Here is a 72,089-nt window from a genome sequence, read left to right as displayed (position 1 = left end):
ACAAACCCAACCCATGTTAACAAACAACAACACAGAACCAGCGGAGGTGGGTATGGTGGGTGGGCTGCCCAAGGTGGGCCCAACCCAACCAATATGTTTTAAATTTAAAAAATGTGATGGGTAAAAAAAGGAGGAAGTGGGGTTTGACCGTCCAACCTCCACCCTCATAATTGGATCCCTAACCAACTTAGCCAACTACCTATTTGGGAAAATCCTCCAGCCAAGTTTTATTTAAACACAGTTTGTCACTGTGTCCATGGAGGAGGCAGTGCATGCAGTTCGAGGAGCATTTTGTAGGAGGGCTGGATTTTCACTTTGTCAGATTTTGACAAATTTTTTATGGTTTCAACACTTCTCGATGCCACAAATGCAATGGTGTTGTCCATTTCTCCATTATAGTTCAGAAATTTTCAGCCATTTTTCAATATGGAGGTGGCACCATGACTGTTGTAGAAATAGGGAGCAGAACCATAATCCTTGAAATTTTCCTGAGGAGGTAATTTTTCTACACGTCAGAATATAGTCAAGTTTATAGTCATTTCTCATGGTTTTCCACAAGGATCACAATGGTAAGGGCAGATTCACCTTTTGATTTGCAGATTCCCAGTCCACCCATGGAGTAGAATCTTTGAGGAATCTAGGGGGAATATAAAAGACTCCTTAAGCCCCAAATTCTCAATTTCTCGGAATTTAGAAATTCGACTGTCGATTTTGCACTATTTGACGCCACAAATTTGATGATGTATTCAGATTTTTCATTTGCTCATTGTATTATTCAACCACTTTTCTAAGTGGAATGAAGGTGTCAGCATTCATGTGTGAGCAGTTATTTCCATGCGATTGATGCCGTGAGATCGATGGTCCGAATAGCTTCAGCAGCTTAAGATCCACTTCTTCAGATGGCCCCTGGTTGTGAGGTATATGTAGTGCGTTCATGTACTTCTTTTACTATGCATTGTGCTACACATATTCCTCTTTGATGTTGATGAAGGATCTTGTTTATTACTTGTTTTCATGATTTTTGCTTGATGTGACATGGAATTGGCTATGTGATGTAATTTTGGTCATGATTCATCATGTTATGTTTTGAGATCCCTTTGTTGTATGTTGATGGGATACTCATGTTGTCATCATGTTTGTTTGCATTGAGGTCCCTTTTATGCCATGTTGGCGGGATGCTCATCATGCATGAGTTTGTGTCATACTAATTGGAGTCTTTTGTTTGAGAGTTCCTGTAGTGGAACATCTCTTGGAGCCACTCCTGCGTGAGGGCATTTTCCTTCTATGATAGTGACATCATCTCTTGTGTATATCATCACTATTGACAACACTTAATGGAGCGGCCTACACCATCTTGACATTGGGGCCAAGAGACATAGTCCCCCTTGGACGAACGCCTTTATCAATGACTTATGTTTTCATGTGTTGATGATTGTCATGTTCCTCTTCTTTACAACATGCAGATCTATTCTTTTATGTTCTCTTAAAAATGAAATTTAACACATCATGAAAGTAAAAGGTCTTGGAAGTGTCCTTTGTCAAACCTGGACCTCGATCAGGAAATAAGTTATTTTAAATGATACAAATAAGTCACTTTCTCATATCTATAGGAACTTTAACTGATCAATTACACATTTCAAATAGCAGAATGTGTAACTTTTGTTCTTTGGGGAATAGTTCTGAGTACTACATTCAACTTTGATTTCACATTTGTGGATTAAATACTTATGATTATTATGAAATATTAAATGAAGTGTCTTTTTAATGTATGTGAACAATTAGTGTTGTGCTGGAGAATGGGTGCTTGGAGCAAGGAATATAAACTTTAATTTGTAGTGTAATTGAAACTGTCATCTGCAATGTTGCGGTATTCCACAAATTTCCAATCAGGAAATTTATTCCACACACCCATTATGACTTCTTACATTTTTGAATTAAATAATAATTATTGAATACTCAATTAAGTTCCTTTTTAATGCATGCGAGGAAGAGGTGTTTTGTAGAAAGATGTGTGTGTGGAGGAAAGGGCAAAAATGATGATACATAGTGCACCCCACTCACTTCATCTAAAATTTGGTACTCAGTACAATATATCAACTATACAAATTATTATTATTAAACTAATAGTAATGAAATTGCATAAGTTCTAGTGTCATTGGGCAGAGAAATAACATAACAATGATACAATGTGAATGATATGTAATGAAATAATGTGTGCATCTGGATAGTTGGTGAATTAAATTATGAGAAGGAGTAATATTTACCAGTAGTGATGTTTTATGTTAATGAGAGGAAATACATTGGGATGACAAAAAAACACTACATTTTAGCTTTATCCCCAATAGAAATATTTTGTCACATGTTTTAGATGGAAAATAGTAATAGGTGATGACATCACTAATGGAGTAAGGAAATAAGTTATTTGTAGTGATATAAATAATTGATCTTCTCATACTTATAGTAAATTTCACTAATCGACTATGTATTCCCAATAGTAGAGTGTGTAACATTTGCTTTGCAGAATGTGTTTAAAATCTAGAAGTATTGTCAGAGCTTCCTTTTTGATATGTTTTTGTATGATTAGTTTTGTTGTGCTAATAACAAATACAAATTTATAAACATGTGCTTGCTTCTTTCTTTTTGTGGTGAGGTTTCCTTAGTTGTTGGTGCTTACAAACAGGTCAATTCCCTTAAGTTAAACAAGACATTCATGAGAAAAATAGCTTCAAAAATGAATAATGAAAAACAAACCTGTACAGTTCAACAAACCATCAAAGATACACATTAACACAGTGTTTTCAGGAAGGAGTTCACCCCTCCTGGGCTACATCTCCTTTGTCCAGCTTCCATGGCTTGGGACTCTGTGTTAGCTCAATGTGGAAGAACGTTGTTTACAAAGCTCTATGGCTCATGATACCTATACCAATGTGTTCAAAATGTCCAAATTAGCTGAAAACACTTCTTTCTGATCTCAGTTTGGTCGAAAAATGAGCAAGTTATGCTTCTTTAAGTATTAAGGGGTTTTCACAATGCATTATACTAGATATCATTTTGGGATTCAACTATGTTAAGTAAGTCATTCATCTATGACCATTTCCATGACAGGTGGTCGTAACTGACTAATTTATCATGAGTTTTGAATAGTTCACTTAGCACTCATTGCATCGGGTGATGCTCACAGGGGTGAAGAAGTCAGATTGAAACTACTGAAATCAATCACATAGCGCCAATCATCACTTCCAGGGCTTGCACTCGGTAACCAAGACTTCTCGGGAGGTCACCCATCCTAGATCGCCTCTGGCTCAAGTGCGCTTAACTGTGGAGTTTTCACACAATCAAACCCACTTAGCTTGCTACCACATTTTCAAAACATCAACAACTATTGTGCCTCATCAACCATTGAGGTAGAGTTCCCTTCACTCCTTTTGAATTTAAGTATTAAGGGGTTTTCGCAGTGCATTATATTAGATATCATTTTGGGATTCAACTACGTTAAGTAAGTCATTCATCTATAACCATTTCCATGATAGGTAGTCATAACTGACTAATTTCTCATGAGTTTTGAATAGTTCACTTAGCACTCATTACATCGGGTGATTCTCATAGGGGTGAAGAAGTGGGATTGAAACTAATGAAATGAATCACATATCATCAATCATTTCACTAGCTTCAATCCCACTTCTTCACCCCTGTGAGCATCACTCGATGCAATGAGTGCTAAGTGAACTATTCAAAACTCATGAGAAATTAGTCAGTTATGACTACCTCCCATGGAAATGGTCATAGATGAATGACTCACTTAACACAGTTGAATCCCAAAATGATATCTAAGTTATGCTTCATTAAAATTTTCCTAAGAAACCCCACTAAATCTTGAGAGACTCTAGTTAAGTCTGCCAAGTTTAGTGGCAGTTCCGGATTTGGTGGCTCCTCCATAAATGCCTCCAGATTAAACAATGGTTTAATTAAATATTAACCAGGATTAGGGGTGCATTAGTCATGCTTAACATAAGAACTGGCCCACAGTTTTTAATGTATGATCATATGGAGAGGGGGCTGGCTCCCTCCTCTCTATCGTCGGTCATTCCTAAAGGCTTAAATACAAATTGGTGGGGAATATGTTAACAAGAATGTTGATGGTCTATTGGTAAATCAATAAAGTTTGGGCCAGGGAGGTAACAAGTTCAAACCCACCTCCACCCATCCCATATGTATATCTTTTCCATACCAACTTAGTACATTGTGCCATACATTTTGGAGTTTGACTTATGATAAAACCTTTAAATATACCATTTAATGTATATGCGGACTTTGTAATTTTTAATATTAAATATACAATATATATATATATATATATATATATATATATATATATATATATATATATATATATATATATATATATGTATGTATGTATGTATGTATGTATATATATAGTTAAGAACTATATAATATAAATAATAATTATATATAAATATATAATAATATATTCAAATTCCAACCTGAAATCAATTAAGCAATTTCACCTTCACATAACCAAACTAGCGAATCCGGAGGTGACACTTGTCACAACCCCATTGTACGAAAAATGAAGAAGATTCCCCTTGCTGACTGGACTACTGACTGGACTTCCATGTCATCCTTCTGTCCCATTCTACATTTTTTCAGCTATTTAGGAAAATGAACAGTAGGAATTTTCTCCTTCATCCAGACTCTGTTTTTAATGAAATAAATTGTGTTGCGATCTTCTTGACGAGATGGATGCAAGTTTACAAAAGTTTTTTCTGTGAAGATCACATGAAACATCATTTGTCGACGCGTTTCGAACCAACTAGTGTGGTTCATCGTCAGGACAAGTTGAAGAAATAGATCCAGCTTAGCAAGTTAAATAGATAGAGCAGAGCCTCCAACGGCTAAAAAAAGACTAACAACTACTTTTGACTAGGTACCGGGATCAAAACCCTTTTTAATAATTTAAGGGAAAAAAGGTTACCCTAGGGGGACCAATAAAATAAATAAAAATAATTTTATACTAATAGTTGGTTAAAAATATTAATAAATAATTAAAATGATAATAGTTAGTTAAAAATAAATAATTAAAAATTATATTGAGGGAAAAAATTACCCTAGGGGGACCAATCCCTTAAAAATGATAATAGTTAGCAAAAATATATATATATATATATATATATATTAATAAATAATTTTATGATAATAGTTAGTTACAATATTAATAAATAATTGAAATGTTATGTTAAATTAGTAATTAAAAATAATAGTTAGTTAAAAATTATATTTAAGGGAAAAAATTTTACCCTAGGGGGACCAATCCCTTAAAATAAAATAAATAAAAATAATTTAATGATAAAAGTTAGTTAAAAATTATTAATAAATAATTAAAATTTTATGTTAAATTAGTAATTCATGATAATAGTTAGTTAAAAATAAATAATTAAAAATAATAAGTTAAATTAGTATTAGTTGAGATGGATGCAGTCATATAGTTTTCGAGCCAATCTGAGAAATTTTATTTTTGAGCTAAATACTGAGCACCTGATCATTCCTCCCCACTAGAAGCATTTTGGACCCCAGAAGATACTATTATATGACAAGTACATGAGGGTACATGCCCCTCACCTTTCTAAGCTTGATCCAATTGGATTTTGATGAATTTGTTTCCTTGAACTCCTCTCTAAGGAAATCAACATTCACTTGCCTTGAGGACCCCATTCTATACCTGTACTTGTCTTTGCCCTTTTGAAGATGATCATGCACTGTTTCTTGCACCATTTTCAGTCGTTCATAGAAACTCATGGTTTTGTCCATGTCATCATCAAAAGAAACATTTTCTTACCAAGATGACATAACAAAATATAATGCAAATGGATGACAAATTTCACTACTTAGTTTTCTTGACTTAAGTCCAATTGTACATCTTGAAAGTATGAAATTTTCTGAACATAACTTTCATTTAAAACATAATGATGCTTGAATACAATAGTTACATAACCAATTTGCCTAAAAGGCATAACAATGAACTTGTTTCTTATACCTTTTTTGTACCTTCGAACCAAGTGAATTTTTTGACAACTATCCATCCAATGATAGTGCATGGATCATTGCAACTTAATCTTTACACCATGAAAAGCTTCTGAATGAAATAAGATGGTGAAGTTTCTTACATAAACTTGAAACTCAAATGAACCTTTCAAGTTTGAAAGAGCATAAAAAAGAATTGGACTGGTCTTTTTGTTTGAAGCAACACATGCCTCTTATTGTTTGCCTAACCACTAGAAGACTTTGCACACACATGATAATGCATGCGAAGGAGCGTCGAAAAAAGAAATGTCAACACAACTCTCCTCCAACATTGGGCTGCTCCCAACAAACCTCTTATCAAAATGATGATCTTGAGCATTGACCAATTAACAATGACATCCAACTTGGAGAGGCTTTCCTTCAACTTACCTCCTCCAATATCATGGCCCAAATGCATCAAAGAAGTGAAACCCAACTTGTACTTTGATATCTTCAAAACATCAAACAATTTTCCTTCATAGATGACATGTGAATAATAAAACTTTCTAAACATGTTTATGTCACCCAAGTGGACAATTTCTTCAAGAAAGAACTCCTTTTTGCCACAATTCAAATACATGTATGTAATTGAAGTGCTACAAAGAACATACAAAATTAAAATCCATACAAACCATTATTGTTTAGTGTTATGTATATTCTTTCACTGACATCTTTTTACAACTTTGGTTTGATGAAAACTACTCATTTTGTCCTCTTTCTTGAAATAATTACCATTCCTCTTTGGCACCATAAACTTCGGTGCACAACATGGCACAAGGGATGATTGAATGAGCCCATTATTCAACAAAATTTTGCATTGCATTGGTGTCTCTACACTTTGCAATTTTGTCAACCCTTGCATTCTAACATCACAAAGAGAAACCTCTTGCTGCAAATATATTTCATTTGAAGTTTATTTCTTCTTGAAGGAAGATTCTTTCACAATCTAAAATACTTCATCACTTTGATGAACTGAACCAACCAAATCATAACTGAAATTTGCATTAGATGCAACAATATTTTCGTAAACAATATCATCATTTGGCTTGAACATGAGAAGTATTAAGCTTTTACCTAAATTCACTAGTCTTTTTGCCTCCCCTGGATTAACCAAATAAATGTTCAGCTTTTTGCAATGGGCTCTCACTATTTACTCCACAACATCCTTGAACAAGTGATACTTGCTTTCATGGTAGTAAAGCACTGTTTTTTGGTTATACAAATATGGACTACCTAACACCACACCTGAAATATCAAGAGGTACCACATCTAGCTCTACTTCGTCAACAAAATTTGCAGTGATTGCAAACTTAAACAGACCTTTTCTTGTAACCTGTAAACTTGTGTCTCTTGTTATCCATCACAAAGGGTATGTTTTATGGTGAGGCATAGTTTCAAGATTCAATCTGTTGACTAAGTCTTCAGAGATCATATTCACTTGTGACCTACTATCGAAGAGTTTGTCAATCTTGGTGTGTTTAGAGATGACCCTAACATGAAATAACCTAAGTCATCTCTTTTCATCTGGAGTGGTAGTAGTGTTACCATTTTGTGAACTAGTGCTTGCACTATCTTGTTTTCCTTTGATTCCCATGATAGTGATTTTGTTTTCATCACTTGATTCAGAACCTAAATCTTCTCGAGTGATAGCAGTGGTTTTGTGTTCCCCTCTATTTTTTTATTTATTTGGTATCATTTATGGATGTAATTTCTAGCAGTTATCCTCATTATGTCCCTCTTTTGAAAAGTGTTTATAGATAACTTTCTCCCCTTCTTTCTTCACACTTGCATTTGTCTACCATTTCCATTTTCCTCCTTTCTATTTCTCTTTACCCTTAGGTGGTTTTTTATTACCACTCTCTCCATAAGTGTTCTTTCCTCTAGATTCAAGATGCGTGGCTTGCACACATACCTCATCTAAATTATTTGGGTTAAATATAAGGATAGTATGTTTCAAATAGGAATGTAAACCCCCAATATATTTCAACAATGTGTTTTGGGAATTGAAATTCACTCCTAATAAGAAAGCCCTTTTCCTAAACTCCTTTGTATAATCTTGGATTTTTTGGCCTTTAAGCTGCCTAAAATTCTGCCACCTCGTAATGGCTTTTTGCATATAGGCTAAAGTATAAAACTGTCTTTCAATTGTAGAAACAAATTCAACCCTAGTGATGGATATCTTACCATGGATTCTCATTTCCTCATGAGTCTTTTCTTCCCACCAAACTAGTGCAACTCCTTCTAGCCGCAGTGAAGCCAATTGGATCATTATGTTGTCTTCTTGAAGATTCTAAATTCTATAGCATACCTCCAACTATCAAATCCAATTGTCAAAATTTTCTGCATTTGCTTATCCATTGTACAAGGGAAGTTCAAATTTTATGGCCAATTTCAGTAATGGAGTCTTTCCTTTTGGGGTTTTGGAATATGGGAAGTTTCAGTGGTGGTAGTGGAATATGATGTTGTGTGAGATGGTGAAGATGATGAGGATGATGGAGATGGATGTGGCTTTCCACCATTCCCTTTCGAATATTTCTTCTCATCTTATTTGTCCTCACAACTTTCTTATCCATGTGGAGTTTTAGAACTCTCTCCAATCATTCTCGCGTTCCTCTCTTCATAGAGGACGTTAACCATATCATTAAAAGTATAGAAAGCTTTCTTGAATTTTTCCTCTTCTGAAGAGGGACCTTTAGGCTCTCTTTCTCCAGACATAATGGCTATTGATTCAGGCTCAAAAATTTGCACTGATTGTACCTCTTCAATCTGAGTTGAAGGCAAAACTTGAGGAGTTTCAAGTGCATCTGGAATTGGAGCTTTGGGTGGTGGACATTATGGCCTTATGGGTCTCCTTCTTCTGGGCATTACCTTAGGAGTTGCAACCAATAGCTTCCCTTCTCATCTCTGCATATTTAACCTTGTAAGCATCACAATTTTGCAACCATTAAAATCCTAATTGCACAAACTCAAGCAATTAGGCAATTCAAACTTTAGCTCTTATACCAACTTGATTTGTTTTTGTATGATTAGTTTTGTTGTGCTAATAAGGAATACATATTTATAAACATGTGCTTGCTTCTTCATTTTTGTGCTAAGGTTTCCTTAGTTGTTAGTTCTTACAAACAAGTAAATTTCCTTAAGTTAAACAAGACATTCATGAGAAAAATAGTTTCAAAAATGAATAATTAACAACAAACATGTACAGTGCAACAAACCATCAAAGAGACACATTAACATAGTATTTTGATGAAGGATTTCACCCCTCCTGGGCTACATCTCCTTGGTCCAGCTTCCATGGCTTGGGACCCTGTATTAGCTCAATGTGGCAAAAATGTTGTTTACAAATATCGATGACTCCTCATACGTGCACCAATGTGTTCAGAAGGTCGAAATTAGCCAAAAACATTTCTTTTTTATCTCAATTTGATAAAAAATTGAGCAAGTTATGCTTCATTCAATTTTTGTGGCTTTGCCATAAATGTCGCCAACTTAAACAATGGTTTAATTAAAGCTTAATCAGGATTATGGGTACACTAATCATGCTTAAAATTAGAGCTAGACCACAGTTTTTAATTTATGGTCGTATGGAGATGGGCCTCACTCCCTCCTCTCCACTGTCGGTCATTCTTGAAGGCTTAAATACAAATTGGTGGGAAATATATTAACAAGCCCATTGATGGTCTATTGGTAAAGCAATAAAGTTTGGGTGGGGGAAGTCACGGGTTCAAACATGCCTCTGCCCATCCCATTTATATACTTTTGCCATACCAAATTAATACATTGTGCCATAGATTTCAGACTTTGAATTATGATAAAACATTTAAATAAACCATTTAATGTATATGCGGAATTTGTAATGTTTAATATTAAATATAAAATATATAATATATAATATATAGATAAAAACTATAAAATATAAATAATAATTATATATAATATATAATAATATTTAAATAAAAACAAATTCAAATTCCAACATGGAGCCAATTAAGCAATTTCACCTTCACATAACCAAACAGGTGAATTCAATGGTGGCACTTGTCACAACCCCATTGGTCGAAAAGTAAAGAAGATTCCCCTTGCTAATGGACTGCTGACTGGATTGCCATGTCATCATTTTGTCCCATTTTGCAATTTTTTTCGTTGTTTAGGAAAATGAACAACAAGCCTTCTCTCCTTCATCTGTACTCCATTTTCGATGAAACAAATAGCATTGCGATCATCTTGATGGGACAGACACAGACATACAGTTTTCAAGCCAATCTGTGAACTTTTATTTTTGAGCTAAATAGTTTGAACCTGATCATTTTTCCTTACATAAATTGTTATATCTCAATCTAAGTTCACATAAAATCATATTTGTGGATTTCAATAGTGTATTAATGGCATCTCTAATTATCATATGAATAGTATAAAATGTGGAACATAACATCATCGAGAGACAATTTTAATTAGGTATTAATGACAGAACATGGTTTAGGAAGTGGCGTGTCATTATAAAGGCATAAGTCTATCTCAGAGATACATAGCATCATATGTCTTTCTATCCATAACTAGTACATGTTGAAGATGTCATTAAAGCTCAATTTGAAATCGAGATGTGATTTTATGCAATGCCAACTCTAAAATAAATAGATCGCTTGAAGGTGTTGGTTTTTTATTTCCATTATGTACGATGTTAGCATTTTTGTTGCCAAAATAAATTTACTTGAATGCATTAAACGTAAAGTTATAAGCAAAAACTATTAATTCATGGTTGGTGGAATAGTATGTGAATAGAAAAGGTTAAATGACACTCCCAGCTTTCAGATGGATTTGTGGTTGGTAGCATTAGTCAAAAAATACTTTAGTGTATGGAAATACTTTTTTGTCCAGTATTTTCTATTATTTCATGTTGTGTTCAGAGGTTCTCGTTTTTGGATACATTGAAAATTATGGCTAATTAATTAGCATAATGTATGCAAAGGTACAAGGTTTCACGAAGGGTATTTTTTGTTTCTTGACTTGTGCAACTCGCTTGACGTCATTGGTTTTTTTTTTCAAATGAATTATTATGTTTACTTCTCTTTGCGTTGAAATTTCAAAAAGTTCCTCTATATGTGATATCAACATTTATGTTACTAAAATCAACTTACTTGAACGCATTCATGAACATAAATATACTAACATAAACTATTAATTCATGGTGGTGGCATTACCTCGAGAATACTTTAATGTATAACAATAGTTTTTCCTAGTATTTTGTATTATGATCAAAGCCAATCCTTGTCTATGTTCAGAGATTTGGGTTTAGTATTTTATGTGAGGTAGGTACTTAGAAGAAATGTGTGGGAAAATATATGCAGCTTTGTCCAATTTGCTTGAATGCATTTTGATAGTTAGCTTTCCACCGTAATGTTCAAAACTACATGTCACTTAATTCATAAATAAAATTTAGTTCAATTTTAGATAGTGGTGGGGAGAAACGATCAAGTCAATTTGTGGTAGAATATGGCTAAACATGTCTCCATATTAAATTAATTATTTGCAATTGTCCACGCAAACTTTACTATTTATAGTTATTGTTGATAGTTTCTTAGCTAATTGTCATGATCACAAGTAATTCATTTTTATTTTATATCATAATTTTTTGTTTCTTATGACATGTATATCAATGATCTTGAAGCAGGAGAAAAGTGCAGAGTAAATGGATAGGATGTTTTAGCAATTTCATAATTTATTTCCATTACTTCCTATAAACATAGGATTTGGTATCTTAATTGCTATTTATTGAGAGTTTCATGTGTAACAATTTTCACATGAGTAAGAGTAACAATTGTTGACTATAAAGAGAATGGATAATTTCAAATTTAAATGGAATTTGAAAATGGTATTCATTGCCATAGTATTTTTTAGTGCAAAGAAAATATGGGTAGTATACGAAGGAAACAGGATATCTGCAGTGATATGGTCAACTCACTTGCTCATATGGATGAGAACTTTGATTGTTCGATGATGTATGAGTGGTATGTGAATATACCAATGCAAGAGAGAAAATCCAACAAGATTTGGAGTAGCGTATTAGTGAAAGTTGGCTGTGTTCCAAAAGTCTTTGATTTCATAGAAACTCTTTATTTGCATGCAAACATTTTTTATTCAAGAATAAGAAAAAAAATTCTAGGAGCTATGAAGGTTCCTCTGGATCCCAAGGAATTTTGATGCTTACTCAAGTTACCAGAAATGAATAAGTGTTTAAAATCAATAGATGTGGATAGCTTTCTGAATTCAGAAGAAAGCATGATTGACATCATTCGATATTTCCCTAACATACGAGGTTCCTTTTTATCTTTCTCTGCCATATATTTCTTTGTTTAGAATATTGTTTACAGAGTTTTGTTTTCTCTCTTGATGGGCCAAGAAACTACATGAAATGTTCCAAAATGAATTTTCTATCTACTTTGTCACCCATATGAAATAATTATATATTTAGCTAGTTCATGTAATCTCTAATGAACTATATTTTCAGTTAATAGTTTATCTATTAGGAATAGATTATTTGTGATGATGTATTTGATAACATCCCTCCATGTGTTTGACGATTTACCCTGTAATCCTAAATTCAATTTTAGTAAGGAACTAATGTCATTATGATATCCTATATTGTTGAAGCATATAACTTCTTTAAATTTTTGTTTAATTCAAGATGCCTTTGTAAAGAAAGTTTATTGCATGGTAACTAAACAAGAGCCTCCTCAAATATCTTCATAGGCTCACATTTTCCTATATGGAAAAGTAGAGCATGAAGAAAGAGAATGTAATACAATAATTCGAACTTATGGTTTGAAAATAGGCCATTATTATTACCGAGGTTTGTTCTAGATAGGTATTTTCTTGCTGAAGTCTACAGGAAATGCCATTGTTGGCTAGTTACATTTGAACATAAAAAGAAAAAATAACTTATTTATTTTCCATTTATTGTTAGGAAATATATTATGAAGAAAGAAATTCACACTAGAAATCTTGCATAGTATTTAGGTCCTTTTAAATTAAGTGAAGATGAAGTTGTTGAAGCCTTTGATCGAAAAGGTTTTTTCGTGGAACACCTAAAGTCTATTAGATACAAGAATTTTTCTCCAGGAGATAGAGAGAAGAGTGAGGAAAGTCACAGTGCACCAACAAAAAAAATGATAATAGGTGTTGAAGCAATCATTGAAAAATAGCTAGTTAGCATGGGAGTAAGATAGAAGCAAACAGGCATGAATCCTATGAGGCAATCTCAATCTTTCAGATGCAGTTTTGGTCCAACTTCATCTACCAATCAAAAAAGGAAAAGAACTAATGCAAGTGAAATATTGGTTCATGGTCGGTTATTGGATGGCAGAGATGATGAAGAACCTCTTCATAGAGTAACTCCAAAAAGAGTTAACACTGCTCAATTAGCTAGATCCAAGAGTCCTCATACAACATAGAGCATTGAAAAGGCTATGAACATGGAAGTTTCCAATGCTATACTACTTGATTGTGTTAGTATTTTTTTGAAAGAAAATCAAAAACCGATGGAGCAAATGTCCAAAGTGGTCACTACTTTCGATGGCCACCCTATTTGATTGCAAAATGAAAACTATGGCAGGGGCAATAAAAGTTTGAGGATTCAAAGTGTATAAGCTTGCAACAAAATGGCTATTGATCAACTAGAAATGGATGTTGGTATTTCTAGGGTTGTAATGTCAAGGCTCATGAAATTGTATAAAGATATTGGTGATATGATTGCAAAGTCTATTAGCCAACAAGAAGTAGAAAATATGAAATTGAATGAAAGATTAAAAGAGCTAGAAGATGCTCTAAACTTGGTTCCTTTATTAATGACTACACCGGCAATACCCAATATGCTATTATAAATTTCTACTCTAAGAACATCCCGATGATTTGGTAAACCTATCAATATCATTAATGCAATGAAATTGTATATTATTAGTCATATATTCAAAATATTTTGAGTTATTGATTATGCATGGGAGTTAGTCTTCGATCTATGGAATTTATTCCAGAGAATTAAGTCATCTATCGAGTGGGTCAAAAGTAAGCTCGAGGAAGACATGGAACTCCCAGACAATGACTTACTAACTTCTAGTTGCAAGTTTGATTTATTGTCAAATATAGAAAAGGAGAAAAAAGGACTCATGGATGTTGATAACATGAAACAGATCAAAGTTCCATGATTCGAGAGAATCAAAACAATTAAAGAACTTATTTTTGAATATGGAAGCATGAAAAGTAGAAAAAATAATGTGTATGTCACGATAGTAGCGATTTTTCGTGATTTAAATAATTTTCGCATTACATATGAGTGTAGATTAATTTAAAAAGACATGTTGATGGATGAATTGGAGAAACTAAAAAAATCAAAGACAACAGAGTTCAATGATATAACTAATTTACCCATAGAGGAAATTAGAAAATTCATAATTACTTTTGTTAATGTTAGGGAAGAGAACTCTGCCTCAGCTTGACAATTGGAAGAAGAAGCTATAGATATTGAGTAGGAGATATTCAATGAATTTGTTAAATAGGATATTATTGTCGCTGAGATGAAATATTTGATTAAAGCTAAAGTGAAGGAATTCATCGGAGAAATCATGATTCTGAAAGACAACTAGTAGCCAAATAATGTCGGCCTATGCTTTTGCATATTGTAAGTGTTTTAATAACTTGGACATTAATTTTTCTATTGTAGTGTTTAGTTATTTAATTTTTTTGGGTACACTATCATCAAATAATCTAATTCTCGGATGCAGTTTCCTAATTTTTGTTGTGGGTGCTCTTTTGAGATTATGGTCCATGGCAACCCAATCCTAGTCCTCATTGTGATGAATGCATTTACTTTTGTGATTTAAGTATTAGGATTTTGATAAATTCTTTATGAAACAGATATTACTTTCTATACCATGACTCTGTTCTCAATCCTTCTATTCTAATTACCGTGTGTTCTAATTCTCAATCTGTTTATCAATTATGTAAATAATTCTACAATAATGTTTTGGATAAGATGTTGTATATGTCTTAATTTTCCAATGTTGTGTGAAAAACACTAATTGAACATGTATTTTCTAGTATTTTATATGAGTTTGTATATGTTATCTAATCTTTTGTAATTCGTCATAATCAAAATCAATTTTTGTTTCTTTGTCCTAATACTAAAATGGTTTACCAATTTGTTCAAGAATGCTTAGATAATGCTTTTCATATGAAATTTTATAACCTTTCATTCTCTACCATTCTTCAAGAACAATGATTTAACATAATTTTATGACAGTATGCTTTTCATCTTTTATATTGTATGTAATGGCCTGGAATTGATTACAATGAAAATGCACATTTAGAAAGAGTTTTGGTTTTTGGATATCCATTCCATTTGTAATGTTTACATCAATCATAGCTATAGTGATTAGCATTTGGATTTGAATACCTTTAACGTGACTGTAACTATGTTAGTTATTGTTCAAGGCTTCTCAAGCACAAAGATTGATTACTCGGTTCTAATTCTTTTCATTTATGAATGCATGCATGGAAGGCAGAGTTGTATGGATCAATGTTTCATTGTGGGGAGATTCCTTATGCAAATATTTCATTTTGTAGGTCTTAGAATTATATTTCATTGTGCATAGTAATCTTCATCCACAAAGTGAGAGTTCCACACAATGAAACATTGACTATGACTAAATAAAATTTGTTTAATAATGCATTTTCTCAATTTCTTAAAAATATTTTGGATTTATGAGAAAATAAGTTATTTAGTTGAAGAAGAAACTAGGATCTCATAATAATACATTAAACTATGGGTTTCTTTTTTCAAAACATTGTGCAAAAACTCCATATTTCATTTTGCAATAATCAATGATAAATTAGTCCTTGTAAGTAATTTAGTTATACACATGTAAATTTTATTTGATTGAAGAAAACAAATTTTTAAAGAACTCATGCTAGATGTAGAAGCCTATTTCTTCATTATGTGTGGAGAATACAATGAAATATTTAATTGTACATATCTTACAATGAAAGATTTCATTTTTCGGAGGAAACTTCCTCTGCACAATGAAAGATTTCATTAAAAAATTATAAACCTAAAAGTCATTAATATAAATTAATTTAATTTAACTTCATGATGAAATAAATTTTATTAAATAATAAATTTTATCAAGTGGGAAAAAAACTAATATTATTATGAAAACAAATTCATTGTCTTTTTTGGATGCATGCAAAGAAGATTTCACGTAGAAAATTGAGAACCATAATTGTAGCATCATGTTTCATTGTGTGAAGATTTCATTCTGGAGAGGAAGCTTATTTATGTTTTAATTGCATATTAAGTTTATGTTTAAAATTTTAATGCTTTCATGAATACAGAAAAAATTTCTCTCTACAACATTGTCCTGCAATATTAATTGATTAATAATATGCACTGTCATTGTTATCGGGAAATCTAGTATCTATGCAGAGCTGCTAGTCCCACTAAGATGGGTAGCTATCTTAGAAACAAATAGATTAAAGTTACTTTCATTTTCCTTTATGAGAATCAGATAGGAGAGGATCAAAGAATACCAACCTCGATCTTTTGCTCGGTTCTTTTCTTGTCCCTTCTCCTCACCGATAGATCTTTGATGCTTCTCCCTTGACCACTCCGCTTCAAAGAGTACCTGTAAAGTCAAAGCAGCATAATACCTTCAAAGTGCAGAGATCTACAATCATAAACAATATAGGACTAGATATATATTGACCACACAAATGCATATACTATCAGACGTACAAGAATGTGGAGGAAAAATTGAATAGCTTTATTAATGTGAAGATTAGAAGAGAGGATTACAACCCATTGTTCTAACCCAGCATCATCCTCCCAGCATGAAAGCCCTTCTTCACCTCATGAAAAGATTAGATCATCCAACACTATGATATTCCACTAAGAAACCAACAACACTTCCTTACAAGATACAAAATTCTAGCCTCTCGATCTCTGGGATGAGGGATCCATATATAGATGATTGCAGGGAGGTAAGTCAGCTTTTGGGATTTTGATTACTGTCTTCTCTCTGATAGTTCTTGGTTCCACTTGGAGATTGATGATCTCTTACTCATCCCTGGGTGAATTCAGAGAGACAAGTGTCACAGGAGAAGTTTCAGGAAGACTCTATGATCATCCACCTCGTAAACTGTCTTTGCCATTTGTCCCCTCTCGCCCATCGCACCCTACAGAAGGGTTTTTCAGTATGCATTGCACCTTTTATACTGGGCAGGTGAGATGCATCACACCCTTAGAATTGAGCAACCTGTATGGTCTAGTTTTGACCAGTTCTGAGCAGTTTCCTGTGGAGAACTTCTGGGAGATGATGTAATCAACTTACCTTGTTCCTTTAGGGCATGAGAAAACACCTTTAGGGACTCAGGAGCCCTTGGTTTATGGACATATATGATTGGGGTTGTAGTGCCCAAAAATGTCTATAATAGTTGCCCCATAAAGCATGAGGTCATTAATCTTTTGATGTCGGGTGAAATGATTTATCATGAGGATCCGAGGTTTTTCGAACTGGAAGGTGACCTGTAATAAGATAGAATACAATACATTAACTTCATAATATTTTCATGATCTAGCTGAGGTGGGAATTCCCGTGCTCAGCTTTATACATTCATTTTCTTGTACATAGGACAGACAACCGTCTGTGTAGCAGACTGATGATTCTGATAGAGCCATCATCCTTTGATTCGGATCATCATCTGTGTAGCAATGATGTACATTTAATGTCTTTATTTTCCGGAATATATCGCAGCTCGGATGGATGAAACTAGATCCGGGGTCTTCAAACTCGTCCAATATTTGCTTGAAGTACAAGTCTATCCATGTGAAAAATGTTCTGGAGTCGAACATGGAAAGACATCGCCTAATTACCAGCCAATGATGTAAGCTGTTAATAGGCATGAGAGGAATTACCGATAATGATGATGACCCTCAAGGTACGGTAGTACAATTCACGTGGTGTGAGAATGGGACTTGATGTCGAACATCACGCAAAATCTCTCGGTCGAAGGCCATTGATGTAAACTTGTCGCCGAAAGTGAGAAACTTGCCATTGAGGCATGCAAGCTTCAAAGTACTGAAAGGGTTATTCCTAGGTCGACTTCTTGGATAATGAGCTGATGTCGACAAGAAGTGACCCATCATAGGAGGGCCTTAATGAATCCCACATCTATGACATAGAATAGAGCAAATGAATTTTGGAGGTGAAAACGATCTGATGATACAGTGTTCACGGTGGCGGTCATGAAAGAATGAAGCGTAAAGGTATTGTAGTGGATGAGACACAAGATGGGTTGGTGAATTCTCTGATCGACTTCTCTTGAACATATCGGTGACACTTGGAATGGATTGGTAGTGTTAACCCCAAAGACAGATGGTATGATGGAAGAATGGTAATATGACTAGTGAACAGAATAACCCAACCCGACTCAGACATGGAGTGAAAGTGTCATGTTCAAGAGCGACTTTGCTACCAATAAAGTTTCTTCAAGTTTTCTTCCCAATTTTTCCCCAGTCATTGCTGACCAGTACCTCTTTATTTTTATCAAGCTTGAGGAGGATAACATATGCTTCTTCTATAATGTTCCCTTTGGGAAAACCTGTCGCTATGTTTTAACGAGCCTAGCGACAGTGAAAATTGTTCTTGTCTATATGGACAAGTTTGTCGCTATTAGTTTTAACGAGTTTAACGACAAAGATAACTCGGTCATTTTCAATTTTAGAGAGTCTGAAAGGGACTTAAAGGAAACTCCGATAATCCTTTTTCGTCATATAATCCCTTAAGTCCGAAAAAGTATAAAATAATACGAAATGGATGAATTTTCGATAATTTTAACAAGCCGAACAAAACAAGCGCTCGATCGTTTTGTGTAATAATCCCTCAGGTCCAAAAAGATAAAAATCTAGAGGAGGGATAGTACTCCCGGTAGCTTTAATGAGCTAGAGAGGCCAAACGCTCAGCAATCTTTTCATATTTTATGAGTCAAACGAAAAGAGCTTAAAGGAGACTCATTTTTTGAGGAACGAGTGATAATTTCAGGTAGCAACTGATTCCAGGTAAGGTTTGGAATTTTCCAATCATGACAGTGTCACAAGGATGGCTAACCGGATCACTCTTTGTAGCCATTCCTCAAAAAGGGTAAACAATGAAATGGAGGCATATGATCAGCTAAAACAGAGTGGAGGTGATGATGAGAATGCGACCAAGGATCAAAAGCTGATGATAATGCATTCACAATGGTTATTTACCAGAAAATGGTTCATTTTTTAATGAGCTTAAACTCTTGGGAAACATTTTCTCATTGCTTAGGTTTAATTTTTAACGAGCTTGAACTTCACATAAAAACTACTCGTGCCAGTCATATAATAAGGATGTCTCATCGATAGCTTCCATTTTTATGGAGCTTGCACCTTTCGAAGATTTTCTCTGTATCCTTTCTTTATGTAAGCTAGGAACAAGCAATCCTACGAGTTTGAAGGGTTTGAGAACCTACAAACTAAGAAAATAAATGGTCACTCTTCACTTGCACGAAAAAAGGTTTGCATGCCCCCAGGTATAGTGAAGTAGAGTTTCTAGGTTACCCCTCAATTTGCAAACAAAATGTTTTCTTTGTTAGGAAAGGCCTACCTTATACAGGTTAACCCTAAATTTGCAAACAAAACATTCGTTCTATCAGGAAAGGCATACCTTCTAACGGAGGTATCTTATCCAGTCTAATCCCATTTTCCTATACGGACGGGTGTCAAACTAGTCATATATCCTTCGCTGAAACCTACTCTATACCAAGAGTTTTCCTGCCGGAGCAGACTAGGGTGCATGCCCCCTAGGTTTCAGTCATGACCCTCCGAATTACTCGCGTTCTTCAGGTGGATGAACTGGAGATTGATGAGACATTCCTTGCATGAAAAGACCATTTAGGGATGGATTTTAACTATTTGCTATGTGTGAGCCAGGGAACCAAAGCTGGTCTATGAGGTGGACCACTCGGCCTTCATACGGAAAACACATTACTCGAAAGAGTGAGAAGACAATGGCTCCCATGCAATAAATATACTCACGCCCAAGGAGTAGATTATAGTCTAGAGGTCCTTGGACTACCATTATGTTCATATAAATGGTTTTCCTTCTCAACGTTATGGGCACATTGGGGAGGATCCATAACGGTCGACAGGTTCCTTTGTCGAAGTCTGTCAGATTTCTCATCTCAAGCAGAAGCGATGGCGAACCAAGTGATTTCCAAGCAGTTGAGGAAAGGATACTCACAGAATCCCCTTCATCTATGATGGTACTGACCATGATCATTTTGTAAGCTTGTACAATGATTCAGAATGGTACATTAGCCGATAAACCGGGTCTGCCTAGTAGATTCCAATCGAAGGAAATGACTAGGTTGCTTGGAGGTGGGTCCAAATAGATGACCGGATATGACTCTGACGAACTTCCTTCCTACGGTAAAGGAACGGGTAAATTACCCCCATGTTCATCGGAGTCTGTGTTTACGAAAAGAATTTGAACAGTGTCGTTCTCATTCTCTTCAGTGATTGTATCATTTGAAGATGGACCTTCCGAAGACAAAACCAGGTCGATTTCCACCTCAACCTTTTGACTTTCATCTGGTATGGATTTAGCGGGTTTATCTTCAGTGATAGACGCTTTGCCCGAGCATAATGGCATGTCAGTCTGATTTTCAACTAATTATGGACTCGGCAAGAGTTTCTTATATCCAGGAGGAAGCCGAAGCGGTGAAGAAGGACGGTTATCCAAGACTCTTTTAGCTTCATCTAGGAAGGGACAATGGTGGATGACGTGATCGCCTTCACACAGTTTACAAGGAAATTTACATTTCCTTTTCTATCCAAATGCTTTGATTTCACTTGTTGATGGTGTACTTTCAACATGATCTTTAGAGGTTGATGACACCAGTTTATGAAAACAAGGAGACCAGTCCTTTAAGATCTGAGGGATGCAAGGAAAATCTCAATGATAGTGGTCTCCTTTGCAAATGACACATGGAGATTTAGGCTTGGATGGTGTAGTGTGTGGATTTTCACTAGACGATGCCCAGTTACCCCTTTTCGCCTTTGGCTGCTTCTTCTTCTTCTCTTTCTTCTCTTTCCCCTTCTTCTCCTTCTTAGTTACTTGATTTTTGGCTTCACTAGCTTCATCAAGCGAAGAGGAAGGAGGAGAGGGAGAATCAGATGAAGTAGAAGGTTGGGGGATAACTTTCTTATCATCTAGTTGCTGACTCGATTGTTCAGGAATCACGGTGTTCTGAATGGCAGAGGTCGAGAAGAGCCATATTGGCAAGCCAATTGTGAATCCTGGAAGTGACAATGTGGCCATATGAGGTGCACCAACATCTCCCCAAGAGGAGAAAGGACTAGGATTTCCTCCAAGGGGAAATCCTTGGTTGGTGGACTCCAATTTCCTCAACCTAAGACCAATGCGGGACTAGTGATATTATTCCAATTAAAATAAATTTTATACGCTTCGACACAACTTGCTTTTTCAATTTTTAAGAGTCGAGAAAAAACAAAAGATGACTCTAGTCGCCTTCGATTTTTAATGAGCCTGAAGTGACAAGTGCTCAGATGGACCTTTTCCTTTAAGGAATCTGAAAAGGAACGAAAGAGACTACTTTGGAAATCTAGACAAAGGGATTACCAAACCAATTGCAAAACTATAGAATACTTTTTATGGTACGAAAGTCAATCTTCCCGAATGTTGTGTTCAGTGCATTGCGATCAATAGGGCGGCAGACACAACTTCCTATGGATAAAGGATATAGCCTATTGTGGTCTCCCAATATATACTCGATGGTACATGGGAGAACAAGTCCATACTGGCACTTGTCGTCTCAAAGAGGAGGAATCACCCAACCAACAATGAAAGTGATAGTTATTAGGCTTTACGACGCCGGAATACGTCTCTAGCCTATACTTCTAGATGTTGTGCGTTAGGCTCGAAATCGTTTTTATGTTCATTGAATTTATTTTACAATTGATCTTTCTTAAGAAATTTGCCTTTCAGGTACACTGCGTGAAGTAGATATACAATTCCTAAAATGCAATCTAAGATGATAAACAATCGCTTAATCTTCTTTTTGCAATGAAAATCCTAGCTACTAAAGAAAGAGAGATGATATTGTTTCAACATGGAGCAGAGAGCACACACTAGATGCACTGTCCTAAATCAAACCAACAAGCAGTCTAAATGCAAATGCACATGCATGTATTTGTTTTCAGCTTTCTTAATGTGTGATTGACAAGAAGAATGCTAAGTACAAATCTGAATTATCTTTTCAAAGCGACAGTACTAACAAATTTCTCTTCAAAAACGAAAGGAAGATAATGACGACACTTTGCTATTTTGAATTCAAAACTACTTTCGACACTTGAAAAACTACTAATTCAAATCAAATACAAGAGTAAATGTATAATCGACCATCAAGAATAATAGAATTCTTTCCTTTGACTAAAAACAACACTTGCGACACTTCCAAATCAAAAGACGACAGTTTGATTATGTTAATTTTTGTAAAAGAGAACTGTAAATGGCACACAATACATAAAAAAATTCAATATTATTTGTACTATGGAGGCAGAATCATGCCAAGGAAGGGAGTTTCCATAGTGGTATACCGATCATAGACAGCAAAACTCCTAAATAAAGCTGAAGGGAGTGAACACAAAACCAAAATCTAAGAGTAGAAGATGTCTTATCTGATCAGTGCACCTACAACACAGGGAAAGCACGATGCAGCACACCTACTGCGCACGGGAGGTGCGATGCATCCAAATTCCCAAGAGGAGAAAGTGTGATGGTCCAGGGACGAGACTTCAACTTGGTTCTTGGTCACAGTTTGCGGCTTAGTTCAGGGATTTAGGCCGAGCTAATGATAGTCAGTAAATAGAAATCACAGGGGATGATCCAATGAGGTTACTAGAGCCACCACTAGGGCAATTAGGATGTTTGCAAATCGATTGTTCAGTTTATAAACAAAACCTGGAGATAGACTGAAGCAGCATTGATCTACTTTTCACTTGCATAGCAAATGCAGTTCGAAGGCTAGTTGGCTTAACTTCAGGCTCCGTCTGTAAGTTTATAAGGAAAACAAATATAGACAAGCAAACAATCTATTCGCCCCCCATCGGAGTCACCATTTTGTTATCAGGAAATCTAGTGTCTATGCAGAGCTGCTAGTCCCACTAAGACGGGTAGCTATCTTAGAAACAAAGAGATTAAAATTACTTTCGTTTTCCTTTATGAGAAGCAGATAGGAGAGGATCAAAGAATACCAACCTCGATCTTTTGCTCGGTTCTTTTCTTGTCCCTTCTCCTCATCGATAGATCTTTGCCGCTTCTCCCTTGACCACTCTGTTTCACAGAGTACCTATAAATTCAAAGAAGCATAATATCCTCAAAGTGCAAAGATCTACAATCATAAACAATATAGGACCAGATATATATTGACCACACAAATGCATATACTATCAGACATACAAGAATGTGGAGGAAAACTTGAATAGATTTATTAATATGAAGATTAGAAGAGATGATTACAACCGATTGTTCTAACCCAGCGTCATCCTCCCAGCATGAAAGCCCTTCTTCACCTCATGAGAAGCTTAGATCACCCAAAACTATGATATTCTATCAGGAAAACAACAATACTTCCTTACAAGATACAAAATTCCAGCCTCTAGATCTCTGGGATGAGGGATCCATATATAGATGATTGCAGGGAGGTGAGTCAGCTTCTGGGATTTTGATTAGTTTCTTCTCTTTGATAGTTATTGGTTCCACTTGGAGATTGATGATCTCTTACTCATACCTGGGTGAATTCAGAGAGGCAAGTGTCACAGGAGAAGTTTCTGGAAGATTCTATGATCATCCACCTCGCAAACTGTCTTTGCCATTTCTCCCCTCTCGCCCATCACACCCTATAGAAGGGCTTTTCAATATGAATCACACCTTTTACACTAGGCAGGTGAGATGCATCACACCCTTAGCACTGAGCAACCTGTATGGTCCAGTTTTGATCAGTTTTGAGCAGTTTCCTGTGGAGAACTTCTGGGAGATGATGTAATCAGCTGACCTTGTTCCTTTAGGGCATGAAAAAACACCTTTATGGACTCAGGAGCCCTTGGTTTATGGACATATATGATTGGGGTTGCAGTGCCCAAAAATGTCTATAACAGTCATGCAAGAGAAGTGTGTCTAGAAAGAGGACCGAAACATTATGGAAGAAAATGTTTGTTCCTTTCTCCACAAACCTATTGTCTGGCATAACATGACTTGTTTTAACACATTAAAAAGACATTGGATTAATGTTTCATGATAATAATAAGTATTTAATGAATAGCTTCCATTAGTCACACCTCCACACTGCAACAAAAATATCAGAGATGCATTTTAACATAATTCAAAAATTCCTTATATCAGAGATGCATTCGTGCTTCCTCACTGTGCACAATGAAAGGTAACTCAACCTAGTTTTCTCTATACCACAACATTCCGCACATGTGGCCAATCAAGAATATGCCTTCAAATTTTTGATACATTGTTTGAAGTACTTAGGTGAAAATTCATAAATTGTGTGCAAACCAAAAATTCATATTGAGAGAATATTGAGCAATATTATATATCAGTTTATTATTTTTTTCCATTATGTGCAGCCCCGAAATTCATACTAAACATATAACAAGGAATAATAATCCGCAAAAATTATAATATTCCTTGTAATGAGTGCAGAAGAGGCACACAATAAATGGAAGAAGCATCTGATTACAAATTGTCGTTATGTAAAACCAAAAAACTTTCATTGTGTGGAGTGCACATTTCACATTTTCCTCTTCTGCATAAAGGTATTAACTAAATACTTCGGTGTTTTTCCATTCTTTTGAAAAATGAGTGAATCAACACTTAATTGGGAATGGTAAGTGCGACCACATACAAACTGACATCAACATAGTAGTGGGTGCCAATTGAACTATCAACTCGTTTCATAATAGAGATAACTAGTGAGGTTTTTGCACAATATTTGTTGATGGTTTTCCTTGTACGCCTTTCACGTTAGAGGTATTATTGAAAGCATGCTACCTGTCATTATCACAAAGAATTCACATTCAATTTGGCTTTTAAATTCACATTTAACACCATAAACAATCACCGAGGCACCCAAAATCCTAAAGATTAAAATCTATAACCCATTTTTTCAAAACTTTTTGCCAGATTTTCTAAAATTCATGCTAGAATTTCTATTATTTTCCACGTGAAATTGTGGGTTGATTAGACTACAAAAAATATTTCTCATACTTCCTATAAATGCCAACTTTTCTATTTTGAATTTATATTTATTCAAAGTGTCCTCTAAACAATATTTCACATTTAGAATAGTAACATATAACACAAATGAAAAAAGCACAAAATTACACTTTCCACATTTTTCTCTTTCACATAACGACACTAACCCAATACTAAGACGTTTTAGCATTCTTTCGGTGAATGAGTGAATCAACATGTAATTGGAAATGGAAAATTCTACCATGTACAAATTGAAATCGAAATAGTAGTGGGTGCCAACCAAACTATTAACTCATTTCATAATAGAGATAACTAGCCAGGTTTTTGCACAATATTTGTGCCAATTTTTCCTTGTACACCTTTCAAATTAGAGTTATTATTAGTAGCTTGTAGGCTAGCTATCATTATCACAAATAAATCAAATTTAATTTGATTAATATAACAATGATACTAAAGAAACAACAAATTACAAAGTACATGGATCAAATGGTTTTGGAATTTTGAGAATCAAAATTGTCTGTCGAGGCAATAATTTGGCCTAAACAATGAATTTATTACCAAAAACTAGTTAAAAATATTTAAAAATTTGACTATGGCAGTGTATAAATCATTTTTTAAATGACAAAAATTGATTAAGCACCATCAACAATCACTAGGTTACCAAAAATCCGAAATCTTGGACGTTTTAACCTATTTTTTCAAAAATTTCTACGAGGTTTTCTAAGAATCATGATAGAATTTCTATGTTTTATTAGGAAAAGTTGTGCCTTATTTAAAATATGGTAATTGTTTCCACCTTTTCCCATAAGCATCAACTTTTCTATTTTGAATTTCTATTTATTGAGAGTGTCTTGTAAAATAGATTTCACAAGAAGAATATTAATAGAGGTGATTATTTAGCATATCAATAAATATATACTTGAAGGGAATTTAAAACGTTAATGATTAGGAGAATATTTTGAAAGAAAAAAGTGGAAATGGCTAGCAGAGGAAGGAAAAAAAGTTTTTCACTCATACAATTAACTAACTTTCTATAAATAAAGATAATCATTTCACTAATAATGACTTACTTACTATTAGTAAAAGGATTGAATTTTTGTATGATCTAAACAAAAATAAATAAATAAATAACTCCCAAATGATAATCGAATGAAGCAAATAAAAGTTGGATGGTCGAAAAGGATTAACACACTAGAAAATAATATTTCTAAATGTGAAAGCATAAATAAAAGAAGAGGTGATGTTTTTATGAAGGCAATGCAAATTTGTTGATATCCAAAAAATCCACACATCATTGGTGATTTTGAATTGATCATGAAAGATATACTAATAGCCAAATGGGAAAGGCTAAAAGATTCAATGGAAAGACAATTTGATGATATAACTAATTTTACTACACAAGAAATTCGAAAATGGCTCATTATCTTCGTTAGTATTAATGAATGGAATTATATCTTAGCCACTCAATTACAAAAGGAGGCTATGGAGATCGAGAAGAAGATATTCAATCAACATGTTCAGCTAGATATCACAGTTGGTCCATTGAAAGATTTAATTAAGCTATGTTGGAGATGTCTGTTCAAGACATCATGGATCTGAAAGACAACTTATAGTCAAACAATTACCATATATACTTTCACATACTCTAAGTGTCCTTAAATCATGGTACATTCGTTTTATGTTTACTTGTATTTAGTTATTTGGATTTATTAATTGTGATAATGTCACCTGAACTAATTTCTCAATGTAGTTACTTGTTTCCATTTTCATTTCCCATTTCCCATATTATAGTTCATGGTATCCCAATCTGAGTCCCAATTTGGATGAACAAATTTAATTTGACGATTGGGTAGCACAGATTTAGAAATAAAACATAAATGTAGGCTCAATTACATAATCTCTTCCATTTGCATGTGCTTTCCTTTTACCAGATATCTTTGTTTCAAAGATAAATTATGATTTATTTTGTTTACTCATTTTCCCTCAAATGAAGGAGAGGATATTTTAAGGGAAGATGAAATAATAGAATAGTGAATGAGCTCATGAGATAAGCCATTAAGGATTTTGATTATTGATATAAGTGACTTCTACTAGAATTAGAGTTCTTAATGTTTTGCATAAAATCTTATATGGATATGAATTTTGTGACATTAGTCAAAAACATTAATAGAAGATAAGTTTTTGAGGATATTCTTTAAACTTTTATATTATATATAATATTTTGTTCTGACCATAATGAAAATCAATAGTCTTGAACAATTTTATATTTTAGATATATGTTCCATGTATTGTAGTTATTTTAATCATATCTATGATGATTGAAATTTGAATTTGGACCCAATTCTTGTTACTCTAATTGTGTTTCTTAATGTTCAAGACTTATGATTTGAGGTCCTATATTATGTCATAAGTGCATCTAGAAAGAATACATATTAGAAATGTAGTTAATATTTTTGTAATTTTAGTAGTTCTATTTGTTATGAAGTTCGAATAATTTTAAATGTTGTAGTCTTTTAAATTTGTGTGGAGTGTTCTGATATGAGGAAGGATTTCATTGTGCTTTCCTCTTATCTCCCTATTCTACACAGTCAAATCTCTTTCTACGTTTCGAATTGAAATTGATATATTCATTTTGTGAAAGTACGATTTCTTGGTATACAATTGCTTGATATAAAATGTCTTGACCTTAAGGAGAATAAGAACTTCTAATAAAACAAAGCATTATAATTAAAAAGAAAAAAACGTAGTGTTTGTCTCACTTCTATTATTTACATTGATTAAAAACAAAGATATAAACTATTTATGCATATCTTCACGCATTCTAAAAGATTTAGGAAGTTTTAATCATTTTAATTTGTACAGAATGCAGAAGTGCGAGAAATTATTTCATTGTTCAGGAGCCCTTCCACACAATGAAAATGTTGATTTCCCCACCACACGCTACAGTTTTTTCACACCCTCTCCTTTACCTAGATATTTTTTCAAACCCCCTGGTTTATGAGTACTTTTGTCCATGTTCTTTAAAGAATCCATATATCTGTGCACCAAATGTCTCTTGGGTAGTGAGTTTTTAAATGGAGAAATGGTTTAATTATTGTGGATCCACTTATTTAATCATATTAATTTTCTTGAACATAATTCAATTGAAAAAGGAGTATGTGAAAATATAAGGAACTCCTAACCCTTAAATGTTCACTACCCCTCTGCACTCCACACATTGTAAACATTTACTGCCCTTAGAAATCTATACAATGAAATTGTGCAGCTCACTTGAACCCATTTGTTTTTTATTTTGAATGAATTTTAATGATTATTTCTCTTGGATTTGTGATTTAACGTTTGTTCATTATTATTATTCTACAATATTAAATTAAGTTTCTTATTAATGTGTGTGAATAAGCTTTCTTCCTCCACACCCTAAATAAGGCTAATTTAATATGAAAAGTCGAGGCATGGACAAAAAAGGTTAATTCTATGATTTGCAGAAGAAGGAGAAATGGTGTGGAGGAACTGTGGCATAAATAGTGTGTGGGGAAATTGTGGGGGGGGGAGTTATTAATTCAAATCATGGTTTTTTCTTCCACAATGTGCATAATGTTCATTTGCCCACCACACTCCACACAATGAACATGTTCACTACCCCTTCACACTTCACACTTTTTGCTCCCTCTTTATCCTTCCTCTACATTACACCTCTCCCCTATCTGCATATTTTGTATAATGAAATATTTCTCCTCACCTATACAAACGGATAATCACAAAATTAAATCCTATGACACATTGTTGGGCAACCACATGTGCAGACATGCATAGAAAGAGTAATGATGAGTGCGAAGGTGCGTGAAAGGCTTTCAAATCACTAACATTGACATTTTCACTATCATTGCTACTCATAGTGATCAATAAGACCTTAAACTCCACCTAAACACTACACAAAATGAACATTCATTGGCCCTCTACATTTCAAACAAATTTTAAAGCTTCGACTCCATCTTTGTATGCCACAAAATAAAAACATTGACTATCACATGTGTGATGTGTGGAGGTGCTAACAACAACTATGTTTGGATATAAGTGGGCATGAGTAAGCGTTACTTACAATAAAGGTTTCAACTCCACTTCCACACTCTATAAAAACAAAATGCTCAATGCCCTTTTGTACTATCCATAATCAAAGCATTTACTATCCCTCTACACTCGACACTTCTCGCACTTATGCAAACACATAAATAATGAAAAAATATGGAAATGAGGGAATTTTCGAATAACAATAAAAGGAAACCCCTGAGAAAATAAAGATAGACTTGATTTCTAAGACACATTACTAAACAATCACATATTCAAAGTGCAGAGGTGTTGACAAGTGCTATGTACGAAGGTAAGGGAAAGTGGAGAAGTGATTCGTACGATAAATGTTTTGACTCCACTTCCACACTACGTACAAAGAAAAGGTTCCCTACCCTGATAAGGCATTTGTAAAAGGTTCCCTTCAAGAAATGTGAAAGCTTATTACGTTTATTATGTTGACATCAATAATTTGTATTAGCCTTAGTTCACATACATGATTTGAAACTGTACTACGTTATGATTTTCTCTCAGTGTATCATTAAATATTTATAAATTATTTAGAATGGAACCTAATATCTGGTTTCGGTATCATATTTTTCCCTACTCCTGAAGAATACATTGCTTCCTCATCTAGAGGAATGGGCGCAACCCACTCCTACTAAGAAATAATTAGGGGTGACACAAATTTCGCGAAGAAGATTGTGCCTACAACACCTCCTCAATCCTTCACAGGAAGCTCATCTCAAGGACCTCATAAATAATATCTTGTTTTTAGTGCCACCTAGAAGAATAGAAAATCAAGTCATTGTTTCCCAAAAGTTATTCAAAACCCTAGATATGTGGTCGAGTCTAATAAAATCTTGGAGCACATATAATTTATCCAACATCACACCTTAATATATAAATTCATAGGCACCTAGCTAATGGAAAGGTGTTTGGTAGCCTGTATCAAATCTAAATGGAAACCTAAATGGAATGTTGAGTTGTAGATAGGGGCCAAGGGATTTTTAACGGTGATTTTCACTGATTTAGAGTATAGTATGAGAGTCTTAGAAATTGGCCCTTATTTTATTAATAACTTAGTTCTATTGATTCAGTTTTGTACCTATCGCTTGAACCCTTAGAAATAAAAAATTCTTTTCTCTGGGTTAGATGATACATTATCCCAATAAAATATTTGCAATATGACATCGTGGAAGGAATTAGCAATACCATAAAAAATTGTAAAAGCCTCAGAATCAACAAGATCCAAAAGGTACACAACATATCCCTGGATATGTGTACATGAATGTCTCACAAGCACTATAGTATTACATGGTAATCTCACTCCACTACGACTATATTATTCAACCCATTGATTATGAGGATATCCTCTTATGTTGCATAAGGTGCCATGATCATGGCCACCTCTATAGGGACTTCCCTCTTATTAATCCCCTTGCCAAAGGAGAAAGAAAAATGTTGGATGAAGATGGATTTGAACAACTAGCATATAGGAGAAGGACTTCCTTATCCCACAACCCTAACCTAAGGAGAATCTTTTGTCCAAAAATAAATTCATGGCCGTAGTAGAGCTAGAAACATAGAAGGTAGACAAAAACTATCCAAAGGAAACCCTTGAGGCACAACTCATGCCTAGAAAGACATATTAGAATGAAGGAGAAAAATCCCAAATAACACAAGCATGGTAGTGGTTGATCAGGCGATTTAAATGCATGATGTTGTAACAATGTTAGAATAGTTCTCAACAAAGGCAGGTTCTGAGGCCAACAAATAGGAATTGGATGAAATGAAATTGAAGGAAATGGATCTCTGAGAGATAATTGAATAGTTACAAAACCAAGATCAAATTATCATCTCAAAATCATAAATAGTGCCACTTTAATAGTCCTATTTGTAGGTCCAACCCTCTCTCTTGGAGAAGGAATTGGTTACGAAGGTTCATTCTCAGCATTCCATTGTCTGGTGGGTGAGATCACCTTAGGGTCTTGGGTTGAGAACCCCAACAGAGTGGAGGGCAAACCACAACAAGAAATACTCAAGTAATCAACCTAAATGCTTATTCTATTGAACTGTGTAAGGGTGTCCTTGCTCGAAAGTCATACGTTTGAGTAGATCCCACAGGGTGCAAACCCTCAGCTTCTATTTGTATCTTCGAAACCTGAAACTTATTCAAATGAGACACATACAGCAGTAGAAACATAAAGCATGTTCATGATATTAACTTAGAATCATATAAATGAATGAACGATTATGCATCAATGTAAAATTCATAAATGAATTACAATATAAATAGATGCATAAACACATTTAATATCAAAAACAGAACATCATTTCTTTATTGAAATTAGCTACAAGTAAAGTGGAGAAATACAACCTGAGTCCTTCTCCAGCTCTAAGCAGAACTATCCTCTAGATTCATCCTTTCCCGGCCTCAACAATCTTCCCCCATCACCAATACGAGGATATCTTCAAGAAATATGAAGGATATCTCCAACAAGGAAACAAGGGTTTCCTGAAGCTTTGGGGAGTGCAGGAGGCACAGGGATTTCGTTAGAATTGATCAGGGATAATCTCACTATAGTATCAATATCTCATCTCTTATCCTCTAAGGCCATCCCATGGAGGTTTATTTATACTTCTCCAAATTAGTTTTTTCAGTTGGGAAACAGTTGGGCCATGGGAAATAGGAGGTGAGTAATAAGTAAAACTCATGAACTCCACCCAAAATTAAGGAAATTTAATTTTTTAAAGTGTTTTAACATATGTATGTGGGTTGGGTATATGCTGACCTGCGTGTACATGCTTTTATCAAAGGTAAAAGTATCATATAGGGAATAAAACAAAGTTTTTTAGATTTAGGACCATGTCTGGAAGGAAGGGTTGCCCTAGGCCATAATCAGAGCATCGGATCAACCAAGAGTGGTAAATTGTGCTATAATAGATGCCCCTAATATATGAGGTCATAAGGGTTACATGATGGCTGAAATGTATTAAGTGTATAGAAGGAGTCATGCGAAGACCGAGGAGGAGTTCACTAGAATTTAGCTTGCCAAGCCATCAAAAGAGATCAGAAAGAAACTGCTATTTAAGGCGAGCATACCCATGCTCAGAAATAGTAAAACATGTCCACATTTCAAGTAAAAAAGTGGATCCAATATGCATACAAGTATAAAGGAACTGAAAATACGTAATGGATCATTTGATCATAATCGAGAAAGTACATGTCTGAATATCACATATAAAGAGTTGATAAATAATGCTGAAATATGAAGCTGATCACTAAAGTCAAGAAATTGATCCAAATAGTACCAAGTGAACATGATTGAATAAATGGTACTCCACTACAACTCGGATTCCAACATATAATATATTGTTGTAATGAACTACAATATATAAGGTGGATGGTGTCAACTAGCAGAAACAGGGGCAACTGACAAGTGAACCAAGACATGTTGATGTAAACCTAGGGTCTTCACCAACCACTGTGGTACATTTCTACTTAATGGGAATAAATGATCTGAAGTCGCCCATGTGAGAAATCATTTGATTACCGGTCATTGATGTATATCGTGAACAAACGTGAGGCTACTCACTAATAATGATGATGAGAGTCAATGTACCCAGTACAATCTAACAAGTGAAAATAAATGAGCTGTAGTTGAACACTTGGAAAAATATATCAATCAGGAGACAATGATGCTTTCCCACTGTCGATAACGAAGGAATTTTCCACTGATGACTGCACTGCCGAATGGACTCTAGATCTTTTTCCTAGAGCAATGAGTTGAAGTCGATGGGAAAAGATCTGCTAGAAGGAAGGCATTAAGACATCCTTCATCAATCTAGCGTGAATGTAACCCGTAGGTGAATAATGTGGAAGGAATCAGATGAACAAAGATGTAGTAACCCAAGCGAAGCATGTTTCCGGCATACACAAGATGTGGCTAGTGCACGATAGAAACCCTTTGAACCAACCAATAATGAAAGCGAACATAGAGGTGAGGACTCCACCAATAGGGTCAAATGGAAACCAAGGCACTACACAAATCCCAATGTGTGATAATGAAATCTGACATCGAACACAAGGGAAACCACTCAATCAAATACCCATGATATTGATCGATGTTGAGCACAGGGTGACCTATCAATAATGAAAATAGGGCCAGGGTGTGGCTCTAGATCTTCCCTTAGAGCATTTTTTTGTAGTCAATAAGAGCAAGATCCGCTAGTAAGAATTCAATGGAGACCTTCTCAAACCAGCACGAGCAAAGGACAAATATAATTGATGTGATAATGAACGTGATGCTAACAATGAGGGATGGCTGACTAAAAAATAGGTCAAGAGACACTACAGAGAGGCCGACTCAAGTTTACTTCCCTTGAACAAAAGCACGACTCAATTTTGACTCCATGGAAACATATGATAACTTTTTATAAGTTCGTCATGCAGGAGGCATAATAAAACTCTCCATGAAACTGGAAAATGACACTCAAAGAAATGTTCTTTCCACGGGTAAAATGGCATGTCAAGTCATAGAGGCTAAGTGATTGCAAGGTTGATTTTGTAGAAGACACGGTCAAAAAGTGGCTTAAACACGAGTCCAAGTGAAGTTGGCTGAAGCCAAAAAGGTGCAAATAGTCAATATGCAATGCAGCAGTACAACTCAACAAAAAGGGGGTATAAAGCCAGAAAATAGCGCAAAATAATGAGAATGAGTCTTCAATGCACAAGTCATGGTAGGACTAAAGAGGACTCTCGAGCCTACTCAATATCACAACATGGGCAACAAATGTCAATGAGGATCTAACTAATATGCCCATGTAAAGGTTGGCTCTACCATTGCGTCTTGCTTTTAAAGTGGGCAAGTGAAAATGGTTTCTGAAACAAGACATGATGGGGTCGACCCTATGTCAAACATATCACAGTATGGAGGCTAGTATGTAAAATGTAGTGGAAAGTGGTATTCCCTAACCTATATGCCAGTAAGAAAACAATACCTTCCATGACGGGTCTGTGGTCATGGGACAAAAATGCTTTCTCGAAGAAGTCTCCAAAATTTCCTGTAAAGACAACCCATTCCCGACACTCCAAGCCAAAAGGTCAAAAAGTCCATAAGATAAAAATCAACTTTTGAAAAAAAAAATTGATTTTGCAACCTATATAAGGACTTCTGGACTCACATTTTTGTCATTTGTGTTTTGAGAAAGGAGCTATGGAGACAAACTCAAACAACCTTCCTCCCTCCAATTCAACTGTTCAAATCGCTCCAAAACTTCCAGGTAGCCCTATTATCATGCTTTTAATCATTTGTGATACTTTTTAGATGTTTTTTCAAAATTTGACCATAGGAAAATATGTTAAGTATTTCAACTATTCATACATGCAGGTTGAATACAGGTAACCTAGGTATACAAGGGCCCTACACATGACTACATAAAAAGGGAACCCACTTGTGCGCAAGTAAAAAAATTTAGACATATATCTAATGATTTGAAACATATTTTTTGGGCAGGATTACAATCACCTGGGGAGAATTGGAGCATAGTGCCATTGATAACCGAGTAATGGAGGATCAAAATGCTTTAGATTCTTTGAGAGGTTGTGGCTTGCTAAAATTCTTTAAAATGCCAAATATGAAAGAAAACACATGATTGCTTGAGTTGTTGATTCATTACTGGAGTGCAGAGGATGATGCATTCATGATCAATCAGATGCCCCTAAGGATCAAGATCGAAGATATTTACTTCATTACTGGTCTTTCTTGAAGGGGAGAGATAGTGCATTCTACTGGCAGGAGAAGAGGTAGTCTCAGTGTTGAAGACTACGTCCACATATATTGTCCTGGACATCCTGAAAAGATTGGAAGTCAGAGTCCAATAAAGCTTGTATTGAGCTTATCCTTGAAGATCCTATTGTTTACCATTGCCAGGGTAAACAGTTCTGTTTCTTTATATCAGGCCTCACAAGTATCCATGAGCCTAGCAGTTGAATGACTCACTATTGTGTTTTATTGGTGCACACCTCTTCTGACCAACATGAAAAACCAACTTACTTCCATTCAGAACAGTCAGATAAATTTTTTTGGATACGGCACAATCTTATGCTCGTTATTCTTTGAGAAAGTACGTGGGCTTCGACCCAAGGAGATATCGACCATCAGCAACCCGAGGGATCTGAGGATCGGTAGATGGGCTAACCTGATGAAACGCTTAGGGGGTGGGGACGTCCCCAGGATGACTTTTGATGACTAGTTTTTCAAATGGTGGGATCAATAGGTCATCATAGTCGATGACTACCCCTACACCATAATGGACTTCTGGGGAGATCTACACTTAGTATTACCACCAGATGCCGCATGGGGCACCATAGGTAACAATTTTTTATTTTTTGAATTTCTTAAGATTTTTTGGATTTTTAATATAAATGAACTTTAAAAAAAAATTTATGAGACAAGACACCTACAAAATATATTGATCATGTTTTAGATGTGGCACTAGTGAGACCTAACAGATTTCCTTGACATAGTCGTTGTGGAAGAGATGATGAAGGGGTTGCAGCTGAGACAAAGAGAGTTCTCCATGCATTTCAAAGGAACTTGGTGAGATTGACTCCCCAAGTACCCATGATAGCCATAGAGGACTTACCCAAGGAGATGTAGCGTCACATGGTAGGAGTAGCACATGACTGGGTGCGACACTTCCGGCGTGTGGGCAATGTCATTGTTTATTTTCTAGGTGCTCATCCTAAGCCAGCCAAATAGATGATCATATCTTGTTATGATTAGGCATGATGATGGACATAAACCCAAGTTTTGTAGGGAATTTTGTCCTAATTTTTGAATATTATTTTGGACATAAACACTCTATCTATATACATGCGCTTTTATGATGATCATATATACAATGATACTTCAATTATTTTTAATGTTTTTTAATTTGATGAATGATTTATCTCCCATTCCAATGCTAGATTAGCAATAGAATCAGCTAAGGAATTTTTCGATCACGAAATGTGAACATATGTGATATAAGCAAATGATCGTTGAACAATCATACTATCAAAAATTGGTGATACAAATAGGGTTCTTGTACTGGATAAATGTTATTCAGCTGAGATACCACCAGTTGTGAGCCTAAATAAACCATTAAGAAATCAATATCAAGAGATATCGCTTTGGATATCAAATTAATAATGGTAGTATATTTGGAAATAATATTCGAAGCAGCACCGATACATACTCCTCTTGAAACCATCAACTAATCGGATGGATAATAAATCACCCAAGTCACGGAAGCAAGGTTCCGAGTATGCCTACCCACACCATCATTGAATCCTAAATATATTGAATCGTCCATCAATACCTTCCAAAGCAGATCAAAAATATCAACATCACTAAAATCGATAGATAGATATGTACAAACATAGAATATATAGAAACAAGTAAGTGGTCAGTTGAAGCCTAAGCAAAGTACTTCTTAAGGTGGAGCCCATTTCTATGCTCCGCTAACTTGTTTCCTTCAAAGTCAATTAATTCACAAGCTCCCTTTTTCAAAACATGCTTAACTATAAAGGGACTATACAAGATAGACTTAAAATTTCCTACCCTCATGGCATCTTTGTCTTGATCATAGACCAGGAAAAGGTCACCTTCAAAAAAAATTCTAGGACGGACAAATTTATCATATTGAGTCTTTACCCTATTTTTATGGGCTTGGTTTATTGTGGCGGCATCTCGACACTGCTCATAAAGATGCTCCAAATGAACGAGGCACTCCTCGAGACTATAAGTATCAGGAAGAAGTTAAACAAATAGTTTAAGGGAAGGAATTTGACACTCAACATGGAAGATGGATTTCAACCTGTAAACCAGTTGAAAAGGAGTAAAGCCAGTGGCAGTCTTCACTGACACTCAGTATGCCCAAAGTGTCGGATACAACATGATGTGCCAATTAGATCTAGCTTTGTTAATTTTCCTTTGCAAAATGATTTTAAGGGATTTTTTCACAGCTTCAACCTACCCATTGGCCTAAGGATAATATGGAGATGAATTCTCCTGGCGGGTTCCCAAATTAAGAGCCAATTCAGACATCAGTTGATTTTGGAAATGACTGCCCTGATCAATGACAATCTCTTTAGGGATACCAAACCGGGAAATAACTTTATTGAAGAGAAACAAGGCTACTGTTTCACTATCATTCTTAAAATGAGGCATGGCCTCAGCCCACTTTGTAAAGTAGTCTATGACCATTATGATGTACTTGTGATTTCCTGCCGAAGGCGGATTACAAGTAGTAAAATCAATGCCCCACTTCATGAAAGGACCGACGGTGATAAGACGGAAAAGCGAAGTTGGATGTGCATGAATTTTCCAAGTGTAGACTGAACAAGGATGGCATCTTTTTACTGCTTCCATACAATCTTTGACAATCGAAGGCCAAAACTAGCCTTATCACAAATTTTTTTGGGTTTTTGAAAGCCCAGATATATGAGAGACACAAGCTCCACTATGGAAATCATTAAGAACTGACTCAATTTCTTCCAAGGTTACACAACACCTAAGGATTGAATCAATCCCTCGATGCTACAATGTGTCACCTATAATAACATAATTCTTAGTGAGGTGATGTAACCTTCTATGCTCATCTTTTGAAAAAGTGGGTAGAAACTTTGATGTTTGGAGATATATAATGATATCACCATACCAAGGATCTTGTGAAGAAATAAGAAACAAGTGTTCATTAGGAAAACTTTCCTTGTGAATAATTTCTTCCTCACAAGGCAACTCTAATATCAATTCTGCAAATACTAAAGATTTCTTAGATTTAGCCAACATGAATTCGAGATCAAATTCTCGCAAAATTACAATCCATCTATTATAATTTCCCCCAATCACTCACCTACTGAGAACAAACTGAAATGGATTGATGGCTACTAAGATGAACGTTTTTCAAAGCAGAATGTAATGTTGAAGTTGTTGGACAGCATGGACAGCTGCCAAACCTAATTTCTCGATGGGAGAATAGCGCAGTTGAAGACCTACCAAGCCTTGACTTAGATAGTAGATTACATGCTCACATAAGGCATCCTCTTCCTGAACCAGAACCATACTAATGGTTGATTCTACTGCAGTAAGATACAAGAGGAAATATCTATTATAATTAGGTGGACTCAACAACGGAGTAGAGGTTAATTCTTTTTTCGAAGCATCAAAATATCATTGCATGAAATCATCCAATAAAAATGGGGCCCTTTTCTTAAGCAAACACATAAATCCTTTTGTGATCTCTACATAATTAGCTATAAATCTCCTCAAGAAATTTTCTTTTCCTTGGAGACTTTGAAGTTGAAGTATGAAGGACGGGGAAGGCAACTAAAGTATTGCATCAACCTTCAAGGGATAAACACGAATCCCTTTAGTTGACATGATGAATCGTAACAACCAACCAGATGTGACCGAAAAATGCACTTATTCAGATTCAACCGGATTTTATAAAAGTGACATCACTCAAAGATCGACCGAAGGTGCTTAGGATGATCAATTCTCTTTCGAGCCCAAGAGAATTTTTTGGAGCTACTCCTACAATTGTGGAGAGTAATGTACTCCTCTAAGTGGGGCATGACTAGAGTACCTCTAATGCTGACATAGCATAAGGAATCTGAGCTAAATCTTCTACAATCGAATAGTTTTGGGCTGTCGTAGCATTACGATTAATGGTCAACCACTTTGCGGAGGCTTTCGGCATCCAAGGTATAGACTCAACAGAAGGCCTATCAATGTGGAGTAGCCTTGTGGCATCGAAAGTAGACTTAGCCTTAGATGATTCTGATTCACCGTAATTATGTGATCGCATAGCGACATTGATATTCGAGCTCATCATGTAGACATTTGACAAATTATCCCCTTCGTGATTGCCCCCAGCATGGGTACCAGTACTAGAGTTCGCGCCATCAAGTAATTTTTGCCCTTGGGGAAAAGGGTTAATGAGGATAGCCTGGGAGCTAGAGGACCCTTTCTAAACTAACAAGCATTGAGCATCTTGGATCTTAGGTTAGAGATGAGTCAAATGATCCCCATTGCATAACTTGCATGGAAATTTTAATTTTTTCTTGGACTCTTTCCTACCCCCTTCGGCAGCATTGTTGAGTTTGCTTGCATTGCCCTTTCCATCTTGGCTCTTTTTCCTACCTCATCCTTTGTTCTTCCCATCGGATTGTTGGTTTCCTTTGGGTTAGAAGTTTGGATGATATTTATATACGTCAGTTGGGAAGGTGTAGATACAAACGACGATGCCTGCATAGAAGAAGTAGTTTGTAAAGACAACTATTGCAATTGATTCAACAGGTTAGCCGTGTTGGAATCAATTCATCTGACCAGCCTGTTAGCATGGGGACCTAGCTTTAGTTTTGCTATATCCACCTTGGATCTAGGAGCGTTAGGTAGAATTTTTTGAATAACCCAAGAATGAGAATATATAAGTTCCAACTATTGGGCTTTGAAAATAGCCTGCTCTTTGGTGAAAACACCGGAGAGGGACACGTCCTTAGAGATCTTAGGTTGTAATGATTTAAGAAACCATTCAAGAAGGAATTCTTGTGGAATATTGACTTTAATGATCCTCTTCCTTCTCCTCCATTCCTGGATATGATCCAAAATGTGAGTTTCCTGATCATGTTGAAAATTAGCCAGAAGCTCAATTCGAACATCATATCAGACGGGAAATTAAAAATGGTTCAAAAAGATAGTAGCCAAATCACTAAAAGAAGTGAAGGTGCCCCATGTAATCTCTATGAACCACTTAGCCGTATTTCTAGTTAGGGTACATTGAAATAACCTCAACCTGATTGAATCATCAATCATGGAGTTGGGCGAACACCATAAGTGGAAAGTGGTTACGTGGTCACTCAAATCTTCACTAGTCTTCCCCTCAAATTTTGGTATATCGAAGGGAATTTTGGTTGGGACTAGAGGCTAAACTGGGTTAAAACTAATCAGATCATTAGTCAATTTAGAGAGATCTGACAAATTTAATGTTGCCAGAAAAGGGAGTCGTAGTGGACCCTAAGGATTCCACCTGGTGTGGGTAGAACTCCCAACGTTATGAAAATAATGGCCTGAATGTGTGAAGGTATCACGTTGCCTGAAGTAACTTTTAGACCCAATTGAATCATATGGAGCTCCGTGTGGTTGAGAAAAAACCAGAGTTTGACCAACTTCTGCCGAAAAACCTTCATAACTAGTAAAGTTTCCCCCTAGAGAAGTATTAAAAGGAGTAGAGAACCCTTGGTAAAAGTTCCATGCATTAGCATAGGGAGAAACATTTTGGAAATAACTGACAAAATAATATGGCATATTCCCTTGTTGGACAAAATAAGATTGATTCCCAGCTCCTAACGCACAAACCACAGGGTTTCCCCAACTTTGAAATGGATTATAACTTTGACCCGTAGAGGAAAAAGGAATTAATCCCAAAGTTGGATTAGAATGTGGTATATGGCCACCCCTGAATGGGAAACCCTGAAAATAAGTTGATCCACTTGCCATCGACATGGAGGTAGCTGATGGAATACTTAAATGAACCTAAGGAATCATGTTGATCGGCATTCCAAAAGGGAAAAAACTAATGCCAGAGGCAACAAATTGAGAACTTCCACTCGTAGATGGAATGGAAGTAGAACCAAATATAGCAGTGCTAGGAGTAATAGAAGGTATAGAAATGGTTCCTCCACTTTGTACGAATACAAGAGTTTTCATACTTCTAGCACTTGCCGTGGATGCCATGCTTCCAGCAGTGGTCATCGAAGGAAAATATCAATGTAAACCTGGGCTCCAAGGCCTGTTGGTTGGAGTCCTGACGTATAACAAAATATCTGCATGATCAGGAGGAAGAGGAGAATTAGGAGCCGCAATAGACTTAGAAATATCTTCAACCTAAATATTGTCTTCCGAATAGAAGAGGACTTGAGAAATAACTGGAGTGTTGCTCTCCAACTCTCTACTTGTACCAGGTCTATCTTGTGAATCAATAACTCCAACCAGAGGATCAATCTCTGATGCACCTATTGCCACTTGTTGAAAACCACTAGAAGGATTTCTCCTACGCCTTTGAGGAGAAGGCTCAGGACTCGTAGGTGATATCCCACGAAGTCTACTATACTGACGAGACGGTCGATCAACCACTTTGAATTATTTTAAAAAGATATACTTAAAGACTCAAAAAATTGTAAAGCTAGGCCAACTAGGAGCAAAGAGCACTCTCTAAAATTCCCTAAAGATACAAGCAATGAAACAAATTTCAAGTATTTCCACTTTGGGTGATTAGGATCAGACACCAAAATACAAGGAAGTTAAAATCAAGCACCCGTCAAAAATAGACTGGGGTAATTACACCCCAGGCCTACTAGCAAAGGTATCAGGTGCAGTTACGCTGACCTCCAGACAGTAGCCTTTGCCAGTGCAAGCACCCCAACTTCATAAGGGCACCCTCCAAAAGTCATGTTGAACGTGATACAATGTTAGCCTCAAGTGCCATGGGAGTCCCCTCCATAGCCACCTATGCGATCCCTAGGAACAACAACTATGGATACCAACTCGTATTGAAAGACGGGCGGAACTATCGAGAGGCGACATCCAACAAGTAGGAGAGGGGGTATCTGTCTTTCTTGTATTCAATCTCCCTTGTGCTTAACTCCTAGTCATGGAGCTTTCTCAGTCTTTCTAATGATATTAGGTTTTCCTCTTTATTCAACTTTTAAGTTTTGTAATTTTAGCAGCCTTGGAAAGTTAACTCTCCACTCACCTATTCCAAGGCCCTAATGACTCTAAACCTATTGGTGTTTATTAATGAAAACAATAAAAGTTCTAGTTCATTTTATTAGATCGCTTGATTTTATATAGCTGTTCTTTAAGTCAGGGGGAATTACGAGAGTGAAACTGATGATGTTTTTACGACGCAAAAGAAATCAATAGAAAACTAACTATATGGATGAAGTCATTTTCTTTAATGAAGAGTGATTTCTACTTGGGTTCTACGAAAACCTTTATATAAGCAAAATATTCTTTTCTTTTCTAAAATAATCCACACACACCCAAAATCTAAAAAGACCAATAATTCTTAAAATGCGAACTAACCTAACGAAAGTCAAAATGATGATGCAAGATCCTAAGTAACACTCACAAGCAAATGTGATTCTTTATAGAGACAATAATCCAACTTGAAAATGAAGAGGGAAAAAAATTAAAAACAAATCTCTCTCCAAAGCAAGGAGAACAAATTGCAGAAGATCACAATTCGCTTCTCAACAAAAAAACAAAAGAAACCATAAACCAAAAGCTTCGAAAAAGAAAACCAAAAATCAATGTTTTTGTGTTTTTTCTTTTAAGGAAACAATAGCAACTTTTTGAGGTCACAAAAGTACTACTAAAATTAAAAACATCAAGAAATAAGTACAAGGAGCCTTTCAATCTCGCAAGTTATAAAACTCATGAATAAATGAAGAAAAACTTCAAACTTTCACAAACTGATCTGAACAACAGCAAAAGAATTCAGAAAACCAACAAAATGTCAAGAAAGAAATACTTTCAAACTTGCCATAAAGACTCTGAAAAAGGCACAAAAAGCAACAAGGCCATAAAACAATGAAAAGCAAAGCAAGGGAACTTGAAATTTGGGTTGAAAACAAAATCAAAATCAATTTCTTGTTCTGGAAAACCAGAACATTCAAGAACTTCAAAATGAATCCTTGAACCCAAGACACAAACTACAAACTTGCTTAAGAAGCAATCCTAGGCCAAACAAGACTTTTCATTGAGAAAGAGATTTTGAGAAAGAAAGCTTGTAGGAAAACTGAGTTCTCTAGACAAAAGATGACCATACAATAGCATAAATCACCAGGTAGTAGACCTAATTGGGTAAAAAGATTTGAAAAACAATTCAAAAAATTGCATGCACGACTGTGAAAAGACACATAAGCATGCACACGCATTTCTAATACAATAAACTCGTGTATACGTGAGTCTGCTTGAAGAAACTTGCGTGTATATGAAACTGTAACCTATGAAAACAACGTGTACAAAGCTTAATTAGGAAAAAACAAAAATCAAAGTCAGATAAAAAAGATCAGACTTGATGCATGGGAGACTAATGGATTAAACAACACCGTAAAAGAGAGCAATCAAGAAATTGAACCCTAATTGAGGACAAACAACCCAAACCAGGAATAACAAGAATGTTCTCCCCAGTGAAGTCGTCAATTTTGTTATGGGTGAGACCACCCTAGGGTCTTGGGTTGAGAACCCCAACAAAGCAGAGGGAAAACCACAACAAGAAATGCTCAAGCAATCAACCTAAATTCTTATTCTACTGAACTGTGTAAGGGCGTCCTTACTCGGAAGTCCTACGTTTGAGTAGACCCCGTAGGGTGCAAACCCTTAGCTTCTCTTAATATCTTCGAAACCTAAAAATTATTCAAATGAAGCACATACAACAGTAGAAACATAAAGCATGTTCATGATATTAACTTAGAATCATATAAATGAATGAACGATTACACATCAATGTAAAATTGATAAACAAATTACAATATAAATAGATGCATAAACAGATTTAATATCGGTAACATAACATCATTCCTTTATTGAAGTTAGCTACAAGTAAAGTGGAGAAATACGACCTGATTCCTTCTCCGAGTCCAAGAGGAACCATCCTCCGGATTCGTCATTTCCTGGCCTCAACAATCTTCCTCCATCACCAATACAAGGTTTCTTCAAGAAAGATGAAGGATATCTCCAACAAGGAAGCAAGGGTTTCCTGAAGCTTTGGGGAGTGTAGGAGACACATGGATTTTGTCAGACTCGATCATGGATAATCTCACTATAGTAACAATATCTCATCTCTTCTGCTCTAAGGCCTTCCCATGGAGGTTTATTATACTTATCTAGATTATTTTTTTCAGTTGTGAAAAGGTTGGGCCACAGACAATAGGAGGTGAGTAATAGGTAAAACCTGTGAAATCCACCCGAAATTAAGGAAATTTAATATTTTTAAGTGTTTTAACATATGTATGCAGGTTAGGTATATGTTGACCCACGTGTACATGCTTTTATCATAGGGCGATGTAGCGTATAGGGAATAAAACACTATTTTTTAGATTTTGGACCAAGTGTGGAAGGAAGGGTTGCCCTAGGTCATAATTAGAGGATTAGATCTACTAAGGGTGGTAAATTGTACTATAATACGTTGCCTCAATTTATAGGGGCCTGCTCAAACCAGTCAAGGGAGAGAAGTGAACAGGGTGGAAAACAAGGGAGGAACTCATCCATAAAGTAGGAGACTTCATGGCTAATTCTGGTAAGGTTAATCATCTATCAAGGGTGCTTCTATTGGAATAAAAAATTAATGAGAAGGGGGGTGAATCAGTAATATTGAGGCTCTTAAAACCTTTTATGTATACATGTTTAGTTCTTTCCTATACTATATGTTACATATGAGAGGAATATCACATAATGCAAATGAGAAGAAAGATGATACATTCGTATGTAGATACAATCCATCACATAAGCAACATACACATATTGAAGTCAGTATTTTCACATGGAAACCCAAAGGGAAAATCCACCAATCTGTTTCTTTTTGTAATGTAAATTAAGCACCTACTTAATTACATCAGTTTGTTTGTGAGCACCCACTCACTGGAGGCACCGACCCCCTTAAGATAGAAATCACCTACTTGCCAAGAGGCACCAAACTCCTATGAATCCAGGCCACCACCTTCTCTAGTCATTGTTCTACCTTTCATACAATTTTCAAACTGAAAACAAAGGCAAATACAAATACAGAAAAATACCAATATGGTTTACTTTAGAATTATCTTATGCTCTCACTCCTCTACTATTCCAATGGCTCTCTTGGGCTAACACAACAAGGGCCTATTAGTTTCACTTTACCTTCTACTCCATAGGCTCTATTCTATACTCTACTCTAGTTGAACACTTGTGCTAGTTTCTAAGCTCCAACTCATTCAACTCTCCACTCTTTAGCTCATTCAACAGTACACTCTTCCCCACTTTGCTTAATGTCAATCATTGGTTTTGACCCTCTGGTGCACTCTGTACAATGCTGCCTCTGCTACCTATTTCCACACTACTCGAATGTACCTCTATATGGATACTCTTATTGATGTTGCATCTTATGCTAGAATTCTACCACTATAATAAATAAGAGAATGGGATCCTAAGGGTTTCACCAAAACTCTATGTGATTCTCCATGTTAATAATTTAATCTCAGTCAACCTGCGCAGACCAATGAGATTCCCCATGCTCATTCATGGCTTCATAGATCTTGACTGTACTTTGCAATGGATTCTGTATTTTTCATTTAATTCTATAAGACATGCATGAGAAATAGGAGATGGCATTATTCCAACATCAAGACCAGCACAACAATGCTTTCTTGACAATCGTGGCCCTATTTTCATTAACCAAGCTATTTACACAGTTTCCATTAAGTCCATCAACCAAATGTTTTGCACACATTTACTCAGAAGTTTCCAACCCATTCATCTTGTAACACTCTACACAAGTGTATAAAATCCATAACTTATTGTAACTTGTATTAAAATAACGTTACGAAAATTAACAATGTCGAAGCCTTTATCCCCTTGGCGCTTAGCCCTTATCACTTGTTCTTGCATCATGGGAATGGGAGTTGTGACTAGAAGCTTCTCATACCACTATTTTGTTATGTCGTAGCCCCTGCATTTAATAACTTTTATTGAACAAACATTAAGAAATTTCAAAGTCCAGATTGGTCTTATCTCCCTCTACTTAGCCCTTTACTGTTTTTCCTCCATGGGACTAGGCACTATGATCAACCACTACAACAAAACCAACGATTTGCGCAAGATTTAGTGCGAGATTTTAGTGCATTTTTTTTGTAATTGTGATGAGAAACCTGGCGCTAAATCTGGCTCTATTGTACAATTTTTAAAGCATTCTTTTTTGCGCCTGATTTTGCATCCTTTTTCACGCTAGATTTTGCATCTTTTTTTACACCAAACTATGCATCATTTTTTGCATCAAATTTTGAACCAAGATTTGCATCTTATTTTATGACAGGTTTTTCTTCTAGTTTTGTGTCATTTTTTGCATCTATTTTTCATTCTCTTTTGCTTCCTATTTTGTGTCATTCTTTTGCTTCCATTTTTGCGCTATCATTTGCATCAAGTTTACACTGTATTTTGCATCCAATTTAACGTCTTTTTATGCATCCATTTTGTGTCAGCTTTTGCATCTAGTCTTATGCCAGGTTTTGTATCTAGTCTTACACTAGTTTTTGCTTCTATTTTTTCACCAGCTTTGGTGCCTATCTTTGCGCCATGTGTTGAATTTGATTTAGCACCAAATTTTGCATCCATTTTTGTGCCCATCTTTGCATCTTATTTTGGACCATTTTTTACATCCACATTTACGTTTGATTTGTCTCCATTTTTCCCATCTCAGTTTGCACCATATTTTACGTCATTTGTTTCATCCAATTTTGGATCGTTTTTAACACCATCTCTTGCATCCAATGTTACATCATTTTGAGCATCCAAATTTTCATTTATATTTGCATCTTATGTTGAGTCATGTGTTGTGTCCACATTTGCATCTTATTTTGTGTCTAATGGTACATTCAATTTAGAGCCATTTTTTACATCTACTTTTGTATTTGTTTTTGCACCAAGTTTTGCATCCAATTTTAAGCTATTTTTATGCCCATTTTTGCACCATTTTTTGTGTCTACTTGTGTCCAGTGTTGCACCATTTTTTACACTCACTTTTTCATCCAAATTTGCATCTTTTTCTGCCTCATTTTGTGTCCACATTTGCATATACTTTTGTGTCTAAATTTGAGCCTAAATTTGCATTTGATTAGGCATCATTTTTTACATCCAATATGGCATCCTTGGTTTCACCTTGTTTCAGCCCCATTTTGCATCTTGTTTTATGTCTTTTATTACATCTTTTTTTTTTTTCCTTTTTTTGCACCCAAGTTTGCATCCCAAATTTACACCATTATTTGCATCATCATTTGGCATCTTAATTTGTAATGTTTTTTGCTTCTTTTTAACAATCAACTTTGCATCTTATTTTACATCTAGTTGTTGTCTTTTTTTGCATCTAATTTGGTGCCCATTTATGTGTCCTTGTTTTTGCCCAATTTGATATCCTTTTGTATGCCATGTTTTGTTCCCTTCTTTGTGTTAACTATTGCACAATTTTTCACTTCTAATTTAAAACACTTTGTATGCCAATTGTTTGCATTTTGTATTAATTCCTAGTTTAACATCCAATTTTACTTTCAATTTTGCACCCATGGTTACATCCGCATTTGACTTCTTATATAGAGTATATTTTTCTTTACATATATGACCCCCTTTATAGATTCATAGTGAAACACATGATAGTTTCTAAATATCATTAAAGCAGATATCACAATTCAAAATCATTTGTAAAGAAATTTAAGAGAAATTGACAACATCCATCCTAAAAAATAACAATGTGTCATTAACAATTTTCAAGACATGTATAAAATAGCAACATAATACTAATAAAATCAGTATTATTTTTAATCAAAACAACTAAAATTCAAATATGATTAACAAATCAAAATATTTCATGAATATCATTATTCTACGATAAATTAACAACATACATCCAAAGATGGTAATATCACCAGACATTATAATTCTCTATCAAAATAATGATTATACTTTGCAATATATAAATCAAATAAAAATATAATAATGATAATATCATCATCATCTTTAATCAAATCAAACTCATCGTATGATTACAAAATCAAAATGTCTCATTGATATAGGGTAAATTCACAACACCCATCTAAACATAACAATGTCATTCTACACAATAATTTCTTCATAAAAAACAATGCATGTGCATGCCTAGCTACCACCACCAAGATCATCCTCATGATCATCTTGACCATCCTCACTACTCTGATCCACATCATCACCAACACCGCAACTATCATCATCATCTCCTCCTTCACCACCATCATCCTCATCGTCTCCTGATATATGTTGAACATAATTTCGATCATCATCATAATCATCGTCTTGGCAATCATTACCTATAGCATTCTAACAAAAAAAAATCAATATTACATGTTAGTATTAATTACATAACACAACGCATGTTTTTGTTATACAATGTTAACCATAAAATGAGGTAAGATATAATATCTAATAGTACTAAAAAATAAAATGAAAATACGGTTCAAAAGTATACTGGAAATCCAACTAAGATTACATACCATAGAGTCCATCCAAACAACAAATTCAACCCATCTCTTTTGCTGCAGCACCTCCTTTTCCAAATGATTTGGAGGTCTTCCATATTTTAGTTCCTATCAATCAGTAAATAGGGAGAAATTAGATAACACTGACTTTCTTCTAGTACAAACTTTATTAAAAAAATATCACATGTTTAATATACTTACAAAGGTTGTTATCAGTGCTTTTAAACCTTTCTGGCCACTATGATGAGTGACTTTTGTCTTGGTTAACCTCACCTTTGATTCCTTGTCCTTAAACATAAACCAATTCAATTTATTTTCACACAAATACATGTCTAAGATACTTATAAGTATTAATACATTCTAAATAATGTTTAATGAAAAATTCAATACCTGAATGCTCTCATTGTCGGCCTTTCTTTGTGCATCCAACTTCTCATATGATTTTACAAGTTCTTTCCATACTTTAAAAGGTATGTCAAATGGTCTTTGTTTCAGTCTTTGATCTTGAGGCATTTTTTAAATTTTTCTTGTTTGGTTGCAACGAAACCTCTTACAATTGAGCGACATTTGCAATTTTATCTTCTTAACCGACCAACCAGTACCAAATTCATTCTCTATGTCTTGTACCACCATCTTTTTTAGGTGAAGTGGAATCTTGGAGAATGTGAGGTGAAGATGATCTCTAAATCGTTGAAGGCAGGAGTCCTTTAGCCTATTTAAGAATTGTTTTCCTGCATCTGTCCTTCTTATCTCCCCTGAGACAGGGTCATACTCTATCTTGGTACCTAAACTACCAATAGATGATGCATAAGCTGAGGTTGAACAAGAATTTGTAGTCCCAGGAGTTGCCATCACACAAGATGTTTCAACACAATGTTCTTCATTATTGGTGTTTGATGTCAATGACACTTTTTTCGATATTTTTCTTGATCCAAGGGAGGATGGGGAACTAATGGATTCTCGTAAATCTTGTTAATCACATGGACCTAGTTGATTAGCTTCAGGGGATTTTGTCTTAAGAAAATGGATTAGGGATTTAGCATCCAAAGCATGAAGTTTTTTGAGTCCTTCTGTCCCAAAAACATCTTCAAGCAAGGTCTCCATTATTGGATTCTTTCCCTGTCCAAATTTCAATGATTTACCATAAAGTATAATTATAAAATTATAATTCTAACTTCAAACCTTAAACAAAAAATAAAACATATTATATTATGTAATTATTCTATAAAAACAAAGTAAGCTTACCTTTTCCGATCCACTTGCACCTCCTTCTCCACTTGCCATATCCCCAAAGTAGAAGAGATCGATAGGAAAGGATGTTCTCCCTAAAAAAACAAAGGATTGAAGGTGAATAATCTCAAAATGGCTCTGTAGGGCGGAATTTGCAAACAACTTAGTTAAATGTCCAAGTGACAATTTCTATTTTGACAATTTCTTCCTTTCTTGGAATCAGATTCTCCAGTCCTAAATGATAAAATGGTTCAGCTCTTATGCTATCATGTATATAAAAGACCTCATGCCATTGTTCCCCCCCTTCATGTTTTTTCCTAAAAAAACATAACCCTTTTTACATAATTACAAAATATAAACAACAACGGATTTTTACATACTTACATAATACAAACAACAGATTTTTAGCAATTAGAAATTAGATCTACCAAATTTCCAAATGTTTTTTTACCTAATTACAGAACATAAACATCAGCAGATTTTTACATAATTACATAATACAAACAACAGCAGATTTTTACCAATTAGAAATTTGCAGATTTTTACATATTACATAATTACATATTATGTAATTATGTAAAAATCTGCAAATTTCTAATTGGTAAAAATCTGTTGTTGTTTGTGTTATCACAAAATCACTACTAAGGGCTGCAACCAAGCAAGATTTCATGTAACTCTTTCAACCAAACTTTAGACCAAAGATTAGCCTCTTTGGTCAGAGAGGGCTCTCTCACAGACTCTTGATAAAAATCCTTCACTACAACAGATGGCTAACTCTTTACTCATTCATGAAAACAAAAGCTGGTTGGATACATATCAAACTGGTCCTCATTGGGCTATGGAGTCTCATACACTAAGTAAACAAGAAAAACATAGTCATTTCATGGAAGTCAAGGCTCTTTGCATTAAATGTTCAAACATACTCCACAAAAACCACAGCTTGCCAAACACACAGGAAGTCAGAGCATAAGATATGAATTCTGAGTGATTGTGCTATAACAAGGCTGTAAAAGAACATATAATATAAAACACCACCACTATATTTGAACAAAATAATCCATCGAGAATCTTGAGAAGAAATCAACACTGTTTTACTATTACTGTAACAAGTCTTACATTGGCCCAAATAACTCTGTTTTTGTATAAAATGTCCAACCCTTTCTACATCCAACATTGATCCATATATAGGCAAGCAAACTTAACCACCTCGAGCTTCCTCCTCCAGCATGAGGGGAGCCTCGAAGGTGGCTATTGACTCTCCCTATCTAGTGCATAACTAACTTATTAATTACATAATGACTAAACTGAAATTACAAATGGTTTTCATTTAATCAAAATCCAAAATCTTTGCTCCTCGTAGCACGATGCTGTTCTGGCTCTTGACACATGTCCTTTTGCTGCTTGGGTTGAGATGACTGAGCTACAGATGCAAGGAACGCTGACTTCGGATGCTTGAAAGCGCTGATGGCTCATTAATTGACCAAAAGATGTGCTCTATTTTAACGGTCTCTGCCTCCCAACATTCTCCGAAAGTGTAGCAGCATGTTCCCAAGTCTTTTAATAACCCCAGGTGTGGAATGCTGACATGTTTCTGATGTGCTGTAGGTGGTGTTGGTAGACAGGTGTTTCTCTTCCTCAACTCCCGCTCACAGTATCACAATAGCTGCTCTGCGCTTTAAAATCATCACCTACAGCAGTTTCGTAGCGCGCTACGAAACTGCTGTGTGATTTAGAAAACACAGTCTTCTTCCCTGCCTTTAAAAATTCATTATGCCTAATTGATGCTTTGGACAAGGTTATGAGGACAACTTGTAAATAAGCATGATTAATAGCCTCAACCTTTCTTTAGGGTTCATCTATTCTTCCTTTAGTGCAGTCTCACAGCCACACTCTGTAATGTCTTCATTTTTTGCCTTCATGGATCTGTTCTCTGTAATCTCCATCTTTCTTTCAAAAGAGAGGGTTATTATTGACAAGATTTTCCTTTGGCTAGTGCTTAAACACAATGAAGACATTACTATCAAAACAAACCGAAAGCAGAAATATGTTTATCATAGAAAATTCTACTTCATGCACAGGCATCATCTTGAAAAGTTGACCAGCCAATATTCTTAGCAACAAAACACGAGCTCAAATGCTGAGGGTCCCCTGTATTTCTTAGATCCATCCATGGTGCCATAGCTGGTCTCATACTCTCATAATGAATGGCAGTATTCACCAAAACGGAATTGTTTAAAGTGGTAGGCATAAAACCTCTGACATAAGAGCTATTCGGAAGCATTAAATAAAATTAAAAACAAGTCTGCTACCAAAGGACTTGTTGTTTCCAAACTGAATGCTACTGGCATAGGATCCATGTATTCCCAAATCTTCTAACACTGGCATAATTGTCTCTGTTGGAGGAAACCTGTGTTGAATGTTGGAATCGACGTCCATCCAAGGCTGCAAAAGGTCTTGTGCAGGGTAACCGCCATTGATTGATGGATAAAACAGAGGAGAAACCTCATGTTGAAAAACTGGTAGATGATATCTAGCAACCTTTGGATACAAGGGTTTTGTATGTCCCTAAAGATTCATGATTCAATCAATTGTTGAGAGCTCTTGTTCGGAACTGTGTCTCTGTCTTTCGTCGGTGGCAGAGCTAATGAACGAACAGCTAATATCGTTTGCTACATCTCTATCCCGGTGTCGGCTATATCCATCATTAGCTTTCATTACATAAGATTGCATGTTACCACGTGCTCTCTTTCTCTATGATAACATCAGCTTCATCAGTTGAAACATAAGGAAAAGCTCAATTAACACCCGTTAGTAATGCAGAGAGAATCCTTGAATCAATTTCAGCAGCAGCTTCAGATAAGGAATCTTGCTTTTTGTTTTTTTTTTCGAAATATTCTTCCATTTATCCTTAGAGTCTTTCAAACTCTTTGCATCTTTTTCCGCTTCATCATCCATGGAAATCAACACCTTGAATAGTGCAAAGTATATGTCAACTAGACGTCTTGCCAGCTTCGGTCCATCACCATGATTACTAAGCAGAATTTGATTTAAAAAAATGACAGCATAATATCTTGCCCGCAGTCCAACATGGGGACGAAACACAAAAATATCTACTTCATCAACCACGCCTGCCTTCATATTTGAGTGAGCAGTTAGTAGACGTGACAGGAGATACCCAGCGTTTGAGGCCACTTTCCTTTCTGGATCACCAAGCTTGTTCACAAGTGTCGAAAGGAGCTTGCGTTCTTGTTCAGGTTTATCCTTAAGAAGATCAAACATTGTTTTCAAGGCTTTGTCTCTTAAGAAAGGTAGTGCATCTTTGGAAGCATCTTCCAATGCAATGACAAAGCGCTCAAAGCTCTGCTTTAGACAATCTTCCCAATACCAAAATAGAAGAAGTGAATTTGCATCCTTTGATTCTGATAGAACATGGAGAGATTGCTGGCCAAAATACTTCAGTTTCCTATCTAGCAGCAAACTGATTAAAAATAACTCCTTCAATGCATCAATACCAACACTTGCATGGCACTTACCTACCTTAGAGGTCACCTATGACAGAAAAAACAATCATCCCCAGATTGAAACGCCGAGGTATCCTTCTCTTTATCCTTGAACATGGTGTGAACATGAACTTTATCATAAATATTCCTCGTTCATTCCCTGTCAAGTTCCATGCAATCGGAACAAAGATGCGGTCATATACAGGCAACAGTGGAATAATAGATAGGTCAAAAATACTCTGTAAGCTTGCAGGAGGGATCTCAAAATGTTTTTCCAATCTTTCAATCCATTGTGGCGCCCTGTTTTGTGAAAGAGGTTGCAGATTGTGAAAAGACAATCCCAAATGTCAAACACAACACCCAGATCAGTGACGGCCCAGGAATAGCTTTCACCTCTTCAACGTCTTGGACTGTATATATATAAGTGTAGATGAGGCACCGCAACTATAAATACCTTATTTGAACTCTTTCGGTTGAGGAATATTTTTGAATGAAATTTGACTAGCTATGTCTTGATCTTTAGGCCGAGACTAATACTTTCAACTCAAGAACTTGTAGTTGAATGACAATAGGATTTACCAGCCTTTATCTATTAGCCATAGCCAAACAAACAGTACGCTGACATAAGGCCCATATGCTTCAAGCATGCCAGCTGAGAACATAATACTCTCTATGATTTGTGGAATTTAATAGATTTTTTGTCTGGAGGATTCAACACAAAAACTCTTGCAAGTCTCCCACATTAGTATGGACATCCTTCACAATCACCCATGAGCCAGAATTCAGAGATAACTCCCTTAATGTACTTGATGCCAATCCCACAATAGCTGCATCATCATAGGGTGTCTCCTTGAACACTCTGTCACTGCTCTCATCAACATTCCTGGAGGGAAGCAAAACTCTGTACAATAGGCATACTAGGATTTGGACCTTCACTGAAAACTCGAACCAATTCCCAATTTCGTAGCACGCTACGAAACCAGCTAAACAGGTAGCGCTGCGAAACTGCTAAAAGAATTCTGGCGCTGCGAAAACACCCTGTCTTTAAGCTAGGCTAAATTTTTTTTTTTTTTTTTTTGACAACAGCATTTTCAGTGATAACAGTTTGTATTATGTAATTATGTAAAAATATGTTGTTGTTTATGTTCTGTAATTAGATAAAAAAACATTTGGAAATTTGTTAAAAATCCAATTTCTAATTGGTAAAAATCTGTTGTTGTTTATAAAAGACCTCACTCAAAAACAGTTATAAAAGACTTCATGCCATTGTTTTTCCCACTTCATGTTTTTTTCTAAAAAAAACCATTTCTCTTTTTACATAATTACAAAATGTAAACATCAGCATATTTTTATATAATTACATAATACAAACAACAACAGACTTTTACCAATTAAAAATTAGAAAAAATCTAATTTTTAATTAGAAATTTGAGACAAATCTAATTTTTAATTAGAAATTTGATAAAAATCTAATTTCTAATTTGATAACAATCTAATTAGAAATTAGATAAAAATGATGTCCTGGCATCACCCATCCTAGTTAAAAGAAAAGCATTATATCTTTACCAATTAGAAATTAGATAGAAATCTAATCTATAATTTGATAAAAATATCATTTCTAATTTAATAAAAATCTAATTTCTAATAATGCCCTAGCATCACCCATCCTAGTTAAAAGAAAAAGCTTGGTAAAAGGCAAACCCTAAAAGCAGTTGCTAGGAAAAATCTACTAGTAAAAATTTATAAAATATTACTAAGGGACTAAGAAGGTGTTGTTCCTAGAAGGAAGAAGTCTATGCTCGAGAGGAGTTGGTGATGCCTGCGTGTTGGTTGGGAGGAACAAGCACTCTCCCATAGATTTCCCAAAGGAATTTGTAAGTTTTTATTTGTGCTTAATAGCATACTTAAGATTATTTTGAAGTGGTATATTGGTTTGTTTTCACAGCAAGGTTATTTTGGTCAAATCATTGTTGCGGTATTTAAAATTACATGAAAATTATATGAGTTTATTATCTGCATTAGGATTCCTAGGAAATCTACCCATGTGAAAACCTTAATGCTGTAATATCTGCCCATTGTGACTTGAATTAATGTTTGGATCTTGATGCTGAAATGACACAGTTGTGTCTTTGCCTACAGTTAAACATATATATTTTGTAATATTTTACAATCGTTTCTAGGGTTACAAAATTTCCTCTCTCCATCCCTACCAATGATGTTGGTATCCAGCTATGCCAATGATGTTGGTATTGGAGTTGCCCAACACAATGCTAGTTGTTATGCATATCTCATCAATATGGATTATTAGGAATTTGTTCCACTGGTTGTGGGTGTCAATAGCCCACTAATGGTGTTATGGGTTGCAATCGGATTCCTGATTCACATGCATGGGGAACTTGAACCTCTGTAGCTGATGGGGAGCATGACCTCACTAGGGCAGGCTTTCTTATCTACTCTCCACTGTGTCTTGAGTAGTTTGCACCAAATATTCATGGTCCAATACTGGGTGATCAGGAGTTGTTTTTCTAAACATATTGAAGGCCAACCCTTTGTTTTGCAAAAAGGTGATGCACTGAATGATAGAAAACCAAGCATACTGTAATTCTTGTTTATGTTTCACTGAAAATTTCCATAAATTGCAAGAAGTACTTATTTATTTGCGGTTTATAAGTCACTTATTGTTTCTTTATCAAATGAAATATAATTGATATCTCGTCTTACAGAAATAGTACTACATCCATGGTTTGTAAAATGATCACTGATTTATATCAAACCTCAACACTCTAGGAGAGCAATGGAATCTATGACATCATCTCCAAATTTGACACCATGGTAATAGAATTGGCAGTAACAACTTACCAAGCAACTCTGCTATTTCTGTTCAATGAAGCTACAAAGCTGAGCTATGTAGAAATTAAATTTCAATAAATTTGGAAGATGAAGATCTTATTCAACTTCTGTATTTAGTTTCATGTGGCAAGAACAAGATTCTTCTAAAGGAACCTAGCACTGCAACAATATCTACAAGTGATAATTTTGAATTCAATCCTCCCTTTTCACACAAGTTGAAAAATATTAAGATTCCACTTACAGATATGAGTGCAAATGAGAGGAACAGAGTGATCGAAAATGTAAAAGAAGACAGACATTTCTAAATAGATTCAACAATGGTTCTCATCATGAAGGCTAGAAAAATCTTACCTCAGCAACAACTATTGAGTGAGTGTGTTGAACAGCTCCAAAGCACATTCAAGCCTGAACTTAAAGAAATAAAATCCAGAATTTAGGACTTGATCTCAAAGGTGTACCTGGAACGTGACAATGAAAACAGTAATTTATTGAGATATATAGCCTAATATCATTGATTGAAATGCATGTCGAAAACAAATCTGTAATGCAACTTATGGTTAATTTTGTTTTATTTTAGAGAAATAAAACATATCATGGATTGAATTTTCCATGTGAGTTCGATTGACTAACATAGAAATACTCTGTTTTGCAATAAAGGATGAAGAAGATTTCCAGGTCACTTGCAAATCACTCACCCAGTTCTACCTTCAAGAGGAGGGACTTTAGATAATGCATGGTTTTTGTGCCACAACTCATCACAGGAGAGAACACGGCTCAACTCATGCTACTGTTCCTTAAATTTTGTTTTATGTTTCAGATAGGGAGTTCCATCCCTTCGTCTACAAGGAAATAACATAAAGTGGTGATGGATCGATATAGAAGTTGAAACTATTAGGATCTAAAGGAGTGGTGGTTTTATCCACTACTCTAGCTAGTGCCTAAAAAATATAAAATTTGGGTTTGGTGGTTGTGAATTCCATTGTCACTGAAGGTAGGTATAGCCTAATTTTGTGTCCACCAGAAACCTATCAATTATTTTGGCTATACCCTCCTTACCCTTCCTTTCATTACACCAATCTTACAAATAGCATGCACTTTCAGAACCTAACCACATTTTTCCAGTGTAAGTGAACACCTAGGATCAATTTCTCAATCTCTTCTTTAGCTTTAATGGGCTTCTTCCCCTTACCTTTGTTGGTAGCAATGTTTTTGATGTTGACCAATCAAACTGTAGTCAAAGAGCCCCTAACTCCAATGGTTTTTCAGACTGGATGTGCTTGATCTCCACGTCCGAACATTCAATGCGCGAAGAGATAACAACAAATTATTGGAAAGGTGGCCAATTATAGTTTAAAAGGTCATCTTGGGAAACAACTGTCTCTATTGGACAGGCAGGTTTCTTAGCTGTCAGGATTCAAATGTTTGTACCTCCACCAACCTCCTTCATTACTTGTATGTGATGGACACTTCGAGTGAACCGACTTGAGTTAAAAACTCCAAGTGTCGATCTCTGAGAAAACTGTACATAGCAAGTTTTCTTCCCAAGAACTGGATCCATTAGAAAACACATTGCCTCACAAATAGCGTTGATGTTGTTTATATATTGATCACAATCAAGGTTCAACTAAAAGAGGCCATTTGTGAGGACAATAGACACTCGGACCTAAGTGGAGCAATGGATAACAATCATCAGCATCAGCATAATAATTAATGAATTTCATATGAGGAAATTAGCAGAAAAAGAGAGATGTGTACATAGCTAGGAATATACCAATGCATTCATTGCTCCGGCTTTCTTGTGGTGTTGGAAACCAGGCCTCTTTTCATGGGATACATAAACTAACCGTGGCAATTCATTGCCAAAATTGTCAACTCCCCCTGATTCAGTCACTAACGAAGGCTGCAGAGCATTTTCAAATGGTGTGCCAGTAACAACCTTATCATTATCTTATGTAAGCTCATGATTTGTCAATGGCATACTACATTTTGGTCCAAATAATGTGTACAAGCAAGGAGATATATCATGGCCCTCAGTATGTCCAAGAGTCTTCAGTGGTGCGTCGAAGGATTCCATCCTCTGTTCCAGTGTAGCTGATGACATATTTTGTGAAACAAATTGTTTACTTATCTCCTGAAAAGAAAAAATGAAAAAATGTCACACATACAATGCACTAACTGTGTACTATGTTCCTTGAGATGAATCTGATAAAGAAGATGGAAAAATATGAAGTTCATACATAATTTAGCTTACCTTTTCAGAATCCTTTGCTTCTGTTTCATTTTCTTTGTGTAGATTCTATAGCTTCCATAAACTAAGTTGTCCCACCAACCCAGCACGACTCTCCTTTAATGAACTATGCATAGCCTCATCACTTCCTATGGATTGCCTTGGCCTGTAAATAGAAATGGTATCTATGGTTTTCTTTGTGCTTCCATTAAGTTTTCAATTCATCGGCCTTCTGGAAGGTGTAGCATAGAATGACTCTGGAAGTTGTCCTTGTAAGTCCAATTGCAAAGTTTGCAATCTATTGCTCAAAGTCAGTATTCTGTCTACAATTTGGTTCTTTTTTAATCCCCTTTACTAGGAACATTCATATCAGCCAAAATAGTAGAACCTTCAGCTACTTCTCCAGATTCTACAGGATTTTCTGTAAGGAGAATACTTTCAAAATGCTTTGTCCCTTCCAAAACCATAGCATCCTTCTCCATGACAGACACATGGTCTCCAAGTGGGACATGCAGTGACAAATATTTAGTCTCTGATGTCACATCATTTTCTATAAGCTCAAGCTTTTTCACTGGGGTATCATATTCTGGTCCCTCAGCATGTTCAAGCCTCTTCAATGGCTTATCCAGGGAAAGTTGTTGATTGCACACATCCTTGTCTTCTAGAAGAGATTCATTCATACTTAAACAAGGGGATATATTGTAACTTTTTCTAAGTTCTGAATTTTTGGATGGAATACTGGAGTCCAAGCCAAATAAGGTGCTTAAACAAGTTGATATATTATATCCCGCCGTAACCTCATGGATCCTCAACGGAGTATCCAGTTGGGAAGGTTCCTACTTGCTCACCACAATCTATATATTTTCTCCAACTTTGAAATTTTGGGTCTCTCCAGCTTCCTAGCCATTGTTTCCCTCACTTTTGGCAGGGTCAATGAATCCCTCATGTTTTCTTTTGTTGTCCATATCAAACAATTGTTCTCTAATTGGACTTGCAGCAGTTATGCCATCAACAATAAAAATGCTTTCCTGGCATGCTCCATCTTCAACCTCATTCTTTTCCGCAGCTATATTATATCCCTCTATAAGCTAACAAGTCATCAAAGGATTATCCAATCGGTAAAGTTCCTACTTGCAGGCAGCTTTTGTAACAATCTCTGAGATATTTTCTGTAAGAGAATCATTAATACCTGAGCAAAATAATGCATCATTACTCTCCATAAGATTTGGCTTATCTAATGGATCACTAAAGTCAGTTACCAAAAAAAGAATTCAAGCAAGAAGACATATCAAGGCCTTCTGTAAGCATAGGCATCTTCAATGGAGTATCCAAGTTAGAAGGTTCCTGGTTGCTGGCCACTGTGTCTACTTTCACAAGTTGTATATTTTCTCCAACTTTGAATTCTTATGTCTCTTCAGCTCCATTCTATATAGATTGTTCTTCTTGGTCATCCTTACTACCATACTTGAAACAAGTCATTCATACTACTGAAATGGAGCAGCCCTGCTGCTAGATAAAACTCAAACATGATGAAGATCTTCTTACTGTTATTCAAAACTTTTTGCAAGGTTATGATTTGAAACCCTACTTCGACTGAAACCCCAAGTGTAGAAGATAGTTTTGATTTTGAAATGCTAATAGTATAGACAGTGGATGTCAACAATATCACTGACTTTCAGAACAATCTGCCGATGTATATGCTCTTCCTTGCTTATGATATTGAAGATAGGCAAAGGAAATTATACCAATGAGATAGATCAATGCTTCAGAGAATGAAGATCAGTGGATACCCCTAGACTTATTATGGAGATTGAAGACACAACAAAAGTCTGACATTCCTTAGAAGTGAAGTCAGATGATCTTTGGTATCATAGAGATTTGTTCCTTTCACTTCTTCATAGGCACCTTACTAGCTAGTGCCAGTGAGAAGTATTAGTGAGTTCTGAGGGAGCAACATATCTTTTCTTACTATTCCAACTATATGCCCTAGACTTGAATCTAAACAGCGAATTTTCAACAATGGTGTCTTGTCACTTCAAAAAAAAACTCAACAGTGCCTTGTGGATCTTAAATTCAACAAGCTTATTTATGCTGGTCTCTGTAAGATTACAGTCTTCATTAGGAGTTCTTTCGATGGTCATATAAGATGATGCCATTTGATTCTATTGGTTAGATTACATATAAACATCGAATTCTCAACAATGGTGTCTTGTCACTTAAAAAATACTCAACAGTGCCTTATGGATCTTAAATTCAACATGTTTATTTATGCTGGTCTCTGTAAGATTACAGTCTTCATTAGGAGTTATTTCCATGGTCATATAAGATGATGCCATTTGATGCTATTGGTTAGATTACATATATATGGAGTATCAATTCCATATTAACTATGCATTAGTGCCAAAATATGTCGCAGAGAAGCAATGTAGATTGATGCCATTCATTCAAACTGACTTTGTTGTAGAGGAACGTGTCAGTCGACCTGTGTGTTAATGTTATACATAATGCAGAGGAACAAAGTCTTATACATCGTGAGCCATATGAACTGTGTAGAGCCAAGAGCCATCGGTAATAGAATTGGCAGTAACAACATACCAAGCAGCTATGTTATTGTTGTTCAATGAAGCTACGAAGATAAGCTGTGTAGAAATTAAATCTCAACTAAATTTGGAAGATGAAGATCTTATTCAACTTCTGTATTTAGTTTCATGTGGAAAAAACAAGATTCTTCTAAAGGAACCTAGCACTGCAACAATATCTGCAAGTGATAATTTTGAATTCAATCCTCCCTTTTCACACAAGTTGAAAAAGATTAAGATTCCACTTACAGATATGAATGCAAATGAGAGGAATAGAGTGATTGAAAATGTAAAAGAAGACAGACATTTATAAATAGATTCAACAATAGTTCTCATCATGAAGGCTAGAAAAATCTTACCTCAACAACAACTATTGAGTGAGTGTGCTGAACAGTTCCAAAGCACATTCAAGCCCGAACTTAAAGCAATAAAATCCAGAATTCAGGACTTGATCTCAAAGGAGTACCTAGAACGTGACAATGAAAATAGTAATTTATTGAGATATATAGCCTACTATCGCTGATTGAGATGCAAGTCGAAAACAAATCTGTAATGCAACTTATGGTTAATTTTGTTTTATTTTAGAGAAATAAAACATATCACAGATTGGATTTTCCATGTGAGTTCGATTGACTAACATAGAAATACTCTATTTTTGCACTAGAGGATGAAGAAGTTTCCCATGTTAGCTAATCACTCACTCAGTTCTACCTTCAAGAGGAGGGACTTTAGATAATGCATGGTTTTTGTGCCACAACTCATGACAGGAGAGAACACTCCTCGACTCATACTACTTTTCCTTAAATTTTGTTTTATGTTTCACACAGGGAGTTCCATCCCTTCGTCTACAAGGAAATAACATAAAGTGGTGATGGATCGATATAGAAGTTGAAATTATTAGGATCTAAAGGAGTGGTGGTTTTATCCACTACTCCAGCTAGTGCCTAAAAAATATAAAATTTGGGTTTGGTTGTTGTGAATTCCATTGTCACTGAAGGTAGGTATAGCCTAATTTTGTGTCCACCAGAAACCTATCAATTATTTTTGCTATACCCTCCTTACCCTTCCTTTCATTACACCAATCTTACAAATAGCATGCACTTTCAGAACCTAACCACATTTTTCCAATGTAAGTGAACACCTAGGATCAGTTTCTCAATCTCTTCTTTAGCTTTAATGGGCTTCTTCCCCTTACCTTTGTTGGTAGCAATGTTTTTGATGTCGAACAATCAAACTGTAGTCAAAGAGCCCCCAACTCCAATGGTTTTTCAGACTGGTTATGATTTGAAACCCTGCTTCGTCTGAAACCCCAAGTGTAGAAGATAGTTTTTATTTTGAAATGCTAATAGTATTGATAGTGGATGTCAACATTATACGACTTAGATTTTAGGTGCTAAGGCTTTCAAATCCTATTGGGGGCCCATATCCCAATGTATAGATCTTCTGCCATTGGTTCATTTTAGTTTCCTTAACCAAGTGCCAACACTTCAGAGCTCCTGCATATCAAAACTTTCTCATAATTCAATTAGAGAGGTCCCTAAAATTTTGACCTTCAAAATTTACTTTCCACGCATCTATCCAACACTCAGGTGTTATTGTCTACAATGTTCCATTCCTCCTTTCGATCAATACAACCAAGTGCTAAATGCCAATGGAGTTCCATGTTTCCTAACTTCTCTCCAAATTACAATTATAGAGGTGTTCTGAAATCGTACCTTTGAAATACTTTCTATGTAGCATCACATAACACTTAGGTGCTTAGGTTGTCTCTATTCCCTTGGTCCTTTAGATCTCCCATGACCATGTACCATGCTGCAGTAGAGAACGTTTATCGTATCATAACTTTACTACAAGGCAATTAGTCAGGAGTTACAAAAAATCCATCCTCCAATACGTTGACCATCGAGATGATGTCATGTTGTCGTCATCAATTCATGTGGAACCTCCTTAGTGGTGACACGTGTCAAAAATATTCTCCCCATTAGGCCACTGAAAATTCCAAATTTGACTGCTACATGTCCACCGTATAGTTACATCATGTTAGGATATTCCGACACATAGGATATAGTTAAGTTCAACTTGGTCTAGCATAGAGTTAGGTTAGAGTTAGGTAAAGTGTGTTTCTTTACCGTTGTACATTTTGTAACTTACAATCCGACGGTCACGATATGTAGTGATCCGACGGTTCACTCTCACCTCGGTATTACCGACACTTGATCCGTGGCTTGACACCCGATTGGTCCATGAGTTCTATTTAAAGCGCATGGAGGGTCATTGTTCGGGTGATCTGTGCATGAGAGAAGCTTATGTAAATTTTCATTCTTTGATTAATAAATTGTCTGTACCCACGTTGGGACAGGCCGTGGACTGTTTCCCTCCTTGCACTCTGAGGGTTTTAACCACGTCAAAAATACTGGTGTATTGATTTGAGATCTGGTTGTGAGCGGTGTCCTTTTGGTATTCTTTCTGAGGAACTTACCCTGTAAATTCCTACATGGTATCAGAGCTATTTGAGGGCCGCGTCCGTTGGTGATCCAAATCTGAAGCCGGTAGAACTGCATGCGGCTGTCATTTCCTAGATCTGTTGTTTCTGACTGCTTTCGGGCCGAGAGGACTGCTCTGTTGCATTCGGAGCATCTGTTTCAGTGAGGAACCCCTTTCGTTTCACGCGAAAAGGTTTCCGGTAGCCCTAGCTGCGTCATTTTTCAGATCGGGAGGTATACAGTGTTTTTTTTTTGCAGTTTACTGTCATTTTCTCTCTGCTTATTTCGGTTTCGGTTTATTTAGCCTTTTTTTTCCCGGATCTATACCTTTCATTTCTGCGTATGCTCTTTGCCCTGCGACTCTGTGCGATCTGGGCAAATCAGAAACAGAAAGAAAGGATTTTTCTCATGCGTATGCTCTTTTCCCTGCACCTTAGTGTGATCTTGGAAAATCAGAAACATTGAGAAAAATATTTAGTTTTTCGGTTAAAAGCTAACTTTGAGCCGTAAGGTTCGTTTTTCTTTGCATATTCATGTTGGGTTTTGTGTTTTGTGTTTTGTAGGGGAAAAGAGCCTTCCCAAGGCAAGCACGCAAATCGAGGGTCCCCCCCCCTCTCTCTCTCTCTCTCTCTCTCTCTCTCTCTCTCTCTCTCAAATATTTTGTATAGATCAATTGGTTCAAAGACTTTTTAAGAGAGTAGAGGTCTTGGGTTCAAGTCTCCATTTTGTGGGGGCGGATTTTTTCATTCCCGCACATTCGCGCACTTTGCCGGCAACGTCAACAATTTTTTTTCAAAAAGCCATAACTTCTTCATCCGGAAGCCTTTTTCAGAGCCGTTTTTTTTAAAACCGCCTATTTTTTCGAGATCTATCCATTGGACCACTTACTTTCAGCATCTTCAGCTTCAGTTTTTTTTCAAAAAATGGAAAGTCCATGCCAAGTCATTCTTGACAGCACTAACTACTTCCAATGGGTAGCCTACATGGGAGATTTACTTAGAAGTAAAGGTCTCTTCAGAATAGCCACAGACCAAGAGAAGAAACCCAAAGATGAAGACAAGGCCGAAAAATGGGAAAATAGACAAGATCAAGCACGTGGTTTGATAGGAATGTCTGTTTCTCCTGATCTTAGATTCCACATTGCAGAAATTGAAACTCCTCATGAAGCATTAGAAAAACTTGCTAAAGTTTTTGGGATTAAAAATGAAATTAGAGCCCATCAACTTGAGAATGAGTTGCTTACTTTGGATCCTAATAATTTTTCTTGCATTGAAGATTTCTTGTCCAAATTCAAGACCCTTAGATATCTCTTGGAAGGTGTTAAAGTTAAGAAAGAAGATGGTAACCTTATTTATTCCATCCTTACTAAGTTGGGACCAGCCTACTCTGTATTTGTTTCCACTTTCCATTCTACAAGGGAAGCTTTCATTTGTCAAGGCAAAGACTACAAACCCCCTTCCTTTGACTCCTTTTGTGATTCCTTAATAAGAGAACAAGAAAAACTCTTACACCTTGGTCTTCTTAATCTTGGAAACTCTTCCTCGAAAGCGTTAGCCGCCCAGCAGCAACCAAATTCAAAGAATCCTAAGAAGTCTTATCCTCAAAGGAATGGTCCTAAACCAACTCAGCCTCAAGATGAAAGATCATTTCAGCAAAATGACAAGACCAATAAAAACAAATGGAAGAGGACTGACAGACATTGTAACTTTTGTAATCGAGATGGCCACTTAGAATCTAAATGCTTTAAGAAGATGGAAGCCTTGGAAGCCGCAATGAAGAAACATAACATCCATCTGGAGCCTACTTCAACTTCAACTTCCGGAACGGCACTTTCTGCATGTCATCGTCAATCATCTCAGTCTGGTTATGCATTAAATGTATCTTCTTCTTCTTCTCATTCTCATGAGTGGCTCATTGATTCTGGAGCCTCTTGTCACATGGCCAAAAACCAAGCCATGTTTTCTTCTTTAAATGATTGTAACACCAAAAATATATATGTTGGTGATGATAGATCTCTTAATGTTGTAGGGACTGGAACTGTTCATCTAGACAATGGTCAGTTCAATGATGTATTATGTGTTCCAAACTTATCCTGCAACCTTCTATCTGTCTATCAGATAACTCATTCAGGTGAAGGTAAAATTGTTGAATTTTCACCTCATGATGTTGTAATCAAGGATCTAAAAGATCCTAAACAGATTCTAGCTACTGGTCTTGCTGATGATTCCAAAAGGTTGTATAAGTTTCACAACTTTGGGTCATCCCATCTTCCCTCAGTATTTGTTGCTCATAATGATGAAGTGAGCAAACTTTGGCATGAGCGGTTTGGTCACTTAAACTATCGCTCCCTTCAGCATCTATGTAAAGAAAATATGGTGACAGGTCTTCCTATGGTATCTTGCAAAGATGGTGTTTGTTCCGGATGTGTACTCGGAAAACATCATCGGGACAGTTTTGACAAACGTGCCTCTTGGCACGCCTCAGCCCCTTTACAGCTTGTGCACAGTGATTTATGTGGTCCTCTTCCTGTTGCTTCATTCTCTGGCTGCAAGTACTTCTTAACTTTCATTGATGATTTCTCTAGACGCACTTGGGTATACTTCTTAAAACTCAAGAGCGAAGTATTTAGCACTTTTTTGGCCTTCAAAGCATTTGTTGAAAAACAATCTGGACATCAAATTCTTAAGCTAAGAACTGATAATGGTGGAGAATATGTTAAAAACGCATTCATCAACTTTTGCACCGAAAATGGAATTCAAATGCAACATACTGTTCCATACACTCCACAACAAAATGGTGTAGCTGAAAGGAAAAATCGCACCTTAAAGGAAATGGCTAATTGTATGCTGCAATCTAAAGGACTCAGTCTTAGTTTTTGGGCCGAAGCAATTAATTGTGCAAATTATATAATCAATCGCACTCCTACTAAGGTTCTAGAGAATATCACTCCAGAAGAAGCTTGGAGTTCCATTAAACCAGATGTAAGTCACTTTCGTGTGTTTGGAAGTGAAGCATGGGCCCATATTCCAGATGAAAAGCATAAAGCTTTAGAACCTAAGAGTGAGAAATGTACTTTTGTTGGATATTCTGAAGATGTAAAAGGTTATAGACTTATTCCATTTAAGTCCAAAAATGTTATCATTAGAAGAGATGTAAAATTTGATGAAAATAAATCGGCCTGCGAGCCTAGTCCGGCGGATGTGCCACCTCTTCCTATCTCTTCTATCTTTGAAAACATTTCTTCTTCTAATGATGAAAGCGAGGATGATAATCCTCCCCCACCTTCTCAGGATCCTCAACTTCCAAGATGGGTCCGTGCTACTCGGGATGCAGCAGGTGATCTTGCCGGTGATCCTACAGATCAGCGACGTACACGTTCTCAGTTTGAAAGAGCCTCTTCTTTACTGGCTCAAGCTCCAGTAAATCATGATCCTGACACTTTTGCAGAAGCTTCAGGCCATCCACATTGGGAAGCAGCTATGAATGAAGAATATCATTCATTGATGACAAATGATACATGGGATCTTGTTCCTCTACCAAAGGGACGCAAACTTGTTAGATGCAAATGGGTTTACAGAACCAAGTATGGACCAGATGGGAAAGTTGATAAACATAAAGCTCGTCTAGTTGCTAAGGGCTTTTCACAGGTTGAAGGCATTGACTACACTGAAACCTTCTCTCCAGTTGCCAAAATGAACTCTATCCGCCTTGTTCTTTCCCTTGCTGCCTCTTTAAAATGGGAAGTCCATCAAATGGATGTTAAATCTGCCTTCTTGCATGGGGACTTGCAGGAAGAAATCTATATGGAACAACCCATTGGCTTCATACAAACAGACTCCAGCCTCGTTTGTCGACTTAAGAAATCCCTTTATGGCCTCAAGCAAGCTCCTCGGGCTTGGTATGCCAAAATGGATAGCTTTCTTTTAGAATCTGGCTTTTCTAGGTGTCATTCTGACAATACTGTCTACACCAAGAAAGTGGGCAACTCTCTTATCATCCTTGTTCTTTATGTTGATGATCTTATTCTTACTGGTAGTGATCCCAACCTTATAAACCATGTGAAGTCCAGCCTTAAAAAGAAATTTGAAATGACAGACTTAGGACACTTACACTATTTTCTCGGTCTTCAAGTCTTGCAATCCCAAGAAGGTATTTTCCTTTCCCAGTCCAAGTATGCTTGTGATATTCTTCGTCATTTTCACATGGAAGACTGTAAGCCAGCCCCTTCTCCCTTTCAGTCTGGAGTCAAACTTTCAGTCTCTTGTACTTCTCCTGAAGTTGATGCTACCTTATACCGTCAACTTGTCGGAAAACTCTTGTATTTAACCCATACTCGTCCTGATCTTTCCTTTGCTGTTGGCCTTGTTGCTCGTTTTATGCAAAACCCCCGTGAAAGTCATTGGAAAGCAGCTAAAAGAATACTTCGTTATGTTCGAGGTACAGTACAGTTTGGGATTCATTACAGTGCCAAAGCAGCTCCTCTGTTAGTTGGTTTCACTGATTCTGATTGGGCTGGTGACCTTGATGATCGGAAGTCTACTGCCGGTTATGTCTTCACTCTTGGTTCAGGACCTATTACATGGGCTTGTAAGAAACAGGCTGCCATTTCTCTTTCGTCAGCAGAAGCAGAGTATCGTGGTGCCGTGGAAGCTAGTAAGGAAGCCTTGTGGCTTCGTCAGATCCTATCAGAATTTGGCTTTGAGCAGCAGCATCCAACCACACTTTGGTGTGATAATCAAAGTGCCATTCAGCTATGCAAAGATCCAGTCCAGCATCAGCGCAGCAAACACATTGAACTACACATGCACTTCATCAGAAAGCTCATTCATGACCATGTTCTTGAAGTGCAATATTGTCCAACGGATGATCAGGTTGCAGACATCTTCACAAAGGCTCTCACAGAGGCGAAGTTCACTAAACTTCGATATATGCTTGGAGTTCAGGAAGTTGTCACTAAGGGGGGATAGGCTCTAGTGCCTCCTTCCTTCTCCTATTGTGTCATATTTGTAAATCCTTCAATCCTATCCCAAGTTGTTCTTAAGGGGGGATGTTAGGATATTCCGACACATAGGATATAGTTAAGTTCAACTTGGTCTAGCATAGAGTTAGGTTAGAGTTAGGTAAAGTGTGTTTCTTTACCGTTGTACATTTTGTAACTTACAATCCGACGGTCACGATATGTAGTGATCCGACGGTTCACTCTCACCTCGGTATTACCGACACTTGATCCGTGGCTTGACACCCGATTAGTCCATGAGTTCTATTTAAAGCGCATGGAGGGTCATTGTTCGGGTAATCCGTGCATGAGAGAAGCTTATGTAAATTTTCATTCTTTGATTAATAAATTGTCTGTACCCACGTTGGGACAGGCCGTGGACTGTTTCCCTCCTTGCACTCTGAGGGTTTTAACCACGTCAAAAATACTGGTGTATTGATTTGAGATCTGGTTGTGAGCGGTGTCCTTTTGGTATTCTTTCTGAGGAACTTACCCTGTAAATTCCTACACATCATGCTGACATCATCTACCTTGTCAGCTCCTGAGGGGCCAACCAGTTGCCGCCATGTGTCTATTAGAGGGGAGAGAAAGGGTCTTGCTTTTCTTTGGTTTTTCACCAAATTCCTTTGTAAATCCTCTCCTTCATGAACATCCTTCTTCTAAAGAAATGAAATTTTTAAGGACTTATGATATTCCGAGGTTCTTATATGCCTTTCTGTTCCATTTGATCCTTCCTTTGATATTTTGACTTGCTCTGATATCCTAGGTTCTGAAATCTCTAGGCTCCGGAGGTTTCAAAACCCTAAAAGTTGGCTTTGATTTTTGGGTGCTTCTTTCAGGTTTCTTTTAAATAGACTATCAAGGTTTTGATGGCTCCATGCTTTTGATATTCGACATTCCAAAATTCAACTCCTGGTATTTATCATGCTTCAAGGGATGCCAAGCTCCTTTATTTCAGGTATCAATAAATTTTGATACTAATGGATATTTCTTGACTTCCACATACCATTAGAAAGCTCTTTTACAGAAATTTGTAGTGGAGAAGTTTTGATATAAGATTGAGGCCATTTTCTAGTTGAAAAATGGCTCCAAACTCTATGGCTCAAAACTATTACAGCTGATATCAATGCCAACATAAAAAATGCCACAATCCATCTATACATTTCTAATTGTCCAACAATCTCGCCATTTGGCATTGATGGCACCAACATAAGCTACCCCTGAAACTAGGCATGGTATTCTTCATTACTCTTCTTCTCCATGGTAATATTCTCTGCCTTTGGCATAAATGGAAAATGATGCCCTTGAATTCTCCCCCTAAATCATTGCATCTTACTCTTCAATTGATCCCATATGCTATGTAGCTTCTAATACACAACAAAATTGAGTCATTTGGGAGGAGTAGTCACAACTCCTATATTTTACTTGGAATATTCAAAGGGTTATCTTTCTAGTGGCTTAGTAAATATATTTTAAAGTTAGTCTTTAGTGGCCACATATTCAAGCCTAACAACATTAGCTACAACCTATTCCCTTAAAAAATGGAACTTGATATAGTTGTGATTGGTACTGGAATGCATGATTGGATTCTTAGAGATATTGATGGCACTTGTATTATCACACATGATTGGAATATGATCACTCAAATCTACCTTAATATCCTTTAAGGTATACTTCATCCATACAATTTGTGAGCAATAAGTGGCATCTGCAATATATTCTACTTCAACAGGTTATAAAGAAAACGAGGTTTGTTTCTTGCTGACCCATGACAATAAGAAGTTTCCCAAAAAGAATGTTGTGCCTAAGGTGCTCTTCATGTGATCAATACTCCTAGTAGATGATCGCCCTTATACCTTATTTATAATTTTTTGTCTACAATGCGTTTCTTAAATCCTTGTTTCTTAAGGTATCTATCCAGTCTTTCATATCAATCTCTAAGACCATGCTTGAGTCGATATAAGGCCTTTTTTAGTTTGCACACAAATTCTTTATCTTCGTTGGCTGTGAATCCTTATTGTTGCTAAATATAAATGTCTTCTTCTAGATTTCCATTGAGAAAAACATACTTCACTTCCATATGATATAACTTGATATTTTATGACTGGAAAAGGAAAGAAACATTATGATAGCCTCCAGTCTCACTATTGGTGCCAAGGCTTCCTCAAAGTCTATCACCTCCATATGGGCATACTATTTGGTTACTAATTGAGTCTTAATCCTAATTACTTGACCCTTCTTATTTATCTTGTTTTTTAAAACCCTTTTGGTTCCAATCAAAAGTTTCTCTTTGGGTCAAGGAATAAGCTCCCAAGTGACATTCTTTTCAATTTAGTCAAACTATTCATTCATAGCTCTCACCCAGAATTTGTCCTCACTTTCCTTGCTGATATTTTTAGCATAAATATGAGACAATAGATCAAGATATGCACAACTTAAACTATCAATAAGTTTCCTCATGGTTTGAACACCATGTTTTTAATCTAAGAGAATATAACTCTCAGGACATTCCTTTTGTATATACCTGGAAGTTGTTTTGGGCCTTGGAGTTATGATCATTTCCTCGCCTTCATTATCTGAATATGTTTCTTCTTGATTTGAGGGCCTCATATCTGAATTTTTTTCTCCATATGAGTTCATATTTCCATTGGATGACTCAAGTTGTGAAGTTATTTCATCTACTATTGCATTAATGCAATAGTCAACCTTCTTTGTTTGTTTGTTGTAAGACCTATATCCTTTACTTCAAGAAAAGTACCTAAGAAATATACCCTCATCAATGTGAGAGTCAAACTTTCCTAGATTTTTATCATTCCTTTTGATAAATAATTTTCTCCCAAACACATTGAGGTGTTTAACTAATGCAGGTCTTCCCTTCCACAACTGATAGGGATTTTTATTACTATTAGGGCTGAGTTGAGTTATGTTTGATGGGTACAATGTTCCTTGTGTTGCTTCTGCCCAGAAGATGTGGGATACATCTGCTTCATTGAACATAGCTTTGACCATTTCCTTGATTATTCTATTCTTTCTCTCAACTACTCCATTTTGTTGTGGAGTTCTAGCCACTAAATACTTCATCCTAATTCCATTCTCTTCAGAAAATTCTCCAAACTCTCTTGGAGTGTATTCTCCTCCTCTACTTAATCTTGAGCATTTGATCTTTAAGTCTTTCTCATTTTCTACTTGAGCTTTAAATCTTTTAAAATGCTTAAATTCTTCTTATTTTTCTATTAAGAGCACGATCCAAGTGTCCCTGGTAAAATCATCAGTGAGTAGCAAAACACCTTTATCGTATTGTGGTTTTTCTCTAGTTGGGCCGCAAATATGTGTGTGAATTAGCTCTAGTGGTTTAGTTGGAGATAACTCTTTTGAATTGAAATCAGTCCTAGTCTTCGTAAGCCTCTCACTACTTCC

General features: G+C 36.0%; 1 long non-coding RNA gene across 1 annotated transcript; it reads right to left on the bottom strand.

Moving 5' to 3' along the window:
- Positions 1-48,616: 48,616 nt before the first annotated feature.
- On the bottom strand, positions 48,617-49,092 carry LOC149226359 (uncharacterized). Its single transcript, XR_016247023.1, has 3 exons — positions 49,009-49,092; positions 48,823-48,915; positions 48,617-48,649 (listed from the first exon to the last, which is right to left on the bottom strand). It is a non-coding gene; the product is annotated as an uncharacterized LOC149226359 (long non-coding RNA).
- Positions 49,093-72,089: the final 22,997 nt, after the last annotated feature.

This window comes from Pinus tabuliformis, chromosome J, assembly GCF_031772625.1.
Source record: "Pinus tabuliformis cultivar Carrire ecotype Pingquan chromosome J, CPIR1, whole genome shotgun sequence".
Classification (NCBI taxonomy): Eukaryota; Viridiplantae; Streptophyta; class Pinopsida; order Pinales; family Pinaceae; genus Pinus; species Pinus tabuliformis.
This window is presented reverse-complemented; position numbering and strand designations above follow the sequence as displayed.